The following is a 72,089-nucleotide window of genomic DNA, read 5'->3' on the forward strand; positions in this document are numbered from 1 at the left end:
ATGAATCTTTTATCATTTGTTTTTAAGATGGAATGTTATTAAACAACTTCATTTTTTTTATTTTTTTATTTTTATTAAATATATGAGGCTGACATTGGCTAATAGGATCATGTAGGTTTCAAGTGCATGTTGATATGATACGTGATCAGCATATCGCACTGTGTGTCCACCACCCAAAATCAAATCATCTGTCAGCAAATATTTGGCCCCCTTTACCCTCCTACCACTCCCACCACCTTCCCTCTGGTGACCACCATACAACAACTTCACTTTCAACATGAGCATTGGGTAATATTATTATATCATAGGATCCGATGTTGAACATGTTTTCTGTCTTCTAAAGCTCATTGATGAACTTTACTTTTCATAAAGTCTAGCAATTCATGGGTTCATGGTGAGCTAGGTATATTATATAGTAGATCCTATACTTATAGGTACTTAGAATAAAAGATAGAACATAAGTACACTATTTCATGTATACCATATATATCATCCAAACTGGTGTCTCAGTTCTTGATGACTCTAGTTCATATTGTTTTATATTGAGAAATAATCTTTATAAGCATTTTTTCATTTCCATAGGTAGGCCATTTATAAATTGTTAGCAGCATGGTTTATGGTATTACAAAAATTGAACATTCCCTGTACCTCACACACATGGATTTCAGACACAAATTTTAGCAAATCTTTCTTCTCTTAACTCAGGTTCATATTTGAAGTAATAATCATGGGAACTCTATGGATAACATACTCAAAAGTACTTCCCTAAAAGAATCTGAAATTACTATTTTCATTAAAAATTCCACAATTTATCTTCCTTGTTCCAGTCATCATTAAAAACAACTAATTTAAATTTTTATAAAATAACTCAGAAATCTAATTTTCCAATGATACTAAAAAGAATAAATGCACATTCAACTTTGAATGAGGAAACCTAATAAAAATTTAATCATCACCCTGGCCGGTTTGGCTCAGCGGTTAGAGCGTCGGCCTGCAGTCCAGAGAGACCCCGGTTTGGTTCCCGCTAAGGGCACGTGCCTCGGTTGTGGTTTGACCCCAGCCCTGGTTGGTGGTGCAGGTGGCAGCCACTCGATGTGTCCCATCCACATCCATGTTTCTCTCTCTCTCTCTGTTCCTCTCTCTCCCTCCCACTCTACCTGAACAAAAAATGGAAAAATGTCCTTGGGTGAGGATTAAAAAAAAAAAAATGTATTCATCTCTGTAATTAACAGGCAGCCAAATGTCTTACACAAGCTGTGCCGTTGGCTCCAGCTGTCAGTCCCACCCTGAAAACCAGGCACAGAGCTCTTTGGCTTTATCCTCATCCTCCTGACTTCACTATGGGGATCCTTCCCCAATATTCTTACTCCATTATGTTCAATACTACACTTTCCCAACGGGCCCAGAGGATAACAGTTAAGAAAATCTGATATGAAATATCTCAAGCTCTAAATATTAATGTGTTTGTGGAATAGACAGAAAACTAGTGAGGAGAAATTTTTTATAAAGAGAATTCTAAGACGGCCCCCAAGATTCCTGCTCTACGTGCTCTGTCCTAGCTCCTCTCCTTGAGTGTGGGTGTGACTTGTGGCCATGATGGGATTATTCCCATGCTTATATTACATCACATGGCAAAAGAGATTTTGCAGATGTAATTAAGGTCACTCAGCAGTTGGCTTTGAGTTCATCAAAAGGGATGCCATTTTAGGTGGCCCTGGCCTAACCATATGAGATCTTAAAAGTCACTGGGTCCTTACTGAAAAAGAGATTCAGAGGATGAGAAAGATTCTCCTGCTGGTCTCACAGGGGCACACTGCCATGCTAGGGAGAAGACCAGGTGGCAGGGCAGGCAGACAGCATCTAGGATATGAGAAGGGTCCCCAGTTGGCTGACAGCAAGAAAGTAAGAACTTTTGTCCTACAACTATAAGGAACTGAATTCTGCCAACAACCATTGAGCTTAGGAGAGGTTCCCAATCTCCAGAGGAGATTGAAACCCTGGTCAAAACCTTGATTTCAGCCTTGTGAGACATTAAGCACAGGATCCAGCAAAATCATGCCTGGACTCCTGTGTGATCCTAGAAAATACATATGTTGGTCTCTGTCTCTGGTTCCTAGCACAGAGTTTCTAAAACCCTTGTGATTTTCTAAGTGATAAGAGCACTAGGAGCATCTTTTATTCTAATATTTCATTTTTTACCTCAGTTCCTGTCAGTTTTTTAAACCTGTGTTTTGTTCCTTTTAAAGAACTTGTTTTCATCTGCCCGGGCTTTGCAGCATTTCTTCCCTATCCATGTAGAAAGGGTGAAATCACTGGGAACCAATGGCCATTATGGGGTGCTATGTGTCTGTTAGGTAGTGTACACAGGTCTTGGAACCAAAGAGTGAAAGCAGTTTCTGTCCCTATAGTTTTAGGCTCTCCTTGGTACAGGTCCTGGTTCCCTGAGAAGGTACAGAGTGAAAATACTACACTGGTGGGAGCAATTGACCTAGATATCATGAGGAAATAAAACCACTGCTACATAATAGAGGCAGGGGAGAATATGTGTAGAATTTAGGGATTCATCAGGTCAGCACTTGTCATTTTCATGTGCAGAAACCATGCATGGCAAGAGCACAGAAATTAAGGGCTCAGACCCCTCCAGGAAGGAGTCTGGGTTTCCCACTGGGCAGCAACCTAGACAAACAGACAAGGGTGAAGGGAATCTAGAATGGGTGGCCAATGAGAGAGATGGTGAACGTAACAGTTTGGGAATCGATTGCAACATCAAATCCTGTATCTTGACCTTCCAACCACCTTGCTGTGAGTCTGTTTTTTAGAAAATTTGACTTACCGACCTAGAAGAAGCAGTGACAGGATGCCATGAACCTAATGCAGGGTATGAATGGATCAGAGTGGCACACGAGGTGGATTATAGCAATGCCCTCAGAGCATGGCTCACATCCTCCTCTCAATATTTCAGTGCATGCCAGTCTCACTTCCAACTGCTAGCATCCGCTCTGCTCCACTGCCGGCCAGAAGTACCCCAGAAGCAATGCCCCTGGGAGCAAGCTTCAACCAGAGATTGACAGGAGATAGTGATCTAAATTCTGGACAGTTCTAAATGTTATTTCTTGCTTAATGTTAAAATGTAGCATAGTCGTTTGTAGATGCTGCTGTAAACAGGATGAGCTGACAGAAATTCAACAGATGAAAGTAGCCAAGTGCAAGAAGAAATCAACATGTAATTAATCAAATAGAGTATATAAGCAATGGTTAAGCCCTCCGTTAGGGAGACAGAGCTTTGGATATAATCCCATCTCCTTTACTTGCTGCAAATAAATCAACTACCTTGTGACAACCATGTCTTACTTTTTTTTTTAATCATCACCAGTGGATACCTTTTCATTTATCTTCATATAGAGTTGGGAGAGAGAGAGAAAGAAACATCTATGTGAGAGAGACACATTGACTGCTTGCCTCCCGCACGACCCCAACCAGGGCCAGGGACTGAGCCACAACCTGTGCCCTTGACCAAAATTGAACCCGCGACTCTGGTCTGAGGGCCGATGCATCTAACCTCTGAGCCAAACTGGCCAGGGCTCATGTCTCATTCTTGAATAGAGCACCCCAAGAGATGAACCCCTTGAGTTCATTAAAAACTATACCCAGTCTCCTTGCCCTCTGAATGTGATAAACCACAGCTTCATGTTTTACACTATTTGCTAGTTCCCTGGGTAGGAGGAAGCACATTCATTGACTTATGTCTCTTCTGTCTCATATCTACATCCCCCACCAGTATTTCCTGGAATTATTTCCCATGTCAGCCACTCACACTCAAGTCCTCATCCTGGTTCTTCTTCTGGGGAAATCCAAATGAAGACACTTGAGCAGATTGACCACGAAACTAACAAAGCATCGGCATCGAACCCCTCACTTGCACAGGCCCCTTCATAGCCCTAAGAGGGACCCTGGAAAAGTATTCACACTGTTATATGTTTTTGTAAAATTCACCACAGAAAATAATTTTGTTTTAATTTTCATAATGAATGCTCCGAATTTGTATAAGTTCCAGGCCTTATAAAATGTGGGCCCACTCCTGGTTTTCTGATATTTCATATATACTATTCACTTGGTTATTATTATTTTCTTCCTTTGCTAAATGGAAACTCCAAGTGGGCAGGGATTTTGGCCCCTTTGTTCACTACTGAATCCCCAGTACATAGATGTACTGAGCAAATAGATGCTAATAATTTTTGTTGAATAAATAAATGAGTAATCCCCAAATGAAACAAGCTCTATCCTGTTTCTGTCTCTCTGCATCTGCTCTTTCCTCTGATTGGAATACCTCTGCTCTCCCTTTAGTGATTACCCACTCAAGACCTATATCAAATATTCAAGAATGGTATGGGTGAAAGTGCAGACATGAATTTAGGGAAAGATGTATTGCCACACCAAATGCCTACTTTCCAGGTAAGATTTCTCCTATGTGCCTGTTTTAACTTTTCATTTAAAATTTTTCAAACACACAGGAAATAGAAATGGCACAATAAATAATCATATATCCACCATTTAAATACAATTTTTAACCTTGTACCATATCACAACACCAACATGTGTTCTTATTTAATTATATATCAATTTTTTAATTTATTTATTTATTTATTTATTTATTTATTTATTTTAATCCTCACCTGAGGACATTTTTCCATTTTTTGTTAAGACAGAGTGGGAGGGAGAGAAAGGAAGAGAGAGAGAGAGAAACATCAACGTGAAGGGACACATCGAGTGGCTGCCACCCGCACGACCAACCAGGGCCGGGGACAAACTGCAACTGAGGTAGGCGCCCTTAGCGGGAACCAAACCCGGGTCTCTCTGGACCACAGGCCGGCACTCTAACCGCTGAGCCAAACTGTCCAGGGCTAATTATATATCAATTTTAGTAGCACAAACCAACTCATTATGTCTCATGATTAGTGAATCGACTGGGCGTTTCTTCTGCTCATCTCACCTGAGCTATGGCTGCTGTCACCTGTAAGGTCAACTGGGCTGAAGGTTCAAGATGGACTTGCTCTCAGGTGCAGTGGTTTGTGCTGGCTGTTGCCTGATGCCTAGCTCTCCTCCGTGCAGTCTTGGAGCAGGTTTCTGTAGGGAGAAGGTGAAAGCTGCAAGGTCTTCAGGTCTAAGTTCACACAACATCACTTCCGCTATATTCTTTTTGAAATCAGTTTTATTGGGGTATAGTTTGTATACTATAAAATTTACTCATTTAAGTGGCAAAACAGTAATTTTTAGTAAATTTACAGAGTTGTGCAACTATCACCATAATCTGGTTTTAGAATATTTTTTCACCCTGAAAAGATCCCTCATGATATTTGTAGTAAGTCTTCATTTCTATTCCCAACCCCCGACAATCACTAATCTACTTTCCATCTCTACAGATTTTCCATTTCTGGACATTTCATATCAGCGGAATCATATGTAGTCTTTTGCATCTGGCTTGTTTTACTTAGTATAACATTTTTGATGTTCATTCGTGTTGTAACGTGTATCAGCACTTCGCCCCTTTTTGTGGCTGAGCAACATTCCATTGTTTGGATAGAAGGCATTTTAATTATCTTTTCACTAGTTGATGGACATTTGAATTGTTGCCAGTTTGAGGCTATTATGAATAATATTGCTATGAATATTCATATACGAGTCCTTGTATGGATATATTTTCTCTTGGGTAGATAGCTAGAAGTGGAATTGCTGGATCACACAGTAAATTTACATTCGCTTATTAACTGTTTTCCAAAGGGGCTGCACTATTTTACATGCCCACTACTAATAACTGTTGATCTAGTTTCTATATATCCTCCCATAGACTTCACCTCCCCCATTATTTATTTACTTATTTTATTTTGGTTAATCCTCACCTGAGGATATTTTTCCATTGATTTTTAGATAGAGTAGAAGGGAGAAAGGGAGAGAGAGACATCAATGTGAGAGACACACATCAGTTGGTTGCCTCCCAACCCCAACTGGGGTGGAGATCAAATGGGCAATCCAGATATGTGCCCTTAATCAGGGGTCAATCCCACAACCCTTTGCTCCACAGGCCCACACTCTAACCGCTGAGCCAAATCAGCCAGAGCTATTTTCATGAAATTTAGTTCTATAAGAGGCCTGGCCAGTTGTATTGTACAATCTCCCACATTCTAAATTTGACTTTGTTTCTTCATGATATCGTTTAACTTGTTTTTCTATCCATTACATTTCCAGGAACTGGAAGTAAGAGCTAAAGATTTGATCACAGCCCTGGCCGGTTTGGCTCAGCGGTTAGAGCATCGGCCTGTGGTCCAGAGAGACCTGGGTTTGGTTCCCGCTAAGAGCACGTACCTCAGTTGCAGTTTGTCCCCGGCCCTGGTTGGTCGTGCAGGTGGCAGCCACTTAATGTGTCCCTTTCACGTCAATGTTTCTCTCTCTCTCTCTCTCTCTCCCCCTCTCTCTCCCTCCCACTCTCTCTAACAAAAAATGGAAAAATGTCCTCGGGTAAGGATAAAAAAAAAAAAAGATTTGATTACATTCAGGTTAACATTTTGGCAAGTGGTAATATGTACATCATATTGCATGAATCAGAAAGCACATAATGTCTGATTGTCCTACTATTAGTAATTTTAAAAATTGATCACGATATTGGGGTGGTTGGTGAAAGTTAGATCCATTCATTTTTTAAATGTATTTTTGCCCTTGGTAGTAAGTAATCATGGGGTAATTCTATGCCTATTTCCAAAAAAAAAATTAAGTGGGAGGGGATGTTTTAGATAACTTACAAAATATTAAAATACAATTAAAATTTTACAATTAAAGAGACAATTAACATTTTAAATGTAATCAGTAGATGATTGGATAAAAAGCTGTGGTACATTTACACAATGGAATACTATGCAGCTGTAAAAAAGAAGGCAAGCAAAGAGGTTTAATAAGAGATCTCACTTCAAATAGAAAGGGGCACATACATTCTTCTATAAAGGTAAAGTGGCTCCAGCAGAAATTTCTCACAGGGATGCTTATTATAAATACATTGAACAATGTAATTCATAATTATTCTATTGGTATATCTTGACTGAAGAACCAGACTTCTATATCTAAATATAGAAAGTCTTCCTCCATCAAAAATCCAATTTTATGAGATAGATTCTTAACAGTAAGAAAAGAAAGGGACATCTGTCATTCCTGCAAGTTTAATTAAAGCAGCCCTAGAAATTAGTAAAATGACAGGTTAGCCTAACAGTATTGCTTTGTTACTCTCCTAAAAGTATTTCTAAGGGAACTATGAACACACATGCATACAGAGTCAGGTACGTTATTTTCTGATCACCTAATCAGAATAATAGAGTCAAATAACTTAGAAACACTAGAAGAACAGATAAATATAATTCCCACAAACCTTTTCTCATTCTTCCTTTCTCTCTCTCTCCCTTATCAGATTTTGCAAGTAAACTTCTGGCAAGTGCTGACTTGCAATCAAATCACACTGACAAATGACTAAAATGCCATTCTTGTGTGTTGTTGAGGGGAGGAAAATACATATGTTTTATATCTCAGACATGCATGCAGATGGTACAGTTGAAAGTGTTGGGAAATTTTAGGAACCTTGTTTTTATTCTTGCCAGAGACAGAGGATATCCTACTTTCTCAGGGAAGCTACCAGAGCCACATTATTTTCTCAAAAAACAGCTTTTATCTACTCATAAACTAAAAGAGGAAAAAAAAGTGCTTTATTGTACTTTAACCAGTCTGAGGACTTAAACTTTTGATGTGCATCAATGCCTGGAAGATACACGTGAGTCCTATAGACTTAGGACTGAAGAACTTAGGAAAGATTGCTCACGAATCCAGGCTGCCTGACATCTATTATCAAGACCACCTGACATGGAAGATCACAGTTTTGGACCCATTCAAAGGCTAAGAATGCAGGACTGAACCTTCTCAAGAATGTATTTTTTCCTATAAAAACTCTCGACTTTTCTCCTTTGGAACACTCTGGATGTTACCTGGTAGTGTCGACAGATTTGCAAATCTTGAGCCCTTTGAATAAAACTTTGTCATTTCATTTTAGTGACCCCTCTAGATTCATTTACTCTCTGCCAACACTTTCTACTTGTTATGGTCAGAGAGAATAAATTTCATTTATACAATAGTTTTATATATTTAGATAAAGTAAAGCACTTATTGTAGTGCTTAACAAATTGTGAGCACTCGACAAATAGTTACAATTTTCTTTATTACTACCATTATCAGCTTTATTTGTTAAATATTAGTTAAAAGGAAAGTTAAAAGCAGCAATATTTTATACTGTTTTGAGCTTAAATTTCACCTGAAAGGAATTATTTTTATCTTTTCCAATCCCTACATTAGCAGTCTAATTTCCCAAGACTCAATTTCCTTGCCTATAGAGGTGGGGATGATAGTATTGACACTATGGGGTTGTTTTGAGGCTTAAATGAGACTGTGTTTGTGGAGTATTGGTGAGAGATAGCAACTAAGCAGATATTTTTTTCTAAGTTATTTGAAGGAAAAAACAGAGCATGGAGGGGATAAAAAAAAAAAAAAAACTCAGATAGCTTCTGAAATCTCTATGTAATTGAATTCCAAACATTTATATACATACTAATTACCTGGGAATATTGTTAAAATGCAGTTTTGAGTCAGCAAGTGAGGGAGGGAAGGGGCCCTGAGATTCTGCATCTAACCAGCTCCCAAGAAGAGGTTTTAGAATCTGACAGATCTGGATTTACATCTGATTCAATCAATAATTTTATGTGATATTATCTTTGAGACTCAGTCTCCATATCTGTGAAATGGTCATAATAACACATACCTTATATAATCAGTATGATAACTATATAATATAGCATATATAAAGCCATTGCCACACTGTAGGCACTTAGTGAAAGTTCTGATTTCCTACCCAGAAGAAAACTTCTAGAGAGTTTTGAAAAGATTTATCAAGCTAATAAAATTTTATTTCGGTGATATAGATTTACCTTTCTATAAAAGCAGCTGTGGTATATTGTATTGTCTGTTCAAAATATGTGCTGCTGCCCAGCCGGTGTGGCTCAGTGGTAGAGCATTGACCCATGCACCAAGAGGTTGCTGGTTCAATTCCCGGTCAGGGCACATGCCCAGGTTGTGGGCCCAATTCCCAGTGGGGGACATGCAGGAGGCAGCCAGTCAATGTTCTCTTTCATCAATGTTTCTATCTCTCCCTCTCCTCTCCTTTCCTTCCTCTCTATCTAAAATCAATAAAGAAAAATTTTTTTTTAATATTTGCTGCCCCTCACAGTGGGAGGATTATATCTCCCCACTTCAGTAATGTCAGACCTGGCCACATGTCTCTTGTGAGCCTGAAAACATGAATAGAAGTACATTGCTCCATTGCAAGCAGAAGCTTCAAGTGTCAACACAAGGTTCTGCCATTGTTCTTTCCCTTCTTCACTGTCCCAGAAAGAGGCTGCTCCTTCAGCCTCAATCCTACAGTGAATGTGGTAAAATAAAGAATTTGTCTGCCCTGGCCAGTTTTAGCTCAGCAATTAGAGTGTCAGCATGCGGACCAGAGAGTACCGGGTTGAGTTCCCGCTAAGGGCACGCACCTTGGTTGCAGTTTATCCTCACCCCGGTTGGAGTCATGTGGGTGGCAACCACTCAATGTGTCTCTCTTGCATCGATGTCTCTCTCTCTCTCTCTCTCTCTCTCTCTCTCTCTCTCTCTCTCTCTCTTCCTCCCTCTCTTCCTCCCGCTCTATTTGAAGATAAATGCAAAAATGTCCTCAGGTGAGGATAAAAAAAATAAAAAGAATTTGGCCCCAGCTGGTGTGGCTCAGTGGTTGAGCATTCTCTTTCATAGATGCTTCTATCTCTCTCTCCCCTCTCTCTCTAAAATAAATACAGAAAAAAAATTTTAAAAAAAAAAGAATTTGTCTGGCACAGAGTGTCTAAAACCCTTGAAATTTCCTGGATGACAGAAGTGTCTTTGCTATGCTAATGATACCTCTTTGGTGGACCCCTAGTGGCATCGGGATGGGACCTGATTACCAGGAAGATCAACTATGTGATTAGGGGCTTCAACTTTGGGCAGTCAACACCTGGGGAGTGAAGGGAATCTGGAGACTGAGTTGAATCATGTAGCTGATAATTTTATCAATCATGACTTCATAATGAAACCCCAATAAAAACTCTGAACACCAAAGCTTTGTGGAGCTTCCTAGTTGTTGAACACAGTAAAGTGCTGAGAAGGTAAGAACTGACTCCACAGAGGGCAGGAAGCTCTGCATTTCCTCCCAGACCTCACCTGAATGTGTCCATTGTAGTAGAAATGTAATCATAGCCCTCACCAGTGTGCTCAGCAGTTAGAGCATTGGCCCATGTATCAAAGGGTCTTGGGTTTGATTTCCAGTCAAGGGCATGTACCTGGGTTCCAGGTTCAATCCCCGGTCAGGGTGTGTGCTGGAGTCAACCAATCAATGTGTCTCTCTCATCTCTCTCTCTCTCTGTTTCTCCCTCCCACTTTATCCAAAGATAAATGGAAAAGTATGCTTGGGCGAGGACTTAAAAAAATAAATGTAATCAGAAATATAACCATAAATATAGCACTTTCTTGAGTTCCTTGATTCATTCTAGCAGATTATCAAATCTGAGAGTTGTGGAAAGCTCTGAATTTATAGCCAGTTGGTCAAAAGTGTGGGTGGCCTTGGGACTCCTGAAGTGTAGCCTGTATCTGAAGTAAGGACAGTCACATGGAGAGCTGAACCCTTAACTTGTGGAGTATGACCCTAACTCTGATGGTAAGTATCAGAAATATATAGCAGTACACTCAGTTGCATGTGAAATACAATAGAAGGAAACAAAGAGCTGAACCTCATCAACACACAATGTGAGGGAGAAAAAAATCTTTAAAGTCATGAGCTACCTAGATCTTGTTTATTTTGAGAACATCATATAATATAATCTCACTGGTACAAAAGTACTTAGATTCCATTCAAAAGGAATTACATCTGATTAGCTAAATTACTTAATCTGGTGAGGAACATGTACCAGACAGGGAGGGATACAATGGCCTGTGGTCACTTTTGCCTTTGGCTACTTGGCATATTTTGCCCATTCTTTTTTATCAGGTAACTGGGTTCAACCCCATCCCTGGACCCAAGCCAATCTCAGTACCAGCATACAGTGATAGAAAGAGATCCACAAGAGGCAGGTCAGAATCTTTCCCTGGGGTTTCTAAGCTGGGAGCACAGCTGAAGCATCCAGTGACCCCCCTTTCCCATCCTATGGAGAGTGCCTGTCTGCAGAAGGAAGCCTAGCAGAGACAGCAGAGATGAAAGACAGACATCCATGAGGACAGACCTTGTGGCATTGCACCCCAGTCTCAGGGCTCAACAGCCTGGTTCCTAAATCTTGATCTTTCATTCCTGAACCCAGCCCAGAATCTTGCCCAGCTGCATGAGCCTTGAAATTATTTTTCTTTAAGCTGATTTGAGTTGAGTATCTCTCGTGATAACTGAAGAGTTCAGACTCATACAAACTACAATGGAAACAATTTTGGCTATAAGAAAACTCTTTTAGTGAATTTTGTATTTTATTTTGTTTTAATGGGGTATTTTTAAGTTGATGAATTTTCTGAATTCTAGCTAAAAAGAACCCTGGAAACTACCAAATACATAGATCACCAAAAGAAGAGAAAGATTCTAAAGTGAATAAAAAAGACATATTTCTAAAATTCTCTTGGATGGACCTGGCCATGAGTGACCATTGTCTAAATATGCAAATAGTATTACCTCAGACAACTAGGCCAAAGTTATCTTATTAAAGCCAAATTTTCCAGAATACTAAGTTGTTTTAAAAGGATTAGAATTGAGTAATTTGTGTTTGACTTGACGCTCCTTTTGAAGAATGATTTTATAAAAGTAGGGTTTATTTGATCTCCCTGGCAGTTTTGAGCCAAGAAATAAAATAAGCACAGTTGCCTATACTGCACACCACAGACTAAGTGTTCGGCATCAGACAAACCTTAGTTCGGGTCCCACTTTCTTTCCCATCATGCCCTGGGCAAGTTCTTCAGTTCCTCTGGGCTTTAGTTTCTTCATCTGTGAAATAAAAGTAATATTTACATATTTACACTGTTTACAATGCAGAAATTAAATGCTTAACATATATATTTAGCAGGGCATATGTTCTATGCTTAATAACTGATAGTTATTATTACATTAAGTAATCCAAGCTGCTTCCAGACTAAAATGTGTTACTACATAAAATAAAATCCTCTGCCAAAATTACTTTGGGTGGAAAGTTACTCATAGAATTGGAAAGATGCCTACATTTTCTAAACATTTGTATCATCATTTTATTATTTGAATTAAAGATAGTCAGATACACTTTTGAATATTGAGGGGCAGAATGTGTTTAGAAAGAAAAACGATCACTTTTTCTTATTTTTAATCCTTACCCAAGGGCATTTTTCTGTTTATCATCAAATAGAGTGTGAGAGAGAGAGAGAAACATCAACGTGAGAGAAACACATCAACTGGCTTCCTCCCTGCATGACTCAACCAGAGCCGGGGTGAACCCGCAATGGAGGTATGTGCCCTTTACCAGAATTGAACCCATGACTCATTGGTCCACCGGCCGACACTCTCACCACTGAGTCAAACCAGCCAGGGTGAAAAATGACCACTTTTAATTTGATCTAAAATATCAACCTCAAGATTCCAAAATGGCAGCATAGTGAATGGAAGCTACACAGACCATCTTCCAGGACCAAACTAGAATTACAACTAAAATAAAGATAAATCATTGGAAAAAGGCAACAGAAAAGCAGCTTGTGAGGACCATATGACCAAGGACACTGAATGGATCCTAGAAGAATTGCGGAGGCGCAGGAGGAGGGCTGGGAGCCCATGCACAGCAGTGCTCTTAGCTGTGAGCAGCACCCTCAGGGTTAAACTCTCAAGCCCACTCCACAGCACAGAGAGCCAGGACAGAGCGCTAAAATACCACAGCCACCCACCTTGGGTTCGGGCAGAGGGAGGGCATACTGGACTGGAACTTTGTGGGGATACTTGAAATTTGGAGGGTGCTCAGAGCTTTTGCTGAGTTGCAGCCACACAGGATGGTGCCCATCTTACTCCTTCACAGGACTCTGGGGAGAGGTGGTGGCCCCTCCCTCAGGAATTCAACCCCACCCAGGTGGGCCAAAAAAATGCGAATTGAGGCTCATTAACAGCCAGCAACTGCCCCACCCATGGGAAATCCTCTTACACTGAACACCTGAGGGAGTTTTTCATTCAACTGAGAACCCAAGGCTCTTCAACTAACTGCAACTAATAGCCTCCAGGCAAAAAAGCTAGAAGATAACTGAACCACTTCTGGGCTTGCAACTCTGCTCAGGAAAGTAAGACTTGACAGTGGTGTTTAACGTGGCTCCTCCCACGCTCATCCAAACCTAGTAGAGGGAGCCACAAACAGCAGAACACCAACACCCACAGGGAAAATTTGGCAGGCTCCAAAGCCCACTGAGATAGCCAAAATGGTGAAAAAAGAAAAAAATCCCAAATGAAAGAACAAGAGACCTCTACTGAAGATGAGGTAAATTAAATGCATTTAAGCAAGTTAACAGAGCTAGAATTCAGAGCCATGATCTTGAGGAAGCTCAACAGCATGAGTAAGGAAATCAACACCATGAGTAAAGACATAGAAACAATGACAATCAACCAACTGGAAATTAAAAACCACCAAGAACGACATAGCAGAAATAAAGAACACATTGGAAGAACTAAACAGCAGAGTAGAGAAAGCTGAGAACCGGATCAGTGAATTAGAATACAGGGTAGAAAAAATAAACCAATCAGAAAACAAAAAGGAAAAAACAATTAAAAAACAGGAAGACAGCTTCAGAGAAATGTGGGACAACTGGAAACGTGATAATATTCACATCATAGAAGTCCCCAAAGAAGAAAATGAGCAAGGGTTAGTGAATATATTTAAAGAAATAGTGACAGAAACCTTCCCCAATTTGGTAAGAAGGAATTCAAGTTCAAGAAGCACAGAGAGCCCTGGCCGGTTTGGCTCAGCGGTTAGAGCGTCGGCCTGCGGTCCTGAGAGACCCGGGTTCGGTTCCCGCTAAGGGCACGTGCCTCGGTTACGGTTTGTCCCCAGCCCTGGTTGGGTTGTGTGGGTGGCAGCCACTCGACGTGTCCCTTTCAGGTTGATGTTTCTCTCTCTCTCTCTCCCTCCCACACTCTATCTGAACAAAAAATAGAAAAAAAGTCCTCGGGTGAGGATTAAAAAAAAAAAAAGAAGCACAGAGAGCTCCAAGTAAGAAGAACCCAAACAGGCCCACACCAAGACACAGAGTTATTAAAATGCCAAAAATTAAAGACAAAGAGAGAATCCTAAAGGCAGCAAGAGATAAACAACAGGTTACCTACAAAGGAAACCCCATAAGACTCTCAGCTGACTTCTCACAAGAAACACTACAGGCCAGAAGGGATTGGCATGAAGTAATCAAGGTCATGAAAAACAAGGATCTGAATCCAAGACTACTCTATCCAGCAAAGCTATCATTCAAAATAGAAGGTCAAATAAAGAGCTTCCCAGACAAAAAAAAAAAAAAAAAAAAAAAAAAGGCTAAGGGAATATATTAGCACCAAATCAGCACCACAAGAAATGTTAAAAGGACAGCTGTCAGCCCTGGCTGGTTTGGCTCAGCGGTTAGAGCGTCGGCCTGCGGTCCTGAGAGACCCAGGTTCAGTTCCCGCTAAGGGCACGTACCTCGGTTGCAGTTTGTCCCTGGCCCTGGTTGGGTTGTGCGGGTGGCAGCCACTCGATGTGTTCCTTTCACATCGATGTTTCTCTCTCTCTCTCTCTGTTCCTCTCTCTCCCTCCCACTCTACCTGAACAAAAAAAATGGAAAAATGTCCTCGGTGAGGATTAAAAAAAACAAAGAAAACAAAAAAGGACTGCTGTCATTAGTAGAAGAAATAGGAATATAATAACACTAAGCAAAAATGGCAATAAATAAGTACATATCAATAATCACCTTAAATGTAAATGGACTGAATGCTCCAATAAAAAGACACAAAGTAGCTGATTGGATAAGAAAGCATGACTCACATATATGTTGTTTACAAGAGACCCACCTCACAACAAAAGACTCACATAGGTTGAAAGTAAAGGGATAAAAAAAAATCTTCCAAGCACACAGAAAGAAAAAAAAAAAAAAAACTGGGGCAGCAAGACTCATGTCTGACAAAATAAATTTAAAAATGAAGGCCATAACTAGGGACAAAGAAGGTCACTACATAACATTGAAAGGATCAATCCAACAGGAAGATATAACCTTGATAAACATATATGCACCCAATATAGGAGCACCAAAATATATTAAAAATCCTCTAGAGGACTTCAAAGGAGATATCAATAGCAATACAATCATAGCAAGGAACTTCAACAACTTGCTGACATCACTGGATAGATTCTCTAGACAAAAAATTAGCAAGGAAACACAGATTCTAAATGAAGTGCTAGATCAAATGGATTTCATAGCCATCTACAGAGAATTACACCCCAAAACTACAAAATTCACATTTTCCTCAAGTGCACATGGGATATTCTCTAAGATAGACTCGATGTTAGGGCACAAACTAAGTCTCTACAAGTTTAAGAAGATTGAAATAATATTAAGCATCCTCTCAGATCACAATGGCATGAAACTAGAAATCAATTGCAACAAGAACATGTAAAGACATTTGAACACATGGAGGCTAAATAACATGTTATTAAACAATGAATGGGTTACCGAGTAGATCAAGGAAGAAACTAAAAACTTCCTGGAAACCAATGAAAATAAACACACCATAACACAAAATCTATGGGATGCAGCATAGGCAGTTATGAGAGAGTAGTTAATAGCACTACAGGCCTACCTCAAGAAACAAGAAAAATTTCTAATTGACTATCTAACTTCACAACTTAAAGAACGAGAAAGCAAACAAAAAGAAAACCCCAGAGCAAGTAGAAGGAAGGAAATAGTAAAGATCAGAGCAGAAATAAATAACATAAAGACCAAAAAACAATTCAAATGATCAATGAAACAAAGAGCTGGTTTTTCAAAAAAGATAAACAAGATTGATAAACCCTTAGCTAGACTCACCAAAGAACAAAGAGAGAGAACCCAAATACACAAAATCAGACATGAAAGAGGGGATGTAACAACTGACAGCACAGAAATACAAAGGATCATTAACAAATACTATGAACAATTATATGGCAATGAATTCGGCAACCTAAGCAAAATGAACAAATTTCTAGAAACACATAGTCTCCCAAAACTAGACCTGGAAGAGATAGAAAACTTGAACAAACCAATAACAACTAAGGAAATTGATGATGTAATTAAGATTCTCCCAGGAAACAAAAGCCCAGGCCTAGATGGCTTCATGGGGCAGTTTTACAGAACATTCAAAGAAGAACTAACACCCATTCTCCTCAAACTATTTCAAAAAATTCCAAAAGAAGAAAGACTTCCAAACTCGTTTTATGAGGCCAGCATAATTCTAATTGCAAAACCAGAAACAGACACTACAAAGAAAGAAAACTATAAGCCAATATCCCTGATGAACATAGATGCCAAAATCTTTAACAAAATACTAGGAAATTGGATCCAGCAACACATCAAAAAAATTATTCACCATGACCAAGTGGGATTTATCCCAGGGATGCAAAGCTGGTAACAATATTTGCACATCAATAAATGTGATACACCACATAAACAAAATGATAGATAAAAACCACATGATCATATCAATAGACTCTGAAAAAGCATTCAACAAAATCCAGCACCCATTTCAGATAAAAACGCTCAGCAATGTGGGAATAGAGGGATCATATCTTGACATTATAAAGGCTATATATGAAATACCTACAGCCAACATCATACTCAATGGGCAAAAATTAAAAGCATTTTCCTTAAGAACAGGAACAAAACAGGGATGCCCACTTTCGCCACTCTTATATAACATAGCACTGAAAGTCTTAGCCACAGCAATCAGACATGAAGATAAAAATAAAAGGGATCCAAATTGGAAAGGAGGAAGTGAAACTGTCATTATTCACAGACGACATATTATACATAGAAAACCCTAAAGATTCCATTAAAAATCTACTATACTTAATAAATGAATTTATCAAAGTAGCAGGATACAAAATTAACGTCAAGAAATCAACATCATTCTTTTCTTTTCTTTTCTTTTTTATTTTATTCAACAGCATTCTTATACACCAATGATGAAGTCACAGAAAGAGAAACTAAAAAACAATCCCATTTACCATCATGGCAAAAAAATTAAGATACCTAGCAATAAACTTAACCAAAGAAGTAAAGGACCTATTTGCAGAAAACTACAGAACATTGAAATAAGAAATAGAGGAAGATGTAAAAAAATTGGAAGCACATATCTTGTTCATGGATTGGAATAATTAACATCATTAAAATGTCCATATTACCCAAAGCAATCTATAGATTCAATGCAATCCCCACCAAAATACCAATGACATATTTCACAGAACTAGAACAAATACTTCAAAAGTTCATATGAAACCAAAAAAGACCCCAAATAGCCACAGCAATCTTAAAAAAGAAGGACAAAGTAGGTGGGATCACAAGACCAGATATCAGGATATACTACAAAGCTTCTGTAATCTAAACAGCCTGGCACTGGCACAAAAACAGGCATAGAGACCTGTGGAACAGAACAAAGAACACGGAAATTGACCCAGGACATTATACTCAATATTTGATGAAGGTGGCAAGAGCATACAATGGAGTAAAGACAGCCTCTTGAATAAATGATGTTGGAAAAATTGGACAGCTACATGCAAAAAAATGAAATTAGATCAACTCACACCATACACAAGAATAAACTCAAAATGAACAAAAGACTTAAATATGACTCGAGAATTAATAAAAATCCTAGAAGAAAATGTAGGCAGACTTCTACAAGATGGTGGCGTACGTAAACGCAGTATCACATCTTCCCACAACCACATCTTAGTTACAACTAAACTACAGAACAATCATCATTCAAAACTGCCTGAAATCAAGTTGAATGGAAGTCCTCCAACTACGGAATTAAAGAAGCAACTGCATCTAGACTGGTAGGAGGGGCGGAGGCAGAAGGCTGGTCCCACACCCACATGTGGTGGGTAAAAATCAGGAGGACACCTTTGCTGGGAAGGTCCTCCCTGAGGACTGAGGGGTCCCTGTCCCACACCAGGCACTCTACTCAGGGTTCCAGTGCCAGGAAGAGGAGTCCCCATAACTTCTGGCTGGAAAAACCAGCGGGACCTGAGGCTCAGGGAGGCTGAAGTGGCTGGAGCCCCAGGCAGCTCCTCTTAAAGGGCCCGCACATTCACTTATCGAACTCACTCCCTCTAAACTTGGAGGGGAGGCAGCTCCAGGGGTTCCAGAGACATACAGGGAAGAACTGAGCTGTTTGGCATTGGAGCAAGGGCTGGAGAGGCAGCCTTCTCCAGAACAGATGTGCTGTCAGAGGCCTTTGTTCCTTTGGTGAGCCCTTCCTTGGGGTGGCAGACAGCCACCATATCTGGGACTCCAGCAACCTGGCTCACACTGGTAGCCCTGCCCGATGCAACTTTCAGGCCCACTCAAGCTCTTGTCAGTTGCTTAACCATAGGATTGGCCTGTCTTGGATCCTCCTTCAGGTTTTCCTAAATTCTTTCAAACAAGCAGCATCTGATCTCAGATAGCCCCATACCTCTCCTTAAGTAATACACAGAAACAAACACAGTGAGGCAGCCAAAATGAGGAGACAAAGAAACAGGTCCCAAATGAAAGAACAGAACAAAACTTCAGGAAAAGAACTAAGCAAAATGGAGATAAGCAACCTAACAGATACTGAGTTCAAAATGCTTCTTATAAGGATGCTCAATGAACTTAGTGAGGGCCTCAAGAGCATTAAAAAGAACCAGTCAGAAATGAAGGAGGCACAGTCAGAAATGAAGGAGGCACTAATTGAAATAAAGAATAATTTACACAGCTTCAATAATAGAGTATGTAAATCCAAGGAGCAAACCATCGATTTGGAATATAAGGAAGCAAAAAATCCCCAATCAGAACAGGAAAAAGAAAAAAGAATCCAAAAAAATGAGGATAGTGTAAGGAGCCTCTGGGACAACCTCAAGTGTGCCGACATTCGCATCTTGCGGCTGCCAGAAGGAGAAGAGCGAGAACAAGAAATCGAAAACCTGTTTGAAACAATAATGGCAGAAAACTTTCCTAACTTGGTGAAGGAAACAGACATACAAGTCCAGGAAGCACAGAGAGTTCCAAACAAGATGAACCCCAAGAGGCCCACACCAAGACACATCATCATCAAAATGCAAAAGGTTCAAGACAAAGAGAGAATCTTAAAAGCAGCAAGAGAAAAGCAGTTAGTCACTTACAAGGGAGTTCCCATAAGACTGTCAGCTGATTTCGCAAAAGAAACTTTGCAGGCCAGAAGGGAGTGGCAAGAAATATTTAGAGTGATGAAAAGCAAGAAATCACAACCAAGATTACTCTATCCTGCAAAGCTGTCATTTAGAATCGATGGCCATATAAAGAGTTTCCCAGACAAGAAAAAGTTAAAGGAGTTCATCACCAGCAAACCGTTATTATATGAAATGCTGAAGGGTCTTTTGGAAGAGAAAGATAAAATATATGAGCAAACAAAATGGCAATGAATACATATCTATCAACAATGGAATCTACAAACAAAATGAACAGGCAGAACAGAAACATTCTCATAGATACCGAGAACATTTTGTTGGTTGCCAGATTGGAGAGGGGTCGGGGGAATGGGTGAAAAAGCTGAAGGGATTAAGAAGAACAAATTGGTTGCTAGACTGACAGACCTCAAAGAGAAGGGTGTTGGTGGGTGGGAAGAAATAAACCAAAGAACTTATATGCATAACTAATGGACACAGACAACAGTGTGGGAAAAGGTGGGAGGGGGGTGGGTGTAGGAAGGAAGGGGTCTATGGGGGGAAAATGAGGAGCATCTGTAATGCATTCAACAATAAAGATAAAAAATTAAAAATTAAAAAAAAAAATTGACAAGGAGGCCTGGCCAGTTTGGCTCAGCAGTTAGAGCTTCCGCCCACCGACTGAATGGTCTTGGGTTCAATTCCCAGTCAAGGGCATGTACCTGAGTTGCAGTTCAATGGATCCCCAGCCCTGTCAGGTCTCCAAGGAAGCACCCAATGTGTCTCTCTCACAAAGATGTTTTTCTCTGTCTCTACCCCTCCCTCCCTTCCACTCTATCTAAAAATATCAATGGAAAAATATTCTTGGGAGAGGATTAATAACAACAAAAAATTAACAAGGAAATATTCATGGGAAATTTGATCACATTACCTGAGGGAATTGATGTTACTAAGCAGTTTTTTGGTAAAGTCACATCAAAAATACACATGTTCAAGGCATCTTTTGATTGAGTCCTGAAATACAAACTATCCCTTCATGGAAGTTGAAACATAGCAAGAAACAGCATTCCTTGTGTTTTGTGGGCTCTAGACTTATAATCAGAATTTGATTATCAAAAGATATCTGGAGGTGTCCAGCCAGTGTGGCTCAGTGGTTGAGCGTCGACCCATGCACAAAGTTGTCGCCAGTTTGATTCCCGGTCAGGGCACATGCTCGGGTTGTGGGCTCAGTCCCCAGTGGGGGGCATACAAGAGGCAGCTGATCAATATGTTTATCTCTCTCTCTCCCTTCCCCTCTTTCTAAAATCAATAAACACTTATTTACAAAAAAAAAAAGATATTGGGGGTGGGGTCTGGCCAATGTGAGCAACGGCCTAGCCAGTGTGAGCAGTGGTTAGAGCATCAGCCTTTGCACTGAAGGGTCATGGGTTCAATTCTTGTTCAAGGGCACGTACCTGGCTTGCAGGTTCAATCCCCGGCTCCGGTCAGGGTCATGTGGGAGGCAACCAATTGATGTCTCTCTTTCCCTCCCTCTCTCTCTCTCTCCCTCTCTCTTTTTCTCCCTCCCTCCCTTCCACTCTCTCTAAAAATCAATGGAAAAAATATTCTCAGACTAGAATTAATACACACAAAAAGATATCCAGGGGGCTGTCTCTTATGAAGTGGGTGAGAACTATTGCAATTTATAGCCACTGAGGGGTAGGATGGCAGGAAATGAGGTTGGAGGCTAGAGGCAGGGCATGCCCAGCCCAGTGGACCATGGAAAGAATTTTTTTTTTTTTATTTATGAATTTTTATTTATTTTTGTGTTACAGATATTTTACCTTTTTACCCCATTGGCACCCCCCCACCCCACCCCACCCTGTCCCCGGCTTAGTTGTCCATGTCCATTGGTCATGCATACATGCATATAAGTTCTGTGGTTTATCTCTTCCCATCCCCCCACCCCCCATTCCCTCTTCTGAGGGATGTCAGTCTGTGCCCTACTTCCATGTGTCTGGGTCTACTGTATTCCTCAGACTGTTATGTTCATTATATTCCGTATATAAGTGAGATCATGTGGTATTTGTCTTTTTCTGCTTGGCTTCTTTCACTTAGGATAATACTTTCCAGGTCCCTCCATGTCGTCTCAAAGGATAAGAGATCTTTCTTTCTTACCGCTGCATAGTACTCCATTGTGTATATGTACCACAGCTTTTTTATCCATTCGTCTACTGGTGGACACTTGGGCTGTTTCCAGGTCTTAGCTATTGTAAATAGTGCTTCTATGAACATGGGAGTACATATATTCTTCCTGATTGGTGTTTCAGGCTTCTTAGGGTATATTCCCAGCAGTGGGATCACTGGGTCAAATGGAAGTTCAATTTTTAATTTTTTGAGGTAGCACCATATTGTTTTCCATAGTGGCTGCACCAGTCTGCATTCCCACCAGCAGTGTATTAGAGTCCCCTTTTCTCCACACCCTCGCCAACACTTGTTGTTTGATGATTTGTTGATGGCGGCCATTCTGACAGGTGTGAGGTGATACCTCATTGTTGTTTTAATTTGCATCTCTCTGATGATTAGTGATGTTGAGCATTTCTTCATATGTCTCTTGGCCATTTGTATGTCCTGTTTGGAGAGGTGTCTATTCAGCTCCTCTGCCCATTTTTTAATTGGGTTCTTTGTCTTCCTTTTGTGGAGTTGTATGAGCACTCTATATATATTGGAAATGAACCCCTTATCTGATACATCATTGGCAATGATGTTCTCCCATACAGTGGGTTGCCTTTCCATTTTGATGATTGTTTCTTTTGCTGTGCAGAAGCTTTTCAGTTTCATGTAGTCCCATGTGTTCATTTTCTCCTTTATTTCTGTTGCCTTAGGTGATGTATCAGTGAAAATTCTGCTCCGTATGATGTCCGAAATTTTGTTGCCTACATTTTCTTCTAGAATGTTTATGGATTCACGGGTCACATTTAAGTCTTTTATCCATTTTGAGTTTATTTTGGTGTATGGTGTAAGTTGATGGTCTAGTTTCATTTTTTTGCATGTAGCTGTCCAATTTTCCCAACACCATTTATTAAAGAGGCTGTCTTTACTCCACTGTATGCTCTTGCCACCTTTGTCAAATATTAATTGAGCATATTGCCTTGGGTCCATTTCTGGGTTTTCAGTTCTGTTCCACTGGTCTATATGCCTGTTCTTGTGCCAGTACCAGGCTGTTTTGGTTACAGTCGCTTTGTAGTATAACCTGATATCTGGTATTGTGATCCCACCTACTTTGTTCTTCTTTTTCAAGATTGCTGTGGCTATTCGGGGTCTTTTTTGGTTCCATATGAACTTTTGAAGTATTTGTTCTAGTTCTATGAAATATGTCGTTGGTATTTTGATGGGGATTGCATTGAATCTATAGATTGCTTTGGGTAGTATGGACATTTTAATGATGTTAATTCTTCCAATCCCATGGAAAGAATTTTTATTTTACTCTTCCTGTAAACCCATCAGAAGACTTTTCTTTTTTCTTTTTAAATTAGTTTATACTCAGTATTATTCTGTATTTGTTTCAGATGTATAGTATAGTGGTTAGACAATCATGTACTTGACAGAGTGGGCGCTCCAATATTTCAAGTGCCCACCTGGCCCCATACATAGTTATTATGATATTATTGACTATATTCCCTCTGCTATAATTTACATCTCTATAACTATTCTGTAACTACCAATTTGTACTTCTTTGGGCAAGGGATAAAATTCTTTTTATTGGAAAACAAATATACAACTTGGGATGGATTTGAGGCAAATTGTACCATAAACAGATTTTCTTTAAGTGGGTAAATAACATTTAAAAAGAAAGTAACAATAAAAGAAAATGTTTCTGGTACAGGACCAGCAGTACAAAAATAATAGTTGAATACCTGGATAATACACCCGTTTTGCAATAGTGCAACTTAAGTACATACTGTTGACTATCAGTTACAACTCCATACTTCAACAACATGCTGACAGTTTCTAAAGAAAACTACTTTAAAAAAGGCATAACCCAGATGTTCCCTCATTTGACCAACTCCATCTAAGTTTAGATGTGCAGAAGGACTTAGATATGTTGCGAGAAAGCCACACGTAACATGTTACTTGATCAATTTTCTAAAATAAGGTTTCAGGATAATGACAGTCAGATACGGGAAGAAAACATGGAGGAATGAAGTTTTAATTACCTTACATGAATATTTTTTTATATTAGAGGAATCCTTTTACACGTTACAAAGAAAAGACAAAAAAACAATTTTGTACAAGAAATTTAGCACATTCTGTACAATGTCTTCACTTTGCTGTCATCATCTGTACAAACTCTTCATAGTTTACTTGACCATCACCATCAGTATCTGCTTCCCTGATCATTTCCTCAACCTCTTCATCTGTTAACGTCTCTCCAATATGTGTCATCACATGGCGAAGCTCGGCTGTGCTAATATACAATTGCTGTCCTTATCAAACACACAGAATGCTTCTCAAATTTATTCTTCACTGTCATTTTCTTGCCATCATTGTCAGAAATTCCGGGAAGTTGATTGTGCCATTACCTTCTGCATTCATTTAATTAATCATGTCCCATAACTCTGCTTCTGTAGGATTCCACCTGAGACCTCATTACAGTTCCTAATTCCTTGTTGTTATAGTTCCATCACCATCCTTGTCAAACAGTGAAAAAGCATCTTTGAATTTGTCAGTCTGTTCTTCCGTCAGTTGGTTAGCCACGCTGCAAGTGCTGCTGGTCTCCAAGACTCAACCACACAACCACTCAGTGTGCTGCTCCACTCGGACTCCAATCTGTACTTCTTCATCCCTTCACCTTTCCACCCAGCCCCTCAACCCCCTCCACGCTGTCAACTGTCAGTCTGTTCTCTGTACCTATGAGTCTATTGCTACTTTGTTTGTTTGTTTGTTTGTTTTGTTCTTTAGAGTCTACAGATAAGTGAAATCATATGGTGTTTTTCTTTCTGTCTGACTTATGTCACTTAACATAATACCCTCTAGGTCCATCCATACTGTCACAAAGGGTGACATTTTTACAGCCAAGTAGTATTCCATTGTGTATATGTACAACTTTTTTATCCACTCATCTACTGATGGGCACTTGAGTTGCTTCCACATCTTGGCTATTGTAAATAACACTGCAATGAACATAAAGGTGCTTCTATTCTTTCAAACTAGTGTCTCAGGTTTCTTCATATGTAGTCCCAGAAGTGGAATTGCTGGGTCATAAGGCAATTTCACTTTTTATTATTTGAAGAACCCAGAATACTTTTCAATGTTAAGGACTCACTGGTTATTTTCTCTGTTCTGCAGTGACATAACTCCCTTTCATTTATTTTATTTTATTTTATTTTATTGTATTTTATTTTATTTTATTTTTATTCCTCACCTAAGGATATTTTTCCACTTATCATCAGACAGATGGAGTGAGAGAGGGAGAGAGAGAGAGGGAGAGAGAGAGAGAAAGGGAGAGGGAGAGAGAAAGACAGAGAGAAACATTGAGGTGAGAGAGCCACATCAACTGGTTGCCTCCTGCACAACTCTACCAGGGCCAGGGATGAACCGCAACTGAGGTACATGCCCTTGACCAGAATCAAACCCACAACTCATTGGTCCGCTGGCCGACACTCTAACCACTGAGAAAATGGCCAGGGCTCCCTTCCATTTATTCAATAAATATTTTATGAGAGTCCAATAAGTACCAGTCACTACTCTAGGCTCTGGAAATAAGTTGTTGAATAAAACAGACAAAATCATGTCCATTCCCTGCTTGGGTGATATAATTTTTTTTTAAAGACAGCCCTTCTAGTAGGTAAGTAGAGGCAGACTAGATTTTACCTCATTCACCCAACATTAATACAGATACCCATGTATTAATGTTCATGGTGGCCCTGGACAACTGAATTGACTTCAAGGGGCTTATGTTTTAGTGGGAGTAAACAGATAATAACCAAACAAGAAAAGAATGTCGTGATCAATGCCCTGGCTGGTTTTGCTCAGCAGTTAGAGCGTTGGCCTGCAGACCAAAGAGTCCTGGGCTCGATTCTGGCCAAGGGCACATACCTTGGTTGCAGTTCGTCCCTGGCCCCAGTTGGGGTCGTGTGGGTGGCAACCAATAAATGTGTCTCCCTCACATAGATGTTTCTCTATCCCTCCCACTCTGTCTGAAGACCACTCTGTCTGAAGATAAATGTAAAAATATCATCGGGTGAGGATTAAAAGAAAAAAAAAAAAAAGAATGTCGTGATCAAGAAAACCTGAAGCAAGAAAGACTTCTATAGATAGGATGGTCAGGTAGGTTTCTCTGAGGAGATGGCAATTAAGCTGAGACATGAAGTATAAAAAGGAGCCAATTGTGCAATAAGCCATGGTAAAAGCATCACAGTAAAACAGAACAGCATGTGTAACGACCTTAAAGCAGAAATGAATTTGGCGTATTTGAAGAACAGAGAAGAGGCTGGTGTGGCTGGAGTGCTGTGAGTGGGTAGAAGAGCAGGATGCAGTGAGGCTGGGCATGGTAATGTTCCACCTATAGACTCTGTGGGCTTTGAGAAGACTTTGACTACAGTCAACCATATGGTACATTTAAACTGTTTTTTACTCATTTATTCATCTATTCAGTGATCTATTCAATAAACATTTATTGGGCCTCTACTATGTGCCAGGTACTGCAGTATGTACCAGAAATACATGGGGAGGGGTGGCATTTCTCTTTTTTTCCACAGTTTTATTGAGATATGACATATAAAATTAAAATTTTTGGGGGGTAAATATCATGTTAAGTGTTCTTTCCACAATTTGTTGTTGTTGTTAGTTTAAATTTCTCATGATGTACTATACTATATTTGCTCTGAGCAGTTAGATCTGAGATTGAGGTGCAAGAAGTTCGAGGGAAGGAATATAGATTGATCTAAAGAAATAGGAAAGTGGGTGATTGGTTTGATATCAGCCTATAATAAATTTGGGGTATTATAGCTTTAAATCCACAAATTTCTTCATAGAGTCAATAAAATGACCCTAAATATAAAGGAACAGGAGCTCTTCCGAGCAATTTTTGAAACTAGCTCTTTGGAGTGTAAAATTTTAGTCTGAAGCTTTGCTGAAATAAAAATTTTTTAAAGTGGGGTTTAACCTAGGGAATGGGTATTTATAGTCCAAAACTGGAGTTACGGATCTCATTCCTCAAGGCTTCAAGGATTAGCACAATGACAGGAAAACTCCCTCTGACTTCTGCTCTATTATCATTTTATTGTATTTGTTTCCTGACAACATTTATTGCAGACACTCTCTCTGCCCATGGGTAGGAAATTCATAACCCAAGGCCATTCCCAGAAGCTTTTGTTCCAATAACCTTCTGAATTGTACCTGGATCTTCAGTCTTGCTAATCAGTCATTTTAAAAATACTTTAGGGACAAAGAAGCTGTTGTGGCTCATTGTAGAGTGACCCTGACTTTATTTTAGCTCAAAAGCACAGTGACATAAACAGCACACAGAGCGATTTTACCGCCACACTGGGAAACTCCTGAGATAAGCCTGAATAAGAAGATAGCGTCACTTTCAAGGTCACTCTTTCAATAAAGAAAAATCGAATTGAAGTAAGCAGATTCCAAGTAAGTTTTGGCTAATATTATTGGCCTTCTCTCTCCAACAGGCCTAGTGTGTCATAAATTATTCACATGTGTTGATGAGTTACTCTGGTTGCCATGACAAGATGCTGGCTACTCCTCCATTACCAACTCATTTTATTCTAACAAAAGAGCACTCTTACAATGAAAAGGGCCCCTGTCCCTGGAGACATTTTTCTGTATATAAATAAAAGCCCACCTAAAGAGCGGTGTGGGTCCCTGAGCCTATTGACAGCACTATTCGTTTCTACCACAAGGTGACGCACACAGACCTCCAAAGATGCGGCGCGGTTAGCTTGCTGAATCCCTGTCCTCACAGAGCTAGAAGGAATGGGGTGTTAGAGAAAGAATCATCTAGTGTCACCCACTTGTTTCACAAAGGAGAAAACAGACTCAAAGAAAGTAAGCGACTCGGCTCAAACCACATGGCTGCTTTGGATAGGGCAGGATCAAAGTCCTGTCAATCCCAAATTTATTCCTCCAAAGGGCAGTGGTTTTCAATCTAAAACAAACAGGCAAACAACAGAAACACTTTTATTTTCCAATGAAATTTTACAAAGAATACAGACTTCTTCCAACCTCTCAACACCCTTTTCCCCCAACCCTTCCTGGTGTAGACAAATGAAAATGGAATCTCTCTGCCCGGCTGGTGTGGCTCAGGGGTTGAGCGTTGACCCATGCACCAAAAGGTCCCAGTTCGATTCCTGGTCAGGGCACATGCCCAGGTTGTGGGCCAGATCCCCAGTGGGGGCATGCAGGAGGCAGCCAGTCGATGTTTTCTGCCATCGATATTTCTATCTTTCTCTCCCTCTCCCTCTCTCTCTAAAAAATCAATAAAGAAAAAAAAATTTTTTTTTAAGAAAATGGAATCTCTCTGATTGAAAGAATTGTCCCTTAGGCACCTTTTTAAAATATATATGTTTATTGCTTTTGTTTGTTTGTTTGAGAGAAACATTCATGAGAGAAGCATCAACATCCATTGGCTGCCCCCTACTGGGGATGGAGCACAACCCAGGCACACGCCCTGACCCTGAATCGAACCAGTGACCTCTGAGTACATAGGTCAAAGCTCAACCACTGAGCCACACACACCAGGCATCCCTTAGGGATCTTTAAAGAACCACCAGGTTCCTTAGGTGATTTGAAAATGAATGATGGGGTGGAATAAACTTTGAAGCAGGAGCCCCAAAACATGATTGTCCTATTGAATTTCTCTCTCAAACCACAACTTTCTCTCCTGATGTATTTCCACCTCCTTCACAGCACTAGGCCTCTTGGACCTTCACTTTTGCCTCTTCCTGCTGCTGAATTCTGCCAAGGAACTCAATCAACCCTCAACTCCTTTCAGCTTCAGTTGGCATCTTTTTCCATTCCCCTCGGAGGGAGTCCCATCCTCTCCTCCTCGGCTGTTATCAAACCTGAGTCCTCACTGCATGCCAGGTACTGGCTTAAAAACATTACCATACTAACTCATTTTAGCTGTCACGACAGCCGTATGGAGCAGAAAATAGTATTTAAAGATCCCCATTGACAGATGAGAAATCTGAAGCATAAAGATCACAGCGCAGGGAAATGGCAGAGCCAGAATTAGATCCTCAGCAATCCGACCCCAAAGCTTGTGTTCTTAATCCCCAAAGCTGTGGCCTCCCATGAGTGTGCCAGCAATTTTGCTCAGAAAATTGCAACTAGCAGGCAGCCAGTCTCCCCATTTGCATCCCCTCTATCTAATAATTTATCTGTATCTCTACTCATTCTTGAATCCTTCCCCTTTCTATTCATAATATCTCCAGTGTCCCAGAGGACATGCTCCACCAATTACTCCTCCTTATCCCTCTACTGAAACTGCTCCATCGAACCTTCTGATGAAAAGTTTGACAAACCCGAGCCCTGGCCAGTGTGGCTCAGGTGGTTGGAGCATCACCCTGTTCAACAAAAGATGGCAAGTCTGATTTCCAGTCAGGGCACGTGCCTAGGTTGCAGGTTCGATCCCTGCTTAGGCACATGGGAGGCAGCCAATTGATGTTTCTCCCCTTTCTCTCTCTCTCTCTCTAAAGGAAACCAAAAATAATAATAATAAAAAATTTAAAAAAAAAAAAAAAAAGCCCTGGCCGGTTTGGCTCAGCGGTTAGAGCGTCGGCCTGCGGTCCGGAGAGACCCGGGTTCGGTTCCCGCTAAGGGCACGTACTTCGGTTGCAGTTTGTCCCCGGCCCTGGTTGGTCGTGCGGATGGCAGCCACTCGATGTGTTCCTTTCACGTCGATGTTTCTCTCTCTCTCTCTCTCCCTCCCACTCTATCTGTACAAAAATTGGAAAAATGTCCTCGGGTGAGGATAAAAAATAAAAAAAAAAGTTTGACAAACCCAATGGCTACTCTGGAGTCCTCTACCTTCTAACAATCTCCTGGGGGCACTTTTTCCCTGGTGGCCATTCCTCTGGCCCTCAGCCTGCATTACCTTACAGGACACATCTTCCTCTGGTCTTCTCCTTCCATAGCTGATATTCCCACTTGGTTTTTTCAAGGCAGAAGTTTGACCTCTACCTTAGACCACATAATTCAGAATGTCTCATGCTGAAGTCCAGACATTTGTACTTTTTCAAAGCTCCTCAGGTAATTTTGCTACTCATAATAAGCAGGTATGGCAGGTAAATATGCATGATTCCACCCATGTGAGGTATCCAAGTAGTCAAATTCATGGAGACAGGAAGTAGAACAGGGATTACTAGGGACCATGCAGGCTCCATGCCTCACTATTTCCTTCACCTGAAACGTCTTTTCCTGCCTTCCTGCCTGAGTAATCCCTACTCCTCCCTCCAGCTCAGCTCAGGGTTGGTGCTGGGCTAAGTGGGCAGTACATTCTCTCTCTCTTCCTTAGCAAGCTCATTTGTTCCAAAGCTGCAGCTCTTGCAAATATATTATTCATTCCCAATGTACCTCCAGCCCTGCAGTGCTCCTGATTTCTGACCCAAATTTACATTTCCCGCCAGCTATCATCCACAAGACACCCTCTTTCCTCTGGCACTTCAAAACCACCATGTTCAAAACTTGAGTTATCTATAATTTTCCTTCTTTCTACCCTGTGTTTTGTATGTCAAAAATTAGCATCATTATGTATTGTGTGAATCAAATACTTAGAATGGTGGCAATAGCAATAGCTATTGTTATTATGTGAATATTAATAATATTATTAGCACCCTGGCCAGTTTGGCTCAGCGGTTAGAGCATCGGCCCACAGACCTGAGTGTCTCAGGTTCAACTTCTGGTCAAGGGTGCATACCTGCATTGTAGGTTCGATCCTCGGCACTGGTCCAGGGTCATGCAGGAAGCAGCCAATAATGTGTCTCTCTCACATCGATGGTTCTATCTCCTTCTTTCCCTTCTTCCACTCTATCTGAAAATCAATAAAAAAAATCCCAAGGATTAATTGTTAGCTCTTAACTTCCATATTACTGCCCTAAACCTCTCATTCCAAGAAACCAAAACCCATCACTCCAGTCAGGCAGAATGGAATGATGGAACCACCCTAACCCACCCAAAACTGCAAACAGTAGCTCGACAAGAAAAACAAGTTTCAGGAGACCCCAGCCTCCGACCAATCAGGAACTCAGGAGACCCCAGCCCCTGACCAATCAAGAACTCGGGAGACCCCAGGCCCGACTCATCAAAGGCAACCACATCTCCTTGGCTGAACGACCACCCCCCCAGCCCTGAATTTAAAAACCCCTAGTCTGGACAATCCCCAGAAGAGGAGGTGGTGGGGGAGAGATAAACCACAGAACTTATATGCATGTATGCATGAACAATGGACATGGACAACAAAGCTGGGGACAGGGTGGGGAGGGAGAGGGGGGGAATCAGTGGGGGAAAAAGGAGAAACATCTGTAACAAAAATAAATTAATTAACTAATTTAAAAAACAAAAACCCTAGTCTGTACAAGCCGGTTGCTACTCTCTCCTTAGAGGTAGTCCAGTAGGCTGATTCCCAATAAACTTGCACTTCTGGAGACCCTGCACCGCCTCGTTCCACCTAGTTCTTACATTAATAAAAAAATTTTTTTTAATTTATTCTAAATAATAAATAATATTTGTGATAGAATTAAAATAATAGAAATATGATAAAGACTTTTAGAAACATTTGGTAACAATGGTGGTGAAGTGCCTACCGGTCCACAGCATCCCCACATATAAAAACACTTAAAAAAAAAATTCAATCCCTTAGAATATCAAGGTAGAAAAGGGAAATCTTAGACACTTCCAGTCAAGATGGCAGCATAGGTATAAGTAGTACTCTCCCCCTCCTACAACAACATCAAAATTACAACTAAACTACAGTATAGCCATCATTCAGAACCACCTGAAGTCGAATTGAGTGGAAGTTCTACAACTACGAAATTAAAGAAGCAGCCACATCCAGACTGGTAGGAGGGGCAGAGAATGGATGAGCTTGTGGCAGATAAAGATCAGGAGATCACCTCGGCTGGGAAGGTCCTCCCTGAGCAGTGAGGGGTCCTGTCCCACACCAGGCCTCCCAGCTCAGGGTTCCAGTGCCAGGAAGAAAAGTCCCCATAACTTCTGGCTGGAAAACCAGTGGAAATTGAGGCTGAGAGAGGCTGAGGTGGCTGGAGCCCCAGGCAGTTGCTTTTTTTTTTGGTAGTGCCCCTGGCGGGAACCGAGGCTGGCAGGAACTCTCAGGCCCGCGCTCCAACCCGCTGAGCCAAACCAGCCAGGGCGGCAGTTCCTTTTAAAGGGCCCAAGACTTACTCGAAACAGCTCCCTCCAGGCTCCAGCATCGGAGAGGCAGCTTGAAAGGCACTAGAGACATAAGGGGAAGAACAGAGTCTTTAGGCATCCACGTGAGAGCTGGAGAGGCAGCTTTCTTTCTGATGGACAGACGTGTTGGCACAGGCCTTTGTTCCTTTAGTGAGCACTTTCCCCATGGGGCTGGCAGAGGTGTGCCATACCTAGGACTCCAGCAACCTGGCTCACACTTTTTACCTAAACTTGGTGATTCCCTGAGGCCCTGCCCCAACCTGCTTTCGGGCCCACCTAAGCTGTTTCCAGTGGCTTTACCATAGGATTTGCTTGTCTTGTATCCTGCTTCAAATTTTCCTAAATTATCTCAAACAAGCAGCACCTGGCCTCAGTGAGCCCCATACCTCTCATCAAGTGGCCCCAGGCCCAGTACTAGAAGCAGCCACTGTTGGTTCACACCTGGGAATTGCCTGGACACCTCCAAACCCAGCAAAAAAAAAAAAAAAAAAACAAAAAAAAAACAGCCATCTGCATATCATTTTGTAGCTTATGCCTGGTGACCCCGGGTAGAACACAGGCAGTGGCTGACCTTGCCCCGCAGCCAGCACACCCAGTGCACAGCTTCAGACCATGTCAAAGAACCACCATCTAAACACTTCCACAAGTGACACACTCAATGAGTGGACTCAGTGGGTACCAGAGCCCTGCTGAAGTAGGTGTTGCCTCTGGGTGGTGGGACCCTGCACAGTAGATCGTCCAAAGGAGTCAGAGATCAGAGGTAAGTGGACACAGCCAGTCCTTGAAGTTGATCAGACTGAGTAAATCCCTCCCACTGATGTTTCAAACGCAATCAAAATTCGATTACAACAGCAAGGTGTACACTTCACATGACGGCTGCACCTCAAGGGCACAGCTGGGTGACAGGGAGGCTGTGCCACTGAACCCTACAGAACACCTACTACAATAGGCCACCCTACAAAGCCCAGAAGACATAGCAACTCTACCTCATACATAGACACAAACACAGGGAAGCAGCCAAAATGAGGAGACAAAGAAACATGTCCCAAATGAAAGAACAGAACAAAACTCCAGGAAAAGAACTAAACAAAATGGAGATAAGCAATCTAACAGGTACAAGAATTCAAAACACCAGCTATAAGGATGCTCAAGGAACTCAGTGAGGACCCCAAGAGCATAAAAAAGAACAGTCAGAAATGATGGATGCACTAACTGAAATAAAGAATAATTTACAAGGAATCAATAGTACAGTAGGTGAAACCAAGAAGCAAACCATCGATTTGGAATATAAGGAAGCAAAAAAACACCCAATCAAAACAACAAAGTTTTTTTTTTTTTTTTAAATCTTTATTGTTGAATGTAGAATGTATTACAGATGTTCCTCATTTTTCCCCCATTGACCGCCTCCTCCCCACTCCCGGCCCCCTCCCACCTATTCCCATACTATTGTCTGTGTACATTGGTTATGCATATAAGTTCTTTGGTTTATTTCTTCCCACCCCACCCCCCAACCCCTTTCCCTTTGAGGTTTGTCAGTCTAGCAATGAATTTGTACATCTTAATCCCTTCACCTTTTTCACCCATTCCCCCAACCCCTCTCCCATCTGGCAACCAACAAAATGTTCTCGATATCTATGAGAATGTTTCTGTTCTGCCTGTTCATTTTGTTTGTAGATTCCATTGTTGATAGATATGTATTCATTGCCATTTTGTTTGTTCATATATTTTATCTTTCTCTTCCAAAAGACCCTTCATCATTTTATATAATAATGGTTTGGTGGTGATGAACTCCTTTAACTTTTTCTTGTCTGGGAAACTCTTTATATGGCTATCGATACTAACGACAGCTTTGTAGGATAGAGTAATCTGGGTTGTAGGTTCTTGCTTTTCATCACTCTGAATATTTCTTGCCACTCCCTTCTGGAGTGCAGTTTCTTTTGAGAAATCTGCTGACAGCCTTATGGGAATTCCCTTGTAGGTAACTAGCTGCCTTTCTCTTGCTGCTTTTAAGATTCTCTCTTTGTCTTGAACCTTTTGCATTTTGATGATGATGTGTCTTGGTGTGGGCCTCTTGGGGTTCATCTTGTTTTGGACTCTCAGTGCTTCCTGGACTTGTATGTCTGTTTCCTTCACCAAGTTAAGGAATTTTTCTGCCATTATTGTTTCAAACGGGTTTTCAATTTCTTGTTCTCTCTCTTCTCCTTCTGGCACCCCCAAGATGGGAATGTTGGCCCGCTTGAAGTTGTCCCAGAGGGTCCTTACACTATCCTCATTTTTTTGGATTCTTTTTGCTGTTCTGATTGGGTGGTTTTTTTTTCCTTATATTCCAAATCGATGATTTGCTTCTTGGCTTTACCTACTCTACTATTGAATCTGTGTAAGTTATTCTTTATTTCAGTTAATTCCTCCTTCATTTCTGACTGTGCATCCATAATTTCTGACTGGTCCTTTTTTATGCTCTTGAGGTCCTTACTAAATTCACTGAGTTTCTCACTAAGTTCATTGGGCATCCTTATAAGCAGTATTTTGAACTCAGCATCTGTTAGGTTGCTTATCTCCATTTCGCTTAGTTCTTTCTTGGGTTTTGTTCTGTTCTTTCATTTGGGACCTGTTTCTTTGTCTCCTCATTTTGGCTGCCTCACTGTGTTTGTTTCTGTGTACTGTATTACTTAAAGAGAGGTATGGGGCTAGCTGAGACCAGATGCTGCTTGTTTGAAAGAATTTAGGAAAAACCTGAAGGAGGATCCAAGACAGGCCAATCCTATGGTTAAGCAGCTTGGGTGGGCCTGAGTGGGGTGGGGCAGGGCCTCAGGGAGTCAGCAGGGCGGGGCTACCAGTGTGAGCCAGGTTGCTGGAGTCCCGGATATGACGGCTGTCTGCTGCCCCAGGGAAGGGCTCACCAAAGGAACAAAGGCCTCTGATAGCACGTTTGTCCCGGAGAAAGCCCCCTCTCCAGCCCTTGCTCCAGTGCCAAACAGCTCAGTTCTTCCCTGTATGTCTCTGGTGCCCCTCGAGCTGCCTCCCCTCCAAGCTTAGAGGGAGTGAGTTTGATAAGTCCATGCACAGGCCCTTTAAAGAGCTGCCTGGGGCTCCAGCCGTGTCAGCTTCCCTGAACCTCAGTTCCTGCTGTTTTTTCCAGCCAGAAGTTATGGGGACTTCTCTTCCTGGCACTGGAACCCTGAGCGGGGCACCTGGTGTGGGACGGGACCCCTCAGTCTTCAGGAAGGACCTTCCCAGCCGAGGTGTCCTCCTGATTATTATCCACCACAGGTGGGTGTGAAACCAGCCCGTGGTGCCTCCGCCCCTCTCGCCTCTGCCCCTCCTACCAGTCTGGATGTGGCTGCTGCTTCAATTTTGTAGTTGTAAGACTTCCATCAGCTTGATTTCAGGCGGTTTTGAATGATGATTGTTCTGTAGTTTAGTTGTAACTTTGATGTGGTTGTAGGAGGTCATGATACCGTGTTTACCTATGCCGTCATCTTGACTGGAAGTCCCAAAGATAATTTTTTAAAAAATGAGGATAGTGTAAGGAGCCTCTGGGACAACTTCAAGCATACCAACATTTGCATCATGGGGGTGCCAGAAAGAGAAAAGAGAGAGCAAGAAATTGAAAACCTATTTGAAACAATAATAACAGAATAATTCCCTATCTTGGTGAAGGAAACAGACATACAAGTCCAGGAAGCACAGAGAGTCCCAAACAAGATGAACTCCAAGAGGCCCACACCAAGACACATCATAATCAAAATGCAAAAGATTAAAGACAAAGAGAGAATCTTAAAAGCAGTTTGTTACCTACAAGGGAGCTCCCATAAGTCTGTCAGCCGATTTCTCAAATTTTCCAGGCCAGAAGGGAGTGGCAAGAAATATTCAAAGTGATAAAAAGCAAGGACCTACAACCAAGACTACTCTATCCTGCAAAGCTATCATTTAGAATCGATGGACATATAAGGAATTTCCCAGACAGCCCAGCCGGTGTGGCTCACTGGTTGAGTATCGACCCATGCACCAGGAGGTTGCCTGTTTGATTCCTGGTCAGGGCACATGCCCAGTTTGTGAACCCGATCCCCAGTGTGGGGCATGCAGGAGGCAGCCAATCAATGTTCTCACTTATAGATGTTTCCATCTCTCTCTCCTTCTCTCTCTAGAATCAATAAAGGAAAAAAAAAATTTTAAAAATAAAATAAAGGATTTCTCAGACAAGGAAAAGCTAAAGGAGTTTATCACCACCAAACCAGTATTATATAAAATGTTGAAGGGTCTTCTTGAAGAAGAAGATCTAAAATATAAACAACACAATGGCAATAAATACATATCTATCAACAATTGAATCTACAAACAAAATAAACAAGCAGAACAGAAACAGACCCATAGATACCGAAAACTTTTTGTTAATTACCAGATGGGAGGGGGTTTTGAAGTGGCAAAAAAAGGTGAAGGTATTAAGACATACAAATTGGTTGTTAGAATGAGAAACCTCAAAGGGAAGGAAGTGTGGGCAGAAAAAGATAAATCAAAGAATTTATATGCATATATGCATAACCAGTAGATATAGACAATAGTGTGGGGAAGGCAGAGGGATGGTGGGTGCAGGGAGGAGGGGTTCTATGGGAGGAAATGTGACATCTGTAATACTTTCAACAATAAAGATAAGTTTTTAAAAAATAAAAATAAATAAGACTTCATTTTTTATTTTATTTTATTTTTTATTTAATTAATTTATTTATTTTTGTTACAGATGTTTCTCCTTTTAAGACTTCATTTTTTAAAAAAGGGGAAATCTTAGTACTGTAACTGGAGGCTAAATATTGTAACTGATTATTCCCAGAGCACTACTAGGCACAGTGAAGAAAACTTCCTTTGGAAAGTAGAGCTTTGGCCCTGGTTGGTTTGGCTCAGCAGTTAGAGCATCGGTCTGCACACCAGAGAGATCCGGGTTCGATTCCCACTAAGGGCACACACCTCAGTTGCAGTTTGTCCCCAGCCCCAGTTAGGGTCATGTGGGTGGCAACCATGTGGGTGTCTCTCTCACATCGATATTTCTCTCTCTCTTCCTCCCTTTCTCCCTCCCACTCTATCTCAAGATCAATGCAAAAATGTCCTCGGGTGAAGGTAAGAAAAAGAAAAGTACAGCTTTATCAGAAAGTGAGATGAAAAGTAGAAATAGCAAGATACTGTATATTAATTAGATATATAGACTACGAAGACACAGATGACCAAGGGTTGAACAATTTGATGTCTCTCTAATCAAGATGTGGTATAGATTTTTGTTTGTTTTTTGTTGTTAATACTCACCTGAGGATATTTTTTTCTATTGATTTTTAGAGAAAGTGGAAGGGGACAGGGGGAGAAAGAGAAAAACATCAATTGCTTGCCTCCCAAATGACCCCGACCAGGGATTGAACCTACAACCCAAGTATATGCCCTTGACTAGAATTAAACCGAAGACCCTTTGGTACCTGTGCCGATGCTCTAACCTCTGAGCAAAACCAGTCAGGGCAAGATGTGCTATAGATTATAGAAGACTTTCAAAATATATGTTAAGATTAACTGACTAAATAGATTCCAAAATGGCAGTGGAGTGAATGGAAGCTACACAGACCATCTCTCAGGACCAAACTGGAATTATAACTAAAATAAAGACAATTGCTGGGGAAAAGCAATAGAAAAGCAGCTGAAGAAAACCCATATAACCAGGGACACAAAAAAAGGCAATGAATTGAGCCTGGTAGGTCAGCGGAGGCACTAGAGGGTGGGCTGGGAGCCCACAAACAGCAGCTGTTTTAGCTGTGAGCAGCTCCCTCAGGGTTAAAATCCCAAGATGGCTCCACAGCACAGAGGGCCGGGACACAGCACTCACCTTGGGCTCTGACAAAGGGAGGGTGGCATGGACTGGAACTATGTGGGGACACTTGGGATATGGAGGGTGCTCAGAGTTTGTGCTGAGTCATAGCCACACAGGACAGTACCCATCTTTTTTGGGGAGCCACTTTCCGAAGCTCTGAGGAGCAGCAGCACCCCTCCTCCCTCAAATATTTAACCCCATCCGACTGGACCAAAGAAATGCAAATTGAAGCTCATTACCAACCAGCATCTGACTCACCCTCTGGAAATCCTCTTACACTGAACACCTGAGGGAGTTTTTCATTCAGCTGAGGGCTACAACCAAAGGCTCATCAAGTAACTGAGACTAGTAGCCTCCAGGCAAAAAGCTAGAGGATAACTGAACCCTTCCTGGGCCTGCAAATCTACCCAGGAAAGTAAGACTTGACAGTGGTGTTTAACGTGGCTCCTCCCACACTCATCCAAACCCAGTAGAGGGAGCCACAAACAGCAGAACACCAACACCCACAGGAAAAATTTGGCAGGCTCCAAAACCCACTGAAATAGCCAAAATGATGAAATAAAGAAACAAATCCCAAATGAAACAAGAGAACTCTACAGAAGATGAGATAAATAAATGCAGTTAAGCAAATTATCAGAAGTAGAGTTCAGACCCATGATCTTGAGAAAGCTCAACAGCATGAGTAAGGAAATCAACACCATGAGTAAAGATATAGAAACATTGAAAACCAACCAAGTGAAAATAAAGAATGACATAATAGAAATAAAGAACACATTGGAAGGAACTACCAGCAGGGTAGAGAAAGCTGAGGACTTGATCAGTGAATTAGAAGACAGGGTAGAAAGAATCCCAATCAGAAACCCAAAAGGAAAAAAACAATTAAAAAATAGCCCTGGCCGGTTTGGCTCAGTGGTTAGAGCGTCGGCCTGCGGTCCAGAGAGACCCGGGTTTGGTTCCCACTAAGGACACATACCTCGGTTGCAGTTTGTCCCTGGCCCGGGTTGGGTCGTGTGGGTGGCAACCCCTCAATGTGTCCCTTTCACGTTGATGTTTCTACCTCTCTCTCTCTCTCCCGCCCACTCTATCTGACCAAAATATGGAAAAAATGTCCTCTAGTGAGGATTAAAAAAACAACAACAATTAAAAACAGGAAGACAAGTTAAGAGAACTGTGGGAGAACTGGAAATGTAACAATATTCGCATCATAGGAGTTCCAGAAGAGGAAGAAAAGTAGCAAGGGTTAGAGAATATATTTGAAGAAATAGTGACAGAAAACTTCCCTAACTTGGTGAAGAAAGAAGGCATTCAAGTTCAAGAAGCACAGACAGCCCCAAATAAGAAGAACCCAAATAGGACCACCCCAAGACAATAGTAATTAAAATGCAAAAATTAAAGACAAAGAAAGAATCCTAAAGGCAGCAAAAGATAAACAACAGGTTACCTACAAAGGAACCCCCAAAAGGCTATCAGGTGACTACTCAACAGAAACACTACCGGCCAGAAGGGAATGGCATGAAATAATCAAAGTCATGAAAAACAAGGATCTGAATCCAAGACTACTCTATCCAGCAAGGCTATTATTCAAAATAGAAGGTGAAATAAAGAGCTTCCCAGACAAAACAAGGCTAAGGGAATACATTACAACCAAACCATCACTGCAAGAAATGCTAAAAGGACTGCTGTAATTAGTAGAAGAAATAGAAAGAAAAATAGAACCACAGTTTTAAAAATGGCAATAAATAAGTACATATAAATAATAACCTTAAATATAAATGGATTAAACACTCCTATCAAAAGATACAGAGTAGCTGATTGGATAAGAAACCATGTCTCATATATATGTTGTTTACAAGAGACCCACCTCACAGCAAAAGACTCACATGGGTTGAAAGTGAAGGGATGGAAAAAAAGTCTTCCAAGCGAACGAAAAAGAAAAAAAAGCTGGGGTAGCAATATTCATATAAGGATCTATCCAACAGGAAGATATAACCTTGGTAAACATATATGCACCCAATATAGGAGCACCAAAATATATTAAAAATCTTCTGGAGGACTTCAAAGGAGAAATTGACAGCAATACAATCATAGCAGGGGACTTCAACACCCCACTGATATCACTGGACAGATCCTCTAGAAAATTAACAAGGAACAAAGACTGTAAATGATGCACTAGACCAAATGGATTTAATAGATATCTACAAAGAATTACAACCCCAACCTGCAGAATTCACATTCTTCTCAAGTGCATATGGGATATTCTCAAAGATAGACCACGTTAGGGCAAAAACTAAGTCTCTACAAGTTCAAGAAGATTGAAATTATATTAAGCCTCTTCTCAAATCACAATGGCAGGAAACTAGAAATCAATTGCAACAAGAACACGCAAAGTCATTTGAACACATGGAGGCTAAGTAGCATGTTAGTAAACAATGAATGGGTTACCAAAAAGATCAAGGAAGAAATTTAAAACTTCCTAGAAAGCAATGAAAATGAACACACAACACAAAATCTATGAGATACAGTGAAAGCAGTTCTAAGAGGGTAGTTCATAGCACTACCGGCCCACCTCAAGAAGCAAGAAAAATTTCTAAGTGATTATCTAACCTCACAACTTAAAGAACTAGAAATCAAACAAAAAGAAAACCCCAGAGCAAGTAGAAGGAAAGAAATAGTAAAGATCAGAGCAGCAATAAATGACATAGAGACCAAAAACAATTCAAAGGATCAATGAAACAAAAAGCTGGTTCTTCCAAACAATGAACAAGATTGTTGGACCCTTAGCCAGACTCACCAAAGAACAAAAAGAGAGAACCCAACCAAATACACAAAATCAGAAATGAAAGAAGAGAAGAAACAACTGACACCACAGAAATACAAAGAATCGTTTAAAAATACTATGAACAATTATGCACCAACAAATTGGACAATCTAAGCAAAATGGACAAATTTCTAGAAACACACAGTCTCTCATAACTGAACCTGAAAGAGATGGAAAACTTGAGCAGACCAATAACAACTAAGGAAATTGAAGAAGTAATCAAGTCTCTCCCAGCAAACAAAATCCTAGGCCCTGATGGCTTTACAGGGGAGTTTTACCAACCATTCAAAGAAGAACTAACACCCATTCTCCTCAAACTATTTCAAAAAATTTAAGAAGAAGGAAGACTTCCAAACTCGTTTTATGAGGCCAGCATAATTCTAATTCCAAAACCATATAAAGACACTACAAAGAAAGAAAACTACAGGCCAATATCCCTGATGAACACAGATGCCAAAATCCTGAACAAAATACTAGCAAATCAGTCCTGGCCAGTTTGGCTCAGCGGTTGGAGTGTCGACCTAGGGTATGGGTTCAATTCTCGATGGGGGCACGTGACTCGGTTGCAGTTTGTCCCCAGCCCTGGTTGGTCGTGCGCATGGTGGCTGCTCGGTGTGTCCCTTTTGCGTCAATGTTTCTCTCTCTCTTCCTTATTCTCCCTCCCACTCTAGCTGATAAAATAAAAAAATAAAAAAAGAAAAAAAAATACTTGCTGATCAGATCCAGCAATACATTTTAAAAATTATTCACCATGCCCTGGCAGGTTTGGCTCAATTGTTAGAGCATTGGCCTGCAGTTTTGAGAGACCCGGGTTCAGTTCCCACTAAGGGTGCATACCTCATTTGCAGTTTGTCCCTGTCACTTTGGGATCATGTGGGTGGCAACCAGTTGATGTGTCTCTCTCACATTGATGTTTCTCTCTCTCTTTCTCTTCCTCTCTCTCTATGCAAAATTGTCCTCGGGTGAAGATAAAAAAAAAAATTATTCACCATGACCAAGTGGGATTTATCCTGGGGATGCAAGGCTAGTACAATATTTGCAATTCAATAAATGTGATACACCATATAAACAAAATGAAAGATAAAAACTATATGATCATATCAATAGATGCTAAAAAAGTATTCGACAAAATCCAGCACCCACTTCTGATAAAAACGCTCAGCAATGTGAGAAAAGAGGGATAATATCTTGACATAATAAAGGCCATATATGAAAAACCTACAGCCAACATCATACTCAATGGGCAAAAACTACAAGCCTACAAGCCTTTCCTTTGAGAACAGGAACAAGACAGGGATGCCTACTTTTGCCACTTAGCAACAGCAATCAAACATGAAGAAAAAATAAAAGGGATCTAAATTGGAAAGGAGAAAGCGAACCTGTCATTATTCACAGATGACATGATATTGTACATAGAAAACCCTAAAGACTCCATCAAAAATCTACTAGACTTAAACGAATTTGGCAAGGTAGCAGGATACAAAATTAACATTAAGAAATCGACAGCATTCTTATATAACAATAATGAACTCACAGAAAGAGAAACTAAAAAAAAATCCCATTTACCATTGTGGCAAAAAAATTAAGATACCTAGGAATAAACAATCAAAGAAGTAAAAGACCTATTTGCAGAAAACAACAGGACATTGAAAAAAAAAAAAAAAATAGAGGAAGATATAAAAAACTGGAAGCACATACCTTCTTCATGGATTGAAAGAATTAACATCATTAAAAGGTCCATACTACCCAAAGCAATCTATAGATTTAATGCAATCCCCATCAAAATACCAAAAACATATTTCACAGAACTAGAACAAATATTTCAAAAGTTCATATGGAACCAAAAAAGAACCCAAATAGCCACACCAATCTTGAAAAAGAAGGACAAAGTAGGTGGGATCTCAATTCCAGATATCAGGTTATACTACAAAGCTACTGTAATCAAAACAGCCTGGTACTGGCACAAGAATAGGCGTATAGATCAATGGAACCAAACAGAGAACCCAGAAATGAACCCAAGACATTATACTCAATTAATATTTGACAAAGGTAGCAAGAGCATACAGTGGAGTAAAGACAGCCTCTTTAATAAATGATGATGGGAAAATTAGACAGCTACATGCAAAAAAAAATGAAACTAGGCCATCAACTTACACCACTGTATGGGAGAGCATAATTGCCAATGATACATCAGATAAAAGGTTAATTTTCAAAATATATAGAGTGCAACTCGACTAAAGGAAGACAAAGAACCCAATCAAAAAATGGGCAGAGAACCTAAATAGACATCTCTCCAAAAAGGACATACAAATGGCCAAGAGACATATGAAGAAATGCTCGACATCACTAATCATCAGAGAGATGCAAATTAAAACAACTATGAGGTATCACCTCACGCCTGCCAGAATGGATGCCATCAACAAATCATAAAACAGCAAATGCTGGCAAGGGTGAGGAGAAAAGGGGACTGTAGTACACTACACTGCTGGTGGGAATGCAGACTGGTGCTGCCACTATGGAAATCACTATGGTGTTTCCTCAAAAAACTAAAAATTGAATTGCCATTTGACCCAGTTATCCCACTTCTAAGAATATATCCTTAGAAGCCTGAAACACCAATCAGAAAGAATATATATACCCCTATGTTCATAGCAGCACTATTTAAAAATTACTAAAATCTGGAAACAGCCCAAGTGTCCATCAATAGATGAGTGGATAAAAAAAACTGTGATACATATATACAATGGAATACTATGCAGCTGTAAGAAAGAAGGATCTCTTATTCTTTGAGACAACATGGAGGGACCTCAAGAGTATTATGCTAAGCGAAATAAGCCAATCAGAGAAAGACAAATACCACACAATCTCACTTATTTGTGGAATATAATGAACGAGGTGGGCTGATTAATGAAATAACCCAGAAACATATAAAGGAGTATGGTTCAGACTGACAAACCTCAGAGCAGGGGGGCAGGAGGCATGGATGAGATGAACCAAAGAACTTATATGCATGTATGCATAACCAATGGACATAGACAACAATGCTGGTGGTGGGGGCAGGATGAAGAGGAGGGTGTCTGGGGAGGAAGGAGAAACATCTGTAACAAAAATAAATTAATAAAAATTGGGGAAAAAAAAAAGATTAACTGGCTAAACAAAATAAATGTAATATTTTCCCAATATGAATGAATAAACAAAATGTGGTATATACATATACCTAAAAAAGGAAGGACATCCTGACACATGCTACAACATGGATGTACCTTGAAAACATTATGCTAAGTGAAATAAGCCACTCACAAAGGGAGATTTCACCTCAAAGTACTTAAAGTAGTCACATTCATAGAGACAGAAAGTAGAATGGTGGTTCTCAGGGGCTGGGGGGAAAGAATGGGAATTAGTATTTAATTAATACAGAGTTTCAGTTCAGGAATATAAAAAGTTTCAGAGATGGATAATGTTGATGATCACACAATGATGTGAATGTGTTTAATGCCTCTGAACTGCACACTTATAAATACTTATGGTGGCACCCTGGCTGGTTTGGCTCAGCAACTAGAGGGTCAGCCCACAGACCAAAGGGTCACAGGTTCAATTCCCAGTCCAGGACACATACCTAGGTTGCAGGTTCCATCCCTGGGACTTGTTGGGGTCGTGCAGGAGGCAACGAATCAATGTGTCTCTTTCACATTGATGTTTCTCTCTCTTTCACTCTTATCTAAAATCAATGAAAAAATATCCTCGGGTGAGGATTAACAACAACAACAACAACAAAAAAAAATGGTTAAAGTGGTAAATTTTATTATATATGTTTACCACAATAAAAAAACTAAAATAATATTCATTAAGTTCAATCATTAATAGACAAGGATACAATTTTCTTAAGTATAGGCAGGGTAGGGCAAAAGTTGCTTTACAATTGCAAAACACAGAGTTTATTCTTGTATTATTATTTATTACCCCATCCTAAATTTACCTACTAATAGATATAATTGTAAACTTTCATATATATGTAATATACTTCTCAAGAATATCAGTAAGAAGAACAGTTTAGAAAACAGCTTTCAAGTATATCCAAATTAAAGGTGGAAAGAAATAATTTAAAATAAAATTATTAAAAAATAATAATAATAAATAAATAAAATTATAACTGCCCTGGACGGTTTTGCTCAGTGGTTAGAGCATTGGCCTGAGGACTGACGAGTCGCGAGTTCAATTCCAGTCAAGAGCACATACCTCGGGCCCTGGCCGGTTTGGCTCAGCGGTTAGAGCGTCGGCCTGCGGTCCTGAGAGACCGGGGTTCAGTTCCCGCTAAGGGCGTGTGCCTTGGTTGCGGTTTGTCCCCGGCCCTGGTCGGTTGTGCGGGTGGCAGCCACTCGATGTGTTCCTTTCACATCGATGTTTCTCTCTCTCTCTCTGTTCCTCTCTCTCCCTCCCACTCTACCTTAACAAAAAAATAGAAAAATGTCCTCTGATGAGGATAAAAAAAAAAAAAAAAAGAGCACATACCTCGGTTGCAGATCATCCCCAGCCCTGGTTGGGATGGTGCAGGAGGCAACCAATCCATGTGTGTCTCTCACATTGATGTCTCTCTCTCTCTCTCTCTCTCTCTCTCTGTTTTTTGTTGTTGTTGTTAGTTCTCACTGGAAGATTTTTTCCATTGATTCTTAAAGAGAATGGAAGGGAGGGAGGGTGAGAGAGAGAGAAAAACTTTGAGGTGAGGGAGGCACATCAATTGGTTGCCTCCCGCATGCATCCCAACTGACCTGGCCAGGGATCAAGTCTTCAACCCAGGTACATGCCCTTGACCAGAAATCGAACCCATGACCCTTCAGGGCCAGAGCTAATGCTCTAACTACTGATCAATCCACACTGGCCAGGGCTGTATTCTTTTTTTTAAATCCTCACCTGAGGATATTTTTCTATTTATCTTCAGATAGAATGGGACGGAGCGAGAGAGAAAGGGAAGAGAAACATCCACGTGAGAGGAACACATCAACCGTTTGCCTCCTGCACGACCCTGAGCAGGGCCAGGGTCGAACTGCAACAAAGGTACGTGCTCTTGACCAGGATTGAAACTGCAACTCATTGGTCCATTGGCTAATGCTCTAATCGCTGAGTCAAACCAGCCAGGCCTATATTCTTTTTTTGATTAAACACCCTCCTACTGGAAAACTTTAAATCAAAAATATTTCTCAAAATAATAGCATTAGAATGTCCAATATGTTCTTCCATGGCTACTCTTGTAGAAGATTTAGTAGAGGTAGTCAGTGTCCCCAGAACATCCATGTGCTCCAGGTTCCCTTGCTTTGGGCTGGGGCCACCAGACTAGTTCTGGCCAGTAGGAGGTAGCAGGGTGAAATGTGTCACTTCCTGGCTGAAGCAGTTAAAAGCCAGTGTGCCTCATCCATCTCTCTATTTCCCTATCCTAGTGACTTTGGCAAGTGAGAAGGTAATAGAGATCACAAGATATAGGAAGTCTAGATCCCCAAGAGTTTGCTTGTACACAGACCCAACCAGCCTGCACTGGACCTTCTGAGGAATACTGAGATTTGGGAGTTTATTTGTTACCATGACATAGCCTTACACTTATACTGACATACAGTGTGTAGCCTGCAGATGATAAAGTGGGAATCATTATTAGCCTCTCTATTTATTGGAAGAGTCCATTTCTAACTCCAAAGTAGCCTTCATTAAATACTAAGAACGCTAGAGGGCACAATTATGCTGTGGAAAACCTTAGCCTATATTGTTTGTTTTTTTAAATATATTTTTATTGATTTTTTAGAGAGAGAGAGAGAAACATCTATTGGCTGCCTCCTGCACACCCCTAACAGGGATCAAGCCCACAACTTGGGCATGTGCCCTGACCAGGAATCAAACCGAGACCTCTCAGTCCATGGGACAACACTCAATCCACTGAGCCACACTGGCAGGGATTTTGGCCTATATTGTAAATGAAGGAAGATACAGAATCTTTGTAAATCTGTTAGCTACATTTTTCCACTTGAGATCATTAAAATGAAAGAATTTATAATACTTTCATTTTAGCCTAAAATCAATAAATTCCCAAATTATATAAAGCATGTGTATAAATGTACAAATATGAATACTTATATCTTAAAACTAGCAGGAGTGTTCTCAGTGTAAGAGAAGACTTTGTTTTCCATCTGTATTCTTTCTCTTTCTTCAGATAGGCCTTTCTACAGGCGATGACTACTAGGCCGTGCAATCCATACACATTCTAACCTGATCACTTGAGAAAGCTGAAGTTTCTAAGGTCTCATTATTAAAAGGTGACCAGATGTTCCAAACATCAAGCTGTGACAGGAAACTCCCCACCCACTGCAAATGTCATGCTGAGTTCTGAGCAGACTTCCTTTTCCTGTTTCCTTTTTCCCCTCTCTCCCAAATTTTTTTTCAAAGACTATTCAAAAGCTGCTGCCAAAACTGTCTTCCTCTATTGTTGTTCTGATGACATCATTCCCTTCCCTAGCTCACCCTTGTCTCATGGTCCAAGTTTGCCTTCATTTCCTCGGACTGCCTCTGTGCCTGCCTCTGTTTCTGCCTCTGTGTCCTTTTCCCCTTCTACCTGCTTCTTCTCACCAATTGTTACACAGGATTATCATTTTTAATGTCTCAGAGTTGAGGTATCTACTCATCTGTACTTGAACAAAGAGAGTATTCCTGTTTCTATACCCCAGACTTTCCCAGGTCTCTCTCAAACCAACTTTGTATGTATATTTATTGTTTTAGAACATATTAGGCACCTTCTACAGGCATCACATTGTTCTGGATGCTGTAAGGTGGGTATTAACAAGTGAAAGACATGGTCCTTAAACTCAGAATTATCAGGAAGCCATTTAAGTTGGGGCTTTGGGAAACCAACTGGAGTTTATTCTTTTTTAGAGACTGAAGAAATAAGAGAAAATTAGTCAATGATATCAAATAACTACACCATCAGAGTGGCAGACTTGGGGGTAATTCTAATTATTTCATCATCTTATTAAGATTATAACGTCAGTAAAAAAAGATTTGAGTCTTAAATTGGTGTTAAGGGTATAAATCTGACACCAACTTAAAAAACTGTTATTTCCACTGCATACCACACTCCTTTAAAATATATATATATTTTTTTGCGTTTAAGACAACATTATAGAGTATCAACAATAGGGAACATTTATTATGTGCCATAGAAAAGGGTACTTGTATCAAACCCAAGACTCTAACTTAGATATGAGAAAAACTTTCATCTAAAGTCTATGATATGCTCTTTCACCAGGGACCTGCCAAGATGGGGCGTGTTCGCACCAAGACCGTGAAGAAGGCGACCCGGGTCATCATCGAGTACTACACGCGCCTGGGCAACGACTTCCACACCAACAAGCGCGTGTGCGAGGAGATCGCCATTATCCCCGTAAGAAGCTCAGGAACAAGATAGCGCGGTATGTCACACATCTGATGAAGCGGATTCAGAGAGGACCCGTGAGAGGTATCTCCATCAAGCTGCAGGAAGAGGAGAGAGAGGGGAGAGATAATTATGTTCCTGAGGTCTCAGCCCTGGATCAGGAGATCATTGAAGTCGATCCTGACACAAAGGAAATGCTGAAGCTCTTGAACTTTGGCAGCCTGTCCAACCTGCTGGTCACTCAGCCTACAGTTGGGATGAATTTCAAAACACCACGTGGAGCCGTTTGAATCCTTGTGCTGTGCTGTATAATATCAATAAACCATCGACAACCAAAAATAAATAAATAAATAAATAAATAAATAAATAAATAAATAAATAAATAAATAAAATGAAGTCTATGATATTATGTAGTGAACCAAACTCGAGTATGAAATTAGTTACTGTGGCCCTGGCCGGTTTGGCTCAGCGGTTAGAGCGTCGGTCTGCGGTCCTGAGAGACCCGGGTTCGGTTCCCACTAAGGGCGTGTACCTCGGTTGCAGTTTTTCCCCGGCCCTGGTCGGTTGTGCGGGTGGCAGCCACTCGATGTGTTCCTTTCGCATTGATGTTTCTCTCTCTCTCTCTCTCTCTCTGTTCCTCTCTCTCCCTCCCACTCTACCTGAACAAAAAATGGAGGGATGTCCTCGGGTGAGGATAAAAAAAAGAAAAGAAAATCTCTTCATTTTTTTTTTCTTTTCTTTATTGACTTTAGAAAGGAAGGGAGAGGGAGAGAGAAATAGAAACATCAGTGAGAGAGAACATCAATTGGCCGGCTCCTGCATGCCTTGCACAGGGGATTTGGCCCACAACCTAGGCATGTGCCCTGACCGGGAATCACCAGTGACCTCTTGGTGCATGGGTTGATGCTCAATCACCGAGCCACACCAGCCGGGCAAGAAAACCACTTTTTTTAAAAAAAAATTTTATTTTTGTTACAGATGTTTCTCCTCTTTCTCCCCATTGACACTCTCCTCCTCATCCCCCCACCCCCACCCCATCCCCGGCTTTGTTGTCCATGTCCATTGGTTATGTGTACATGCATATAAGTCCTGTAGATTATCTCTTCCCTCCCCCCTCACCCTCTCTTCTGAGGGTTGTCAGTCTGTACCCTACTTCCACGTCTCTGAGTCTACCCTATTCCTCAGACTGTTATATTCATTATATTCCACAAATAAGTGCGATCATGTGGTATTTGTCTTTTTCTGCTTGGCTTGTTTCGCTTAGGATAATACTTTTCAGACCCCTCCATGTCATCTGAAAGGATAAGAAATCTTTCTTTCTTACAGCTGCATAGTACTCCATTGTGTATATGTACCACAGCTTTTTTATCCATTCATCTACTGATGGACACTTGGGCTGTTTCCAGATCTTAGCTATTGTAAATAGTGCTGCTATTAACATATATTCTTTCTGATTGGTGTTTCAGGCTTCTTAGGGTATATTCCTAGAAGTGGGATCACTGGGTCAAATGGAAGTTCAATTTTTAATTTTTTAAGGTAACATCATATTGTTTTCCATGGTGGCTGCACCAGTCTGCATTCCCACCAGCAGTGTACTAGAGTCCCCTTTTCTCCACACCCTCGCCAACGCTTGTTGTTTGATGATTTGTTGATGGCGGCCATTCTGACACGTGTGAGGTGATACCTCATTGTTGTATTGAAAATCACTTCTTAACTGAAGACCTTGTTGATATTTTTTCTTTAGTAGTTTGGAATTTAGTCTAATCAGATTTAGTGTATTGAAAAGCATACTAAGTTAAAAGTTTCTAACTCAGTCGTCAATTTGATGCTTGGTGCTTGTCATACTAGTTGGAATCTCTCATTCCTCAATTTTCTCACCTGTAAAATGGGGACAGTGACGTCTACTTACATCTCTTTAAGACTTGTAAGAATCAGATACGATAATATACACAAATAATTTGAAAAGTATAAAGTAGTATATTTGCCCTGGCCAGTTTGACTCAGCAGTTAGAGCGTCGGCCCGTGGACCAATGAGTTGCAGGTTTGATTCCAGTCAAGGGCACGTACCTTGGTTGCAGATTGTCCCTGGCCCTGGTCAGGTCGTGCGGGAGGCAACCAGTTAATGTGTCTTTCTCACATCAATGTTTCTCTCTCTCCCTCTCTCTCTGTCCCTCCTACTCTATCTAATGATAAACAGAAAAATTTCCTCAGATTAAGATTTTTAAAAAAGTATTATTCAAAGTAAGGCATAATTATCATTATATTTTTATGCCACTGAAATTTAAAGATGTTGTGATGCAAACAAATTATATAATTTATTGATGCGATCAACTGAAATTTCATTAGATATTTTGGGGGAGGTTGTTAATCCTCACCCAAGGACATTTTTCCATTGAAGTTTAGAGAGTGCAGAAGAGAGGGAAAGAGAGAGAGAGAGAGAGAGAGAGAGAGAGAGAGAGATATCAACTGGTTGCCTCCCACATGAACGGAATCGAACCTGAAACCCTTCAGTCCAAGAGTGGACACTCTAACCACTGAGGCAAACTGGCGAGGGCCATCATTAGTTGTTTATGGAAACTGTTTTAAACTTATAGAATTATTTTATTTTATTTTTTATCCTCACCTGAGGACATTTCCTTCCATTTTTTGTTCAGATAGAGTGGGAGGGAGAGCCCTGGCTGGTTTGGCTCAGTGGTTGGAGCGTCAGCCTGCGGTCCAGAGAGTCCCGGGTTCGGTTCCCGCTAAGGGCACATGACTCAGTTGCAGTTTGTCGCCGGCCCTGGTTGGTCATGTGGGTGGTGGCCACTCAATGTGTCCCTTTCATGTCGATGTTTCTCTCTCTATTCCTGTCTCTCCCTTCCACTCTATCTGAACAAAAAATGGAAAAGTGTCCCCAGGTAAGGATAAAAAAGAAAAGAAAAGAAAGAATGGGAGAGAGAAAGAAGAAGAGAGAGAGAGAAACATCTACGCGAAAGGGGACAAACCACAACCAAGGCACGTGCCCTTAGTGAGAACCGCACCTGGGTCTCTCTGGACTGCAGGCTAACGCTCTAACCACTGAGCAAAATCGGCTAGGGCCATCTTCAGTTGTTTATAGAAACTGTTTTAAACTTATAGATTTACAAAGCAACATAATTAACAAATATTAAGGAAATGAAACCATCTGTCTTTACTATTATAACTTCTCCAAATATTTCATTTCAATTCAAGTTAATATTTGTGCAGAAGAAAAAGCTATTCTCAAGATAGCAGCATAGGTAAACACGGTATCGCATCCTCCCACAACCACATCAAAGTTACAACTAAACTACAGGACAACCATCATTCAAAACCACCTGAAATCATCCTGAATGGAAGTCCTACAACTACGGAATTAAAGTAGCAGCCACATCCAGACTGGTAGGAGGGGCGGAGGGGCGAGGGCGGTGGCACGGGCTGGTCCCACTCCCATGTGTGGCAGATAAAAATCAGGAAGATACCTCGACTGGAAAGGTCCTTCCTGAGAACTGAGGGGTCCCCATCCCACACCAGGTGCCCCGCTCAGGGTTCCAGTGCCAGGAAGAGAAGTCCCCATAACTTCTGGCTGGAAAAACCAGCAGGAACTGAGGCTCAGGGAAGTTGACATGGCTGGAGCCCCAGGCAGCTCCTCAAAGGACCCGCGAACGGACTTATCGGACTCTCTCCCTCTAAGCTTGGAGGGGAGGCAGCTCGAGGGGCACCAGAGACATACAGGGAAGAACTGAGGTGTTTGGCACTGGAGCGAGGGCTGGAGAGGGCGCTTTCTCTGGGACAAACGTGCTATCAGAGGCCTTTGTTTCTTTGGTGAGCCCTTCTGCCGCCATATCTGGGACTCCAGCCACCTGGCTCACACTGGTAGCCCCACCCTGGTGACTCCCCTGAGGCCCCGCCCTGCCCTGTCCCACCCAACTTTCAGGCCCACCCAAGCTGTTGCCACTTGCTTAACCATAGGATTGGCCTGTCTTGGATCCTCCTTCAGGTTTTTCCTAAATTCTTTCAAATGAGCAGCATCTGGTCTCAGCTAGCCCCATACCGCTCGTTAAGTAATACACAGAAACAAACACAGGGAGGCAGCCAAAATGAGGAGACAAAGAAACAGGTCCCAAATGAAAGAACAGAACAAAACCCCAAGAAAAGAACTAAGAGAAATGGAGATAAGCAACCTAACAGATACTGAGTTCAAAATACTGCTTATAAGGATGCTCAATGAACTTAGTGAGGGCCTCAAGAGCATAGAAAAGGACCAGTCAGAAATTATGGATGCACAGTCAGAAATGAAGGAGGCATTAACTGAAATAAAGAATAACTTACACAGATTCAATAGTAGAGTACGTAAATCCAAGAAGTAAAGCATCGATTTGGAATATAAGGAGAAAAAAAAGCCAAATCAGAACAGCAAAAAGAAAAAAGAATCCAAAAAAATGAGGATAGTGTAAGGAGCCTCTGGGACAACTTCAAGCGTGCCAACATTCACATCTTGGGGGTGCCAGAAGGAGAAGAGCGAGAACAAGAAATTGAAAACCTGTTTGAAACAATAATGGCAGAAAACTTCCCTAACTTGGTGAAGGAAACAGACATACAAGTCCAGGAAGCACAGAGAGTCCCAAAGAAGATGAACCCCAAGAGGCCCACACCAAGACACATCATCATCAAAATGCAAAAGGTTCAAGACAAAGAGAGAATCTTAAAAGCAGCAAGAGAAAGGCAGCTAGTTACCTACAAGGGAGTTCCTATAAGGCTGTCAGATGATTTCTCAAAAGAAACTTTGCAGGCCAGAAGGGAGTGGCAAGAAATATTCAGAATGATGAAAAGCAAGAACCTACAACCAAGATTACTCTATCCTGCAAAGCTGTCATTTAGAATCGATGTCCATATAAAGACTTTCCCAGACAAGAAAAAGTTAAAGGAGTTCATCACTACCAAACCGTTATTATATGAAATAATGAAGGGTCTTTTGGAAGAAAAAGATAAAATATATGAACAAACAAAATGGTAATGAATACATATCTATCAACAATGGAATCTACAAACAAAATGAACAGGTAGAACAGAAACATTCTCATAGATACAGAGAACATTTTGTTGTTTGCCAGATGGGAGGGGGTTTGGGGGAATGGGTGAAAAATTTGAAGAGATTAAGAAGTACAAATTCATTGCTAGACTGACAAACCTCAAAGGGAAAGGGGTATGGGGTTGGGAAGAAATAAACGAAAGAACTTATATGCATAACCAATGGACACAGACAATAGTGTGAGAAAAGGCAAGAGGGGGGAGCAGGGGGTCAATGGGGGAAAAATGTGGAACATCTGTAATACATTTTACTTTCAACAATAAAGATTTTTAAAAAAACTATTCTCAAAATTTGTATATTTTTAGGGTTACAGAATTCAAGTACCATAAATTATATATATTTTTTGACACATAATATTAAGCATTCTTAAAATTTTAATCATGTGGCCCTGGCCAATTGCTCAGTGGTTAGAGCGTCTGCCTGCAATAAAGAGAGCCCCGGGTTCAGTTCCTGCTAAGGGCACATACCTCAGTTTGCAGTTTGTCCCTGGCCCTGGTTGGGGTCATGTAGGTGGCAGCTAGTCAATGTGTCCCTTTCACGTCGATGTTTTTCTCTCTCTCTCTCCCTCCCACTCTATCCCAACAAAAATGGAAAAATGCCCTCAGGTGAGGATAAAAAAGAAAAAAAATTTATCATGTGCTTTCTATGTATCAGGCATTAAACTAGGAATTAAAAGGTAGTAATATAAGTAAAATGAAAGGTACCTGATAGAAGAGTATTATTATTTTACTTGAGTGTTTAAAATTCAAAACATAATTTGATTTTTATTTTTAATCCTCACCCAAGGACATTTTCCATTTTTGTTGGGATAGAGTGGGAGGGAGAGAGAAGGAGAGAGAGAGAGAAACATGGACGTGAAAGAGACACATTGAGTGGCTGCCACCCGCAGGACCCAACCAGGGCCGGGGGCAAACTGCAATAGAGCTACATGCCAGTAGTGGGAACTGAACCCAGGGCTCTCTGGACCGTAGGCCAATGTTCTAACTGCTGAGCCAAACCGGCCAGGGCTAATTTGATATTTTAAATGAATATTTATGTGATAGAATCAAATAAATAGTGGAGGTATGCCACAGTCATAACATTTTTATTAATATTTCTTATTAGATATTATAACCTAAAAATAACCCAAAGTGAGAGGCAACAGGCATTTTTTTTTTTTATATATATATTAAAAAAAAAGAGCCCTGGCCGGTTTGGCTCAGTGGTTACAGCGTCAACCCACAGACCAATGAGTCATGGTTTGATTCCAGCGTCAAGCGAAGGGTATGTACCTTGGTTAAGGTTAGACCCGGCCCTAGTCAGGGTCGTGCAGGAGATAACCAGTCGATGTGTCCCTCTCACATCAATGTTTCTCTCTCTCCCTTTTTCTCCCTCTCTCTTCCTCCCACTCTATCTGAAGATAAATTTTAAAAAATCCTCAGGTGAGGATTAAAAAAAGAAAATGACTAGCTATTTTAGAAGCACTGATTCAGGCAGAAGCCCAAGTGTTATGTTTTGGAGTCAAAGGCAAGGGGTGTTTATAAAAAAGGGAAAAGGGACAATTGCATTAATAGACGAAAGACATTTCTATAGATGCAGGTAAGCTAACAAATATAGTGACGTTGATTCTAAGAAATGTTTTTATTTTATTTTTTTAACTCCTCTTTATTGTTAAATGTATCACAGATGCCCCCCCTTTTTTTCCATTGACCCCATCCTCCCCAATCCTGCCCCCCTCCAGCCTTCCCCACACTATTGCCAGTGTCCATTGGTTACACACATATGCATAGAAGTTCTTTGGTTTATCTCATCTCGCCCTCCCTTCCCCCTTCCCTTTGAGGTTCATCAGTCTAACAACCAATTTGTATTTCTTAATTCCTTCATCTTTTTCACCTCCCCCCAAACCCCCTCCCATCTGGCAAGCAACAAAAAGTTCTCTATATCTATGAGTCTTTTTCTGTTCTGCTTGCTCATTACATTCAATTGTTGATAGATATGTATTAATTGCCATTTTATTGTTCACATTTTTGTTCTTCTCCTTCAAGAAGACCCTTCACAATTTCATATAATACTGGTTGGTGGTAATGAACTCCTTTAGCTTTTTCTTATCTGGGAAACTCTTGATATGTCCATTGATTCTAAATGATAGCTTTGCAGGATAGAGTAATCTTGGTTGTAGGTCATTGGTTTTCATCACCTTGAATATCTCTTGCCACTCTTTCTGGCCTGCAAAGTTTCTTTTGAGAAATCAACTGACAATCCTATGGGAGCTCCTTTGTAGGTAACAAACTGTTTTTCTCTTGCTGCTTTTAAGATTCTCTCTTTGTATTTAACCTTTGGCATTTTGATGATGATGTGTCTTAGTATAGACCTCTTAAGGGTTTATCTTGTTTGGGACTCTCTTTTCTTCCTGGACTTGTATGTCTGTTTCCTTCACCAAGTTAGGGATGTTTTCTGTCATTATTATTTCAAAAAAGTTTTCAATTTCTTGTTCTCTTTCTTCCCCTTCTGGCACCCTTATGATGTGAATGTTGGCACGCTTGAAGTTGTCCCAAAGGCTCCTTACACTATCCTCATTTTTTTTTTTTTGGATTCTTTTTTCTTTTTGCTGTTCTGATTGGGTATTTTTTGTTTTCTTATATTCCAAATCGATGGTTTGATTCTTGGTTTTACCTACTCTACTATTGATTCCCTGTAAATTATTCTTTATTTCAGTTAGTGCATCCTTCATTTCTGACTGGTTCTTTCTCATGTTGTTGATGTTCTCACTAAGTTCCTTGGAGGTCTTCTTAGGTTCCTTGAAGGTCTCACTAAGTTCCTTGAATATCTCACCAAGTTCCTTGAGCAATCTTATAACCAGTGTTTTGAACTCTGCATCTGATTGATTGCTGATCTCCATTTTGTTTAATTCTTTTCCTGAAATTTTGTTCTGTTCTTTCACTTGGGACATGTTTCTTTGTCTCTTCATTTTGTCTGCTTCTCTGTGATTGTTTCTATATATTAGGTAGAGTTGCTATGTTTCCTAGGCTTCGTAGGGTGGCCTATTGTTGTAGGTATCCTGTAGGATCCAGTGGCACAGCCTCCCTGATCAGCCCAGTTGGGCCCTCAAGCTGCACCCCTAGTGTGGATTGTACACCCTTCTGTTGTAATGAGTTTTCATTGCTGTTGCCACATCAACAGGAGGGAGTTACTCAGGCTAATCAGCTGTGAGGACTGGCTGTGCCCACTGACCTCTGGCCTCTGACTACTTTGGAGGATCAGCTGTGCAGGGGTCCACCACACAGAGCAAGACTTACTTCATCAGGGCCCTGGTACCCACTGAGTCTGCTCATTTAGTGTGTCACTTGTGGAAGTGGTTGGGTGGTGGTGTTTCCATGTGGTCTGAAGCTGTCCACTGGGTATGCTGGCTCTGGGGCAAGGTCAGCCACTGCCTGTGTTCTATCCAGGGCCATGAGCATAAGCTACAAAGTAATCTGCAGATGGCTGCTTCTTGTACTGGGCTTGGCCCAGGAAAAGCCAAGCTGTGAACCAAGGCTGGCTGCTTCCAGTGCCAGGCCTGGGACCACTTAATGAGAGGTATGGGGCTTGCTGAGACCAGATGCTGCTTGTTTGAGAGATTTTAGGAAACTGAAGCAGGATCCAAGACAGGTCAATCCTATGGTAAAGCCTTTCTAAACAGCATGGGTGGGCCCAAAATTTGGGTGGAGCGGGGCCTCAAGGAATCACCAGGGTGGGGCAAACAGTGTGAGCCAGGTTGCAGAAGTCTCAGACATGGTGGCTGTCTGTCACCCAGAGAAGGGCTCAGCAAAATAACATCAGCTTCCGCCAGCACCTCAGTCCAGGAAACAGTTCAGTTCTTCCTTATGTGTCCCTGGCGCCCCTCGAGCTGCCTTCCCTCTGAGCTGAGAGGGAGCAAGTTCGAGTAAGTTCATGCGCAGGCCCTTTAAGAGGAACTGCCTGGGGATCCAGCAGCTGCAGCCTCCCTCAGCCTCAGTTCCTGCTGGATTTTACAGCCAGGAGTTATAGAGACTTCTCTTCCTGGCACTGGAACCCTAAGCTGGGTGCCTGGTGTGGAGGGGAACCTTCCCAGAGGAGGTGTCCCTCCTGATTTTTATCCGCCACACGTGGGTATGGGACCAGCCCATCTGTGCCTCTGCTTCTCCTACCAGTCTCAATGTGGCTGCTTCTTTAATTTCATTTCATAGTTATAGGACTTCCATTCAGCTCGATTTCAGGCAGTTCTGAATGATGGTTGTGTTGTAGTTTAGTTGTACTTTTGATGTGGTTGTCGGAGGAGGCAATACCGCGTTTACCTACATCGCCATCTTGACTGGAAGTGTCAAAGAAATGTTTTTAATTTTTAGTCCCATAGTCATTAGTTTAGTAGTCATAATATCTGCTTCCCTGTTATCCTTTCAAATAGTTCTTTGGGACACAGGCCTGCTTTAGGTGCAGTCCAAAGTTTATTTTGCCCTATTTTAACATTCCAAAGGTTTAAGGCATAAGATGTGAAAGTCAGTTCTTCTGCAATGGCAGCTAATATAAAATGGCTCCATTTATATTATATTTTACAAATTGTAGCCAATTTTTATTTCCAATTTATAGATAAAGAAACTGACACTAAAAGAAGTAACCTGTCAGGTTCATTCATCTGGTAACTGGAATTTGAACCCGAGCAGAGGTGTACTTCACCACCATGTCTCAACAAAGGGAACTTGTATAAGTACATGTTTAGAATTGGTATATAGACCATGAGTCTGTGAGGATGCTTCTGGAAGAGATTAACATTTAAATGAGTAAATTGAGTAAAACAGATTACCTTCCCTAATGTTGGTGGGCCCCATTCAATCAGCTGAAGGCCTGAATAGAATACAAAAGTTGACCCTCCCCCAAGTAACTCCTGCCTGACTGCCTTTAAACTAGGACATTGGCTTTCTTCTGTCTTTAAACTAGAACTGAAACATCATCTCTTTCTGGGTTTCAGGACTTCAGACTCAGGCTGGATCTACACCATTGGCTCTTCTAAGTCTCCAGTTCACTGACTCACCCTGCATATCTTGGGACTTGTCAGCCTCCATAATTACATGAGCCAGTTTCTTATAATCAACCTCCAATCTCTCTTTCTTCTTCCTCCTCTTCTTCTTCTTCTTTGTCTCTGTCTCTCCCCACACACACCCACACACCCACACACGTCCTATTGATTCTGCTTCTCTGGAGAACCCTGACTAATACAATTTTCTTAAAGTCCACCCAAAAGCTAAGGAGGATGAAGAAATAATGATTCTGTAATTTTTTTTTTTATCCTCACTCAAGGACATTTTTTCAGTTTTTTGTTCAGATAGAGTGTGGGTGATGGTCAATCCATGTGTCTCTCTCACATCGAGGGAGAGAGAGAAAAAGAGAGAGAGAGAGAGAAAGATCGATGTGAAAGGGACGCATCGAGTGGCCACCACCCACACGACCCAACCACGGCCAGGGACAAACTGCAACCGAGGTATGTGCCCTTAGCAGTAACTGAACCCAGGTCTCTCTGGACAGCAGGCCGATGCTCTAACCACTGAGCCAAACTGGCCAGGGCTGATTCTCTAAGATTTTATAGTTCATGTTTGAATATGGTAAAAACAGTGGTTTGGTCCAGTCATCACTCTTACTCTTACTTGTTGTTTGATTTTGAGTAAGTCACTCAATGAAAGAATGAGACTCATTCATTCATTCATTCATTCATTCAACAAATTCTTACAGAATGCCTTTTCTGTGCCAGACCCTGAAATTACAGATGTAGGCATTCTGGAGGTCTGGAGACTAGAAAGTCTTCCACCCACTGTGCGTTCTTTGCTTTGCACAGGAAATAATTCAAATACCAGCCAGCGTAGAGTTTAAATTGTAAAGGAGTTTATTAGTGAAAGTGAGCCAGAGAATGGCTACTTCACAGACAGAGCAGCCCTTCCTTAGTGGGATTTACTTCTTTTATTGAGGCTGATTTAGCCCTGGCTGGTTTGGCTCAGCTGTTAGAGCATCGGCCTGAGGTCCAGAGAGACTTTTGGTTCCTGCTAAGGGCACGTACCTCAGTTGCAGTTTGTCCCCGGCCCTGGTTGGGGTCATGTTGGTGATGGTCAGTCCATGTGTCTCTCTCACATCGATGTTTCTCTCTCTCTCTTCCTCCCTCTCTCCCTCTCGCTCTATCTGAAGATGAATGCAAAAATGTCCTCAGGTGAGGATAAAAAAAACAAAAACATTAAAAAAAAAAACATTGAGGGATCCAAATTGGAAAGGAGGAAGTGAAACTGTCATTATTTGCAGATGACATGATATTGTACATAGAAAACCCTAAAGACTCCATCAAAAATCTATTAGACTTAATAAATGAATTTATACAAAATTAACGTCAAGAAATCGACGGCATTCTTGGACATCAATGATGAACTCACAGAAAGAGAAACTGAAAAAACAATCCCATTTACCATTGCGCAAAAAAAATTACGATACCTAGGAATAAACTTAACCAAAGAAGTAAAGGACCTATTTGCAGAAAACTACAGATCATTGAAAAAAGAAATAGAGGAAGATATAAAAAAGTGGAAGCACATACCCTGTTCATGGATTGGAAGAATTAACATAATTAAAATGTCCATACTACCCAAAGCAATCTATAGATTCAATGCAATCCCCATCAAAATACCAATGACATATTTCATAGAACTAGAACAAATACTTCAAAAGTTCATATGGAACCAAAATAGACCCCGAATAGCCACAGCAATCTTGAAAAAGAAGAACAAAGTTGGAGGGATCACAATACCAGATATCAGGTTATACTACAAAGCGACTGTAACCAAAACAGCCTGGTACTGGCACAAGAACAGGCATATAGACCAGTGGAACAGAACTGAAAACCCAGAAATGGACCCAAGGCAATACGCTCAATTAATATTTGACAAAGGTGGCAAGAGCATACAGTGGAGTAAAGACAGCCTCTTTAATAAATGGTGTTGGGAAAATTGGACAGCTACATGCAAAAAAATGAAACTAGACCATCAACTTACACCATACACAAAAATAAACTCAAAATGGATAAAAGACTTAAATGTGACCCGTGAATCCATAAAAATTCTAGAAGAAAATGTAGGCAACAAAATTTCGGACATCATACGGAGCAGAATTTTCACTGATACATCACCTAAGGCAACAGAAATAAAGGAGAAAATGAACACATGGGACTACATCAAACTAAAAAGCTTCTGCACAGCAAAAGAAACAATCATCAAAATGGAAAGGCAACCCACTGTATGGGAGAACATCATTGCCAATGATGTATCAGATAAGGGGTTAATTTCCAATATATACAGAGTGCTCATACAACTCCACAAAAGGAAGACAAAGAACCCAATTAAAAAATGGGCAGAGGAGCTGAATAGACACCTCTCCAAACAGGACATACAAATGGCCAAGAGACATATGAAGAAATGCTCAACATCACTAATCATCAGAGAGATGCAAATTAAAACAACAATGAGGTATCACCTCACACCTGTCAGAATGGCCGCCATCAACAAATCATCAAACAACAAGTGTTGGCGAGGGTGTGGAGAAAAGGGGACTCTAATACACTGCTGGTGGGAATGCAGACTGGTGCAGCCGCTATGGAAAACAATATGGTGCTACCTCAAAAAATTAAAAATTGAACTTCCATTTGACCCAGTGATCCCACTGCTGGGAATATACCCTAGGAAGCCTGAAACACCAATCAGGAAGAATATATGTACCCCCATGTTCATAGCAGCACTATTTACAATAGCTAAGATCTGGAAACAGCCCAAGTGTCCACCAGTAGACGAATGGATCAAAAAGCTGTGGTACATATACACAATGGAATACTATGCAGCAGTAAGAAAGAAAGATCTCTTATCCTTTGAGACGACATGGAGGGACCTGGAAAGTATTATCCTAAGTGAAAGAAGCCAAGAAGAGAAGGACAAATACCACATGATCTCACTTATATACGGAATATAATGAACATAACAGTCTGAGGAATACAGTAGACCCAGACACATGGAAGTGGGGCACAGATTGACATCCCTCAGAAGAGGGGATGGGGGGTGGGGGGGTGGGAAGAGATAAACCACAGAACTTATATGCATGTATGCATGACCAATGGACATGGACAACTAAGCCGGGGACAGGGTGGGGGGGGGGGGGGGGTGCCAATGGGGTAAAAAGGTAAAATATCTGTAACAAAAAAATAAATAAATAAAACAAACAAAAAAAAACATTGAGGCTGATTTAATTGAGGGGTAAGACATTGGATTTCTTTGGAGAGAGGGGTGGAGACTTCTGGGGAGGAAAAGCCTTATTGGCCATACTGTGTTCTTTTTTTTTTAAATTTGTTTTTATTTATTTTTTTAGAGAGAAAAGGAGAGATAGAAACATCGATATGAGAAACATTGATCAGCTGCCTCCTGCACGCCCCCTACTGGAGATGGAGCCCGCAACCCCGGCATGTGCCCTGACAGGGACTAAAACTGGGACCTTTCAGTCTATGGACAGTGCTCAATGCACTGAGCCACTCAGGCAAGGCATGCTGTGTTCTTATATAGGCTTTCTATTTCTAATCATGGCAGTGGTTGGGGGTGCTGTTTACTATGCTAATGTATTACAACTAGTGTATAATAAGGCTAGTGGTTACTGCAAGGTGGGATTTGTCACCATGTTGGATGGAGCTGGTCTTCTGCAAGTTCTAAGCCATAAGTCCGTTAGGGATTGGTCTTATTATCTCTTTGCTAGTCCCTGTACCCCTTTTTGGTTACAGCCATTTGGCCACATACCCTATCTCAGCACTGTGTGAGGCACTGAAAATATCACAGTAGATAAGATAAAGGCCCCACCCTTAAAAGTTCAGGAGAATGAGAGCTGGAGGCATTTAATAGAAAAATTCATGTTCTTAAGAGTTGTAAATGTTGCATTTTGGGCACCTTTATCTCCTACTCTACCCTGGCACAAATTCTCTACTTCTGGCATTGTTTAGCACTTTATGTTCAAGGACATTTTGAGTTCTGAAACTGCCTACACCAGGGGTTCTCAACCTGTGGGTCGTGACCCCTTTGGGAGTTGAATGACCTTTTCACAGGGGTCGCCTAAGACCATCAGAAAACACATATTTCCAATGGTCCTAGGAACTGAGACACCGCTTCTCTCTCCATCTCCAGGCAGGTCCGCCCACGTGCAGATATGCCCACATATAATTTAAGGAACTGTATTAAAGGGTCGCGGCATTAGGAAGATTGAGAATCATTGGCCTACACCAATACTTTCCCTTTGAGGAATGCCTTTATGAAATTGTCTTTTCCCAATTATGTCCCACTAACTTGTTTGTTGTTGTTGTTAATCCTTACCCGAGAATATTTTTTTCCATTGTTCTTCAGATAGAGTGGGAGGGAGAGAGAAAGAGAGAGAGAGAGAGACATCAATCTGAGAGAGACACATCAACTGATTGCCTCCCACACGACACCAATCAGGGCTGGGGATCGAACTACAATCGAGGTACATGCCCTTGACCGGAATCAAACCCATGACTCTCTAGTCCATGTGCCAATGCTCTAACTGCTGAGCAAAACATGCCAGGGATGTCCCACTAACTTTTTAAATCCTCACCCTGGGTCATGGCTGTCCCACTAACTTTTTAAATCCTCACCCAAGGTCATGCTTTTATTGATTTTAGAGAGAGAAATATCAATCAGTTGCCTCCTACATACATCCCGACCAGGGATCAAACCCAAAACCTGGGTGTGTGCCCTGACAGGGAATCAAACTCGCGACCTTTTGAAGTACAGAACGACACTGCAACCAATTGAGCTACAGCACCAGAGTTATATCACTTACTTTTCAAAGCTCTTTTCAACTGCCTCAGATCTCCTTTTTTAAAAAAAAATTTATCTTTATTGTTCAAAGTATTACAGATGTCCCTCTTTCCACCCCCCCCAACCAGATACCTTTAATCTAAATTCCCAAAGATTTTATTTTCTGTGCTCTTTATTAGCATGTACCAAAGATGAGTTTTTATTCATCTTTACAGCTAATTTTCTAGCTGTTAAGCTTCTAAAACTAGAAAATATTCTTAAATTTCTTTGTTTTATTCACTATGTAAGGATTGCTTGAGTAACAGTATGATTTACTACTGTTGACTCAGTAAGAGAAACTGCAAAATCACTTTATTTTGTTGACTGAGAATAAATGAATCTGGAGGCCTCCCTAGAATTAAATGACAGAGTTCGTTTTTTTCTGTTTTTAATTTTTATTTATTTATTTTAAATATTTTTTCTTTATTGATTTTATAGAGAGAGGAAGGGAGAAGGAGAGAAAGATAGAAACATCGATGAGAGAAAACATCGACCAGCTGCTTCCTGCATGACCCCAGTGGGGATCTGACCCACAGCCTGGGCATGTGCCCTGACCAGGAATCGAACCAGCGACCTCTTGGGGAATGGGTCGACACTCAACCGCTGAGCCACACCGTCCTTGTTTTGTTTTTTTAACATAAAATGACAAAGTTTTAGTCAAGGGTCTCAAGACTTGCAAAGTCTGTCAACACTACCAGGTAATACCCAGAGTGTCCCAAAGAAAAAAAGTTGAGAGTTCTTATAGTGAAAAATATATTCTCTAGAAGAATCAATCCTGCATTCTAAGCTTCTGGAATGGTCTGAGATAGTGAAATACCAGATGTCAGGGGCTCTGCCTATATAAACATTCTCTCCTAAATTCTTCAGAGGGTTATCTGTAGGATTTATAAATATCTCCAGGCATTGATGCACACCTGGAAAGTTTAAAAGTTTACGTCCTCAGGCTAATTAAGGTAAAGTAAAATCTATTCTTCATATTTCAGCCCATTCTGATGTAAGTAATTGTGTTAGTTTGGCTATAGTACCTCCATTTTGTCTCTTCATTCTTTCCTCAGTTTCATTGTTTTGATTTTTCATAAGCTACACAATGAAGATAATACTTCAAAATGCAAACTTTATGTAAAATGTTTTTGGTTTCCAAGTGGTAAACTAAGAACAAATAAGTTACAAATATAATAATTTGTTTATAATGTTATTATGAGAGAGATTGACATTATTTGTTTATAGTGTTATTATAAGGAAATTAATCAACATCTATTCCTGAGATTAAATATCTTCAGTTCATGACAAGTATGCAGAAGTACTCCATTATGTAATGGGGCCACAGAATAAACTTGACAAGCTCAAGGGAGGCCAGCATGGTGAGCCCTACAAAATCAGAAACTGAAAGCAACCCCATAGGATGATCTAAACATAAAAATTCCTACCTATAAATGAGTCGGGGAGGGTAGTCACATCCTAGGCCTATAACTTCCTTGACAAGGGTCAAGTTTTACCGGGGGACTGTCTATTGTGTTTTTGCATCTAAGATAACATACCTTTGAAATGTCAGAGTATTCAATTTTTCAAGACCCCTCAGGGCACAACCACCACATCAGAGCAAGAGACCACAGAACCCCTTTTTGTTATCATTCCCTAAATAACATCTCTAAGTGCTGTAAATGTTCATTATTAACTAACCTGTACCCACCAATGTAAAAAAATTATGTATCTCTCCATTTTACTTTTTATCCAATCTCAGGGCACAAACATTAAATTTAAATCAACATTTACTTTAGTTGCATTTTGCCCGGCCGGTGTGGCTCAGTGGTTGAGCATTGACCCATATACCAAGAGGTCGCAGGTTTGATTCCTGGTCAGGGCATATGCCCAGGTTGTGGGCCAAATCCCCAGTGGAGGTCATGCAGGAGGTAGCCAATAGATGTTTTCTCTCATCGATGTTTCTATCTCTCTTCCTATCCCTTCCTCTCTCTCTAAAATCAATAAAGAAAGAAATTTTTTAAAATTTAGTTGCAATTTTATATGCTAATAACAAAACATCCAAAAGAGAAATAAAGAAAACAATCTCATTTACAATAGCATAAAAGCCATAAAATATTTAGAAATAGATTTAACCAACAAGGTGAAATATCTATACATTGAAAATAATAAGGCATTGAAATTGAAGAAGATACAAATAAGTGAAAAAATATTTTATGTTCATAGATCAGAAAAATATTGTTAAAATGTCTATACTATCCAATGCCTTGTATAGATTCAATACAATCATTATCAAAATTTCAATGACATTTTTCACAGAAATAGAAAAAAAAATCATACAATTTGTATGGAAACACATAGCCAGCCCTGGCCAGTTTGGCTCAGCGGTTAGAGCGTCGGCCTGCGGTCTAGAGAGACCCGGGTTCAGTTCCCGCTAAGGGCACGTACTTCGGTTGCAGTTTGTCCCCGGCCCTCTTTGGTCGTGCGGGTGGCAGCCACTCGATGTGTCCCTTTCACATCGATGTTTCTCTCTCTCTCCCCCTTCCTCTCTCTCCCTCCCACTCTATCTGTACAAAAAATGGAAAAATATCCTCGGGTGAGGATAAAAAAAAAAAAAGAAACACATAGCCAAAGCAATCATAAGAAAGGACAAAGCTGGGGGCATCATACTTTGTAATTCCAAACTATACTACAAAGTTACAGTAATCAAAACAGTATGGTATTGGCATAAAAGACACATAGACCAATGGATAAAATAGAGAGCTCAGAATAAATTCTTTTTTTTTTTTTTTTTTTTAATTTTATTTATTTATTTATTTTTTTGTTACAGATATTTTACCTTTTTACCCCATTGGCACCCCCCACCCCACCCCCCCTCCACCCTGTCCCCGGCTTAGTTGTCCATGTCCATTGGTCATGCATACATGCATATAAGTTCTGTGGTTTATCTCTTCCCACCCCCTCACCCCCCATCCCCTCTTCTGAGGGATGTCAGTCTGTGCCCTACTTCCATGTGTCTGGGTCTACTGTATTCCTCAGACTGTTATGTTCATTATATTCCGTATATAAGTGAGATCATGTGGTATTTGTCTTTTTCTGCTTGGCTTCTTTCACTTAGGATAATACTTTCCAGGTCCCTCCATGTCGTCTCAAAGGATAAGAGATCTTTCTTTCTTACCGCTGCATAGTACTCCATTGTGTATATGTACCACAGCTTTTTTATCCATTCGTCTACTGGTGGACACTTGGGCTGTTTCCAGATCTTAGCTATTGTAAATAGTGCTGCTATGAACATGGGGGTACATATATTCTTCCTGATTGGTGTTTCAGGCTTCTTAGGGTATATTCCCAGCAGTGGGATCACTGGGTCGAATGGAAGTTCAATTTTTAATTTTTTGAGGTAGCACCATATTGTTTTCCATAGCGGCTGCACCAGTCTGCATTCCCACCAGCAGTGTATTAGAGTCCCCTTTTCTCCACACCCTCGCCAACACTTGTTGTTTGATGATTTGTTGATGGCGGCCATTCTGACAGGTGTGAGGTGATACCTCATAGTTGTTTTAATTTGCATCTCTCTGATGATTAGTGATGTTGAGCATTTCTTCATATGTCTCTTGACCATTTGTATGTCCTGTTTGGAGAGGTGTCTATTCAGCTCCTCTGCCCATTTTTTAATTGGGTTCTTTGTCTTCCTTTTGTGGAGTTGTATGAGCACTCTGTATATATTGGAAATTAACCCCTTATCTGATACATCGTTGGCAATGATGTTCTCCCATACAGTGGGTTGCCTTTCCATTTTGATGATTGTTTCTTTTGCTGTGCAGAAGCTTTTTAGTTTGATGTAGTCCCATGTGTTCATTTTCTCCTTTATTTCTGTTTCCTTAGGTGATGTATCAGTGAAAATTCTGCTCCGTATGATGTCCAAAATTTTGTTGCCTACATTTTCTTCTAGAATTTTTATGGATTCACGGGTCACATTTAAGTCTTTTATCCATTTCGAATTTATTTTTGTGTATGGTGTAAGTTGATGGTCTAGTTTCATTTTTTTGCATGTAGCTGTCCAATTTTCCCAACACCATTTATTAAAGAGGCTGTCTTTACTCCACTGTATGCTCTTGCCACCTTTGTCAAATATTAATTGAGCGTATTGCCTTGGGTCCATTTCTGGGTTTTCAGTTCTGTTCCACTGGTCTATATGCCTGTTCTTGTGCCAGTACCAGGCTGTTTTGGTTACAGTCGCTTTGTAGTATAACCTGATATCTGGTATTGTGATCCCTCCAACTTTGTTCTTCTTTTTCAAGATTGCTGTGGCTATTCGGGGTCTTTTTTGGTTCCATATGAACTTTTGAAGTATTTGTTCTAGTTCTATGAAATATGTCGTTGGTATTTTGATGGGGATTGCGTTGAATCTATAGATTGCTTTGGGTAGTATGGACATTTTAATTATGTTAATTCTTCCAATCCATGAACAGGGTATGTGCTTCCACTTTTTTATATCTTCCTCTATTTCTTTTTTCAATGACCTGTAGTTTTCTGCAAATAGGTCTTTTACTTCTTTGGTTAAGTTTATTCCTAGGTATCGTAATTTTTTTGGAGCGATGGTAAATGGGATTGTTTTTTCAGTTTCTCTTTCTGTGAGTTCATCATTGATGTACAAGAATGCCGTCGATTTCTTGACGTTAATTTTGTATCCTGCTACTTTGCCAAACTCATTTATTAAGTCTAATAGATTTTTGATGGAGTCTTTAGGGTTTTCTATGTACAATATCATGTCATCTGCAAATAATGACAGTTTCACTTCCTCCTTTCCAATTTGGATCCCTTTTATTTTTTCTTCATGTCTGATTGCTGTGGCTAAGACTTCCAGTACAATGTTAAATAAGAGTGGCGAAAGTGGACATCCCTGTCTTGTTCCTGTTCTTAATGGAAATGTTTTTAGTTTCTGTCCATTGAGTATGATGTTGGCTGTAGGTCTTTCATATATGGCCTTTATTATGTTGAGATATGATCCCTCTATTCCTACATTGCTGAGCGTTTTTATCAGAAATGGATGCTGGATTTTGTCGAATGCTTTTTCAGCATCTATTGATATGATCATGTGGTTTTTATTCTTCATTTTGTTTATGTGGTGTATCACGTTTATTGATTTGCGAATATTGTACCAGCCTTGCATCCCTGGAATGAATCCCACTTGGTCATGGTGAATAATTTTTTTGATGTATTTCTGGATCCGATTTGCTAGTATTTTGTTCAGGATTTTGGCGTCTATGTTCATCAGGGATATTGGCCTGTAGTTTTCTTTCTTCGTAGTGTCTTTTTCTGGTTTTGGAATTAGAATTATGCTGGCCTCATAGAACGTGTTTGGAAGTCTTCCTTCTTCTTGAATTTTTTGAAATAGTTTGAGGAGAATGGGTGTTAGTTCTTTTTTGAATGTTCGGTAAAACTCCCCTGTGAAACCATCTGGGCCTGGGCTTTTGTTTGCTGGGAGAGTCTTGTTTACCTCTTCAATTTCCTTAGTTGTTATTGGTCTGTTCAAGTTTTCTATCTCTTCCGGGAATAGTTTTGGGAGACTGTGTGTTTCTAGAAATTTGTCCATTTCGCTGAGATTGTCAAATTTGTTGCCATATAGTTGTTCATAGTAGTTGTTAACGATCTTTTGTATTTCCGTGGTGTTGGTTGTTACTTCTCCTCTTTCATTTCTGATTTTGTGTATTTGGGTTCTCTCTCTTTGTTTCTTGGTGAGTCTAGCTAAGGGTCCATCTATCTTGTTTATCTTTTCGAAAAACCAGCTCTTTGTTTCATTGATCCTTTGAATTGTTTTTTTGGTCTCTATGTCATTTATTTCTGCTCTGATCTTTACTATTTCCTTTCTTCTACTTGCTCTGGGGTTTTCTTTTTGTTTGCTTTCTAATTCTTTAAGTTGTGAGGTTAGACAGTCAATTAGAAATTTTTCTTGTTTTTTGAGGTAGGCCTGTAGTGCTATGAACTTCCCTCTCAGAACTGCTTTCGCTGCATCCCATAGATTTTGTGTTGTTGTGTGTTCATTTTCATTGGTTTCCAGGAAGTTTTTAATTTCTTCCTTGATCTCCTCGGTGACCCATTCATTGTTTAATAACATGCTATTTAGCCTCCATGTGTTGAAATGTCTTTGCATGTTCTTTGTGCAATTGATTTCTAGTTTCATGCCATTGTGATCTGAGAAGATGCTTGATATGATTTCAATCTTCTTGAACTTGTAGAGATTTAGTTTGTGTCCTATCATGTGGTCTATCTTTGAGAATGTCCCATGTGCACTTGAGAAGAATGTGTATTCTGTAGTTTTGGGGTGTAATTCTCTGTAGATATCTATTAAATCCATTTGGTCTAGTGCTTCATTTAGAGTCTCTGTTTCCTTGCTAATTTTTTGCCTAGAGGATCTATCCAGTGCTGTCAATGGGGTGTTGAAGTCCCCTGCTATAATTGTATTGTTGTCGATTTCTCCTTGGAAGTCCTCCAGAAGATTTTTAATATATTTTGGTGCTCCTATATTGGGTGCATATATGTTTATCAAGGTTATATCTTCCTGTTGGATAGATCCTTTCAATATTATGTAGTGGCCGTCTTTGTCTCTAGTTATGGTCTTCATTTTGAAATCTATTTTATCAGATATGAGAATTGCTACCCCAGCTTTTTTTTGCTTTCCATTTGCTTGGAAAATTTTTTTCCATCCCTTCACTTTCAACCTATGTGAGTCTTTTGTTGAGAGGTGGGTCTCTTGTAAACAACATATAGATGAGTCATGCTTTCTTATCCAATCAGCTACTCTGTGTCTCTTTATGGGAGCATTCAATCCATTTACGTTTAAGGAGATTATTGATATGTACTTATTTATTGCCATTTTTGTTTAGTGTGGTTCCATTTTTCTTCCCATTTCTACTGCTAATTGCAGCAGTCCTTTTAACATTTCTTGCAGTGCTGGTTTGGTGCTAATGTATTCCCTTAGCTTTTTTTTGTCTGGGAAGCTCTTTATTTGATCTTCTATTTTGAATGATAGCCTTGCTGGGTAGAGTAGTCTTGGATTCAGATTCTTGTTTTTCATGACTTTGATTACTTCATGCCATTCTCTTCTGGCCTGTAGTGTTTCTTGTGAGAAGTCAGCTGAAAGCCTTATGGGGTTCCCTTTGTAGGTAACCTGTTGCTTATCTCTTGCTGCTTTTAGGATTCTCTCTTTGTCTTTAATTTGTGGCATTTTAATTACTATGTGTCTTGGTGTGGGCCTGTTTGGGTTCTTCTTACTTGGGACTCTCTATGCTTCTTGAACTTGAATGCCTTCTTCCTTCACCAAATTAGGGAAGTTTTCTCTCACTATTTTTTTGAATATATTCTCTATCCCTTGCTCCTTTTCTTCTTCTTCGGGGACTCCTATGATACGAATATTATTACGTTTCCAGTTGTCCCATAGTTCTCTTAAGTTGTCTTCCTGTTTTTTAATAGTTTTTTCCTTTTGTTTTTCTGATTGGTTGATTTTTTCTACCCTGTCTTCTAATTCACTGATCCGGTCCTCAGCTTCCCCTACTCTGCTTTTTAAACCTTCCAATGTGTTTTTCATTTCGGATATGTCATTTTTTATCTCTTCTTGTTGGTTTTTAATTTCCATTTGGCTTATTTTCAGTGTCTCTATGTCTTTACTCATGCTGTTCAGCTTCCTCAAGATCATGGCTCTGAATTCTAGCTCTGTTAACATGCCTAATTGCTCCACATTGATCTCATCTTCGGTGGAGGTGTCTTGCTCTTTCATTTGGCTTCTGTTTCTGTGTTTCACCATTTTGGCTATCACTGTGGGCTTTGGAGCCTGTCAAGTTCTCCCTATGGGTGTTGGTGTTCTGCTGTTTGTGGCTCCCTCTCCTGTGTTTAGATGAGCGAGGGAGGACCCGCGTTGAACACCACTGTCAAGTCTTACTTTCCTGGTTAAAGTTGCCAGCCCAGGAAAGGTACTGTTATCCTCTAGCTTTTTGCCTGGAGGCTAGCAGTCTAGGTTAATTGATGAGTTTTGGGTTGTCAGTTGATTGAAAAACTCCCTCTGGTGCTCAGCCAAGGGGCTTTCACGAGGGTGGGGCAGATGCTGGTTGTTAGTGAGCCTCAATTAGCACTACAATGGCCCACAGGGTGGGGTTGGATCTCCGAGGGAGGGGCTGCTGCCTCTCTCAGAGCCCTGGGAAGGAGCAATGTGGCCACCGTCCTGAGTGGCTGCACTCAGCCAAAGCTCTGAGCGCCCTCCAAACCCCGAGTGTCCCGACACAGTTCCAGTCCAGTCTGCCCTCCCTCCGCCGGAGCCCAAGGTGAGTGGCTGCGGCTGTTTCAGCCTCTGTCCCGGCTCTGCGCTGTGGAGCCGCCTGGGAGTGTAACCCGCGGGCGCCGCTTACAGCTGAGGCCGCTGCCGAGCTGCCGACCTGCCGACCGTGCGCTCCCAGCCCCGTCTCGTGCCTTCGCAATCCTACCGGGATGGAATCAGTGTCCTGCGTTGTATGGTCCTCCAAGCTGCTTTTCTGTTGCTTTTTCCTGTCGATTTGTCTGTGTTATAGTTGTAATTCCAGTTTGGTTCTGGGAGACGGTCTGTGTAGCTCCGTTCACTCCGCCGCCATTTTTCTGAATCCTTGACTGCCTGGCTCTGACTCCAGCCTCGGCCTAGGTGTCGCCTCCGCTGCCTGAGGAAAGAAAGACCATGTCTCCAGGGGTCTTCCCAAGAAAATAATGGCGGCTCCCCGAGCCAAGATGGCGTCTCAGAATAAATTCTTACAAATAAAGTCTACTAATATTTGAGCCAGGGATGCTCAATGGGAAAAAAAATTGTCTTCAATAAATGGTGTTGGAAAAACTGGATATTTACATGCAAAAGAATAAAATTGGACTCCTATCTTACACCACTCAAAAGTTAACTTGGAAAAAAAAAAAAAGTTAACTTGAAATGGATTAAAGACTTAAATGGAAGATCTAAAACCATAAAACTCCTAGAAAAAAACATAGGGAAAAAGCTCCTTGCACTGGTCTTGACAATGAATTCTGAATATGACCCCAAAGCAAAGGCAACAAAAGGCAACGATGAAAAATAGGACTAGCCCGGCCATGCACTAGGAGGTTGCTGGTTCAATTCCCAATTAGGGCACGTGCCCAGGTTGTGGGCCCAAT

General features: G+C 40.8%; 2 pseudogenes; one reads left to right on the forward strand and one right to left on the reverse strand.

Annotated features, from left to right (window-relative positions):
• Nucleotides 1-23,807: 23,807 nt before the first annotated feature.
• On the reverse strand, nt 23,808-30,610 carry LOC118618855 (annotated as a pseudogene).
• Nucleotides 30,611-47,865: 17,255 nt separating this feature from the next.
• LOC118619018 lies at nt 47,866-48,316 on the forward strand (annotated as a pseudogene).
• The last annotated feature ends 23,773 nt before the right edge of the window (nt 48,317-72,089 follow it).

This window comes from Molossus molossus, unplaced genomic scaffold, assembly GCF_014108415.1.
Source record: "Molossus molossus isolate mMolMol1 unplaced genomic scaffold, mMolMol1.p scaffold_m16_p_6, whole genome shotgun sequence".
NCBI lineage: Eukaryota > Metazoa > Chordata > Mammalia > Chiroptera > Molossidae > Molossus > Molossus molossus.